A 72,089-nucleotide genomic window follows, 5' to 3' on the forward strand; every position below is an offset into this window, starting at 1 on the left:
TATTTTGTCACTTTTTTTATACACAATTATACACAAAACACTGTTCACTCAGGCTACAAATCACGTTACTTGTGCCAAGCTGCAAAATAATTTGTGAGCATATCAGTCACAGTCCATTTCCAGCATAACATTTTCTGCATATTCTATTAGATGTGCATCTGTTTTTGGAGAATAGAGAATCGACACCTCCTGCGTGTTCATGTTTTACCCGCTCTGGGTGAGAGCTCACACTGAGACCAATGGATAAGATAAGCATAATACTTATACATTTATCACCAATAATCACACTTCTCTCTGTGTGCCAATACTTTCAGACAGGAATAATGAGATGCCTTGCCGAGACAGGTTTTGAATATAAAACCTCTGCATGTATGCGAACATCCTGGGACTCTTGCTCTGAAGGTGAGGAAAACACTATTAGACGGCTGTAAAGCACCGTCAACAATTTACCAGATTAGAACGCCTTTCCAATCGATATATAAATAGTTACAAGTTTGGTGCCTACTGTTTCTTGTAAGAACTGAGAATGATAACATCCTGTGTGAAATAGAGAAGCAGAGTCAGTTTTGTACTGAAACATTTTCACATGAAGATATAAACCTAACTCAACCCTTTCAACTCAGGAGTGACCTCCAAACTCTTGCTCCCGGGTCAGGGCTTGTTCACTCCACCTTCTGGCAGTGGAGTAAAATGCAAGTGTTGCCATTCCATAGTACTTTTCCAAAGGTCATTTTAAATCCACTTAACAGGGCCAAGTCACCCAAGTGGGAGCGCGTCCCAATATTTTCTTATGAACATGTCCAAGACTTCGCCCACTAAATAGGGCTTCATTTTCTAAAGCCCATCTTAATTAAAAGTTATGTTTGAATGTTTTTTTGTTTTCCTATTATAAAGCTATTTAACATCAAAATTAGATGTTGAGTATGATAATGCAGTACCTAGAGATCTGAGGCAATATCAAGACTAATCCCTAATATAAATTAAATCAGCACTTCAAATGTTTCAAGAAGGATAACACAACTTATTAGAAGTGTAATGTAGAACTCAATGTTTATGATATAAAACGGGGGGCAGTATGTCACTCTCTTTATAGAGATATCTCTGTGGAGCTGTGGTCCTGTAGTATATTGCTCTGAACTCCACCAACTGGAGACTATTTTGCTGCATTTACAACCAGAACAAATGGCTAGGGTACTGCTGTGTGCTGTGTGACATATGGACAGCCCTTTCCCGCCGAAACCTTAATCTGCAGGACTTTATGGAAAGGTGTATATCACTTGCCACTTGATCATTAAAGATATGATTACCACTGAATGGGCTCAGACGGCAGAACATTCATTAGTATGGGAACAGATGGGGGATGTACATTTTCCTCGCACATACTTCGGAAACGGCTCTTTGGGTAGCCGTATAAATATGATGCACTGCTTCATGTCTCACTTTATAGAGGCACAAAGTCAAAGCAACCAGGTATGCACTACAGGGGACGGATAACACCACGTATTTGGCAACCCTATCACGGATGATCTATTCCACACAATGATATGGTTTACTAGCTGTCTCGCATATTTGCATTTCTTCTCATTTATAGCAGTTGAGAGGAATACAGAGCGGAGACATAGCAAGCAACCCTGATTTCTGTCTTCATGGGAAGTACATCTCCCAAGCGAGAATACATCATTTTCCTATTATATGAACAATTTTCACTGTCAGTGGAAATATAGGGCTGTAAAAAAGTGGGATTGGGGTTCGACGTGCACATCAGAAGAGAGTATCACTACTGTCATATACATTGTTCAGCCAGACAAACTGAAATCTCAACCAATATTCATTAACATATTGATTGAAATAATTCATCATCGTGCGATTTTAGGTTTCCTATTTGAGAGAGCGCGAGCGAGAGAGAAGGAGAGACGGGCAGTAAAGAATTATCTAACAAAAGAACAGCATTGTACCACGGGGACGTTTCTCTGTTCCAGTTCATTGATGGAGTTGATGAAGTTTAAATGAAGCAGACACGGGATAAAAGTGAGGGGTATTGACCAGCGGACCATACATGCGCAGAAGCAAGATTTGCTAAATGCTCTAATCTTCAATCAAATCTCACATCAATAGAGACAAAGTTCGGTAATGAGAGATTCAATGAAGCACGAAGGAGAGAGAATTAATTCCCTTCGCCTAAACTGGGTTCAACTTTGAAGCTTTGTTTTGTGGGACAGACAGTTATCTAAATGCTAAATAAGAAACGTATTGTACTTTTCACAGTATGCTAATCATTTGTTCATTTCATCTCCGTTATTTGTTCTCCCGTAGATTAGAGTTGTTGATCTAGTGATTAGAACAACATTGGACAGCGTCTGGAAGTAGGGGAAGAATACTTAACAGTCAATTCAACAAGGCCTACGTGCAAACATAACGCAGGCCTCTAATTTAAAAACGCAATATTGTGCAGCCTGACTGACTCCAATTATGGACGTGACAAACTACAGGTTTTATGTCCATCAACCCCATAATATAGTTCAATGTGATAGCAACATTTCATTTTCATTGGAAACATAATAATACAAGCCTCTATTCAATAGCATTTAATAATAGGAAAAACGAAAGCTGTGAAGGTTATCAAATAATTACATGTTGTTAATTTGTATTATTACACATGTTATTACATATGCAATTACACTTTAATAAGAAAGTTAAGCAGATTCTGGTTTTGATTTAACACATTTTTTGTATTCTTATGTATTAAATGTTGCATTGATCCATGTTGTACATATTCTGATCCATGTTGTACAGATAAGTTTAGAATTCTAAACTTATTTTAAAAAATAAATAATGACCACCTCATACAAACTCATGATGAGCCGACATGTATTGGCATGTGTTTCACATTGTTTTTACAATCCTAGAAATGTTTCTGAACTTTGGCAGGATTGAGCAATGATCACAGCTCAGGATGTAGCTACAGCAAGCCTGAAGGTGACAGACGCATAAAAGGTGACAACTCCCTGGACGAGCTGGGATATCTACACACACTGTGTCAGCTCTATGACCCCTTAACAGCGGCAGAAAAAAAGAACATGGAGACAGGGCAAATTGTAAAAAAAAACAAAACAAAAAAACATTTATTTTAGATCTTGTCAGATTAGAGCAGTTTAACATGTTTGTCAGTGATTGCCTACCACCTGCAATGTTAGCCTCTATGCCAGCAGGTAAAATATGACAACACTAGGTACACATATGCACCACCATATTTTCAGGTGAACAGGCATTGCCAAGACATATGTTTATGTAATGGATCAGAGTTCCTCCATAATTACATAGATAATCTGTTACCTCAATATAAATAGATTTTTTTTCTTTTAATAATTAATTACAATTGGAATAATATATAAAAAAAATGTATAATATGTATTAAATCACACTGTAACCTGAACAAAAGCCCGAATGTAAAAATGTGACCATGTTTAGTTGTTATTTTATATGTATCGCCGAAAGGCAATATTAGATTTAGTCAAGCAGGTTCTGTTGTTCTATTTGTGTTGGTATGAGCGCGATGGGACCTGGAATCTGCAAGTAAAGATTGTCTGTCAAACCCCTTTCTAATCTGCATGTTTGTTTCTTAAACAGGGCGTGTTAGTTTCTTTCTTCAGCCCGGGAGATGTGCGCTAAAACAAACTGCGCTCTCAAAGCTCTGCGCGCCTTTGTACTACTGCGCGTCTTTCTACTGTCACTTATTCCCCTTCTGTTTCTGTCATTTGCTCTATATATTCACGTGTCGCCTGACAGTTGGGTCGCAATTATATATATATCAACAAAGCAAAAGAAAGCATTGCTTACGGTGAAGATATTCCACGTTTAAATGTTAAAACAGACGGCAGGATGACGCGCGCCAGCTGCAAGTTTGTTTGTTTTTGCACTGAAACAACAGTAAATGCGAAATTATTTCGTTCTTCTGTCTAAGACGAGGCTTTCTAATATTAGACATTACCATCCGAAGATGGGGGGGGGGGGGGGGTATGAATAGTAAAAAAGTACTAAATATTTAGAGTTATTTCTTCATCCTCCCCAATCATATGGTTCATCCAGTGAGGAAGAATGTAATAAACATTTGCCCTTTACGCTGAGTTTCATAGCCTGTGCAATTATACTGTTACTATGTTACCCATTCTGGAAAATTGTCTAAATTGTAAACATATTGGAAACTGTAGGAATATATATATCACATACTGTATATAGAATGTTTCTTCATTTTATCAACATGTAAATCACGACTAGTGACATTTAGTCACAATTTTTTACATTACCTTTTTTTTCTACAACTTTTTCAGGTGAGTACCTAAACAGGTTAAAATGCTGTTAGGCAAATGCATCTCAAACGTTTAATGTCTGTAGCCAAATGGATCTTAATTGCAGTGCAGTGCCTCTTAGTGGCCGATATCGGAACTGCATGCAATGAATGCAAGGAAAAGAAAAAGAAAACCTTAGCCTATAGCAAACAGAGGCTTTAAGCCAAATACAGCATACGCGATCTTATTTGATTGGCCCGACTCTCTACATTTTCATTGGTCTGAAACGATCAATTAACACTCGGAAACGGAGCTGGGAAGACCACATTGGCGCTGCATTTTATTACAGAAGAGAGATACATCTTGCATTTTGATTTGGTTATTTCCCCCAATGTGTGAGAAAAGCATAAGTTTTTTTTTTTTTTTTTTTTTTTTATATGATTGAAAGAGACTGCCTGCTATTTAATTAATTTATTGTAACATAAAATAAGCAACACACATTTTAATTTTAGATCAAGTAATAAACGCATATAGGGCTGTATGATGCTTTACATAACGCTGGGGAAGGATGTAGAATATTAAATATAAAATACTTGAACCGGCTCCACGGAGAATAAAGAGGCTGCATGTTTTACGCGTGATATGTCTCATGCCCGGGATACCCGTCGGACTCGTCACTTTTGGCTCATATTCGGCCTTTCTTACCGAGTCCAACTCAAATCACTTTCATTTTGTGGCTTGTCAAGCCTCTAATCTAGTGTGGAAAGAAAAGCAGGTCATGGTGCGCCCGGAGGGATGAGCGCCAGCTGCTCAGTGACCAGTCACACCAAGTTCAGCTACACATTCATTCATTCTTCAGAGTCCAGCACAGTTTCGAATTATTATTATTATCATCATCGTCATTATTATTAGACCTATTATTAGTAGTAGCTAGTCTATTATTGCGGTTGTTGTTGTGAACTGCCTGCTGAAGCATGACACACACCGAATATATCCTAGGCCTATATATATATATGCTATGCTGTTGTGCTGTTATGTAGCCTACTGCATTTAGCTTTAATTGTGCCATTTAACAGCATTAGTCACATAATAATAATAATAATAATAGTAATAATAATAATAATAATAATAATAGCATAGCATGTACTAATAAACGATATAGGCTATAATATTTGGGTTTAATTAAAATCATGCAGGATACTTTTTTTTCATTATAGGCTACGTAATTAATTCTACAAATGTCATTGCATTCCGCCCACTGATTGGAAACATTTTAAAATAGCCAACTGTAATTATGTCGTCATAATAGTAGCCTATGTAATGACGTGTCTTTAGGGCAGCTAATGATAAGGACCTGCTGTCAGCTGCTGAAATGAACCGAAGCAGTCGAGCGTGCACAGCAACATGACTCGCTATTGTTCGAGGCTTGTCAGCATATTAACCTGCATTCCCTGAAGTCATCCACTATACCGAATTAGTGCAGCAGACAAGGAAAGGGAAATCAGGGGAAAAAGATGGCGGACTAATTGAAAAACAATTGGCGGGAAAGCGCATTAATTAATAGGCTCTATACCGCGTGTCAAATGATGCCCCGAGAGCTTGAAGCCTTTTGTAAAATCCGTCCATTAGAAATAATTTAGAGCGAATGGGCGAGCTAATTTCTCATTAACCTTTGTTGTAAGACCTAGTTACACATAATTAGGGATGATACTGTTGCGGTTTCACCTTTATGTTTAAGAATAGGCTAAACGCTGTTTTTAAAATCTCAAGCAGATATAAACACAGAGATAGAGAAATGGATTTCCTGACTGTGGTGAACCTCAGACAAGCCATACAGATCTAATTTAATGTGACAAGGGCTAAAGCATATTTTTGGAGCACCAAAATGGTGCATCCCAAACAGGTTTCATCCTTGTCAAAATGTATTGATTTCTCTAGTTCCGTGGAGTGGTTGATGTCTCTCTTACTCAGCGGTCAGTGGGAGAGGGTTAGTTTAACGGGTTCAACTGGAGAGCTGATATAATACCCTCCAACAAGTCTGTAAAAGATTTAACTCGGGCTGTCTCTCATTAGAGATACTCTAGAAGCAAAGTTCTCTATAGATGTTTTCGAGCATCATAGTACTCAACATAGTGAGATATTGTGTAAAAGATAGGCTACACTGTCCACATTTTAAATGATTTACATTAAGTGAGAGAATGCACCTACATGCATATTCAATTCTGTATGTCTTTATTGATTTTGTGGGACAGGGGGTAGGAGATGGGTAGCAAAGGGGGGAGAAAGACAGGGAACGGAACACAAGAGTGTGAGCTTGTGCCGACCACGAAGGTGATGAATTTCTCTTGGCCAGAATCAGTGCACCTGGGTTTCCTTTGGTGTATCCAGAGGTAAATAATTGATGTGAGGATAAAAGCGTTTGTGAGGGGGAGTGAGACATTCAGACAAGGGGGTGAAAACCCGTCCGGAGCCCGCTTTTCTATGCCCCCATCTCAGCCCGAGCCTGGCCCCTCGCCTTTTGGTGGCCCCTCACACCACCCCCTCGGACGAGTGCTTGAAGTGCAAATCTGTGTTCTGACTTGTTCCTGGTTGCTGTCAGCATGTTTTCCTCTTGTCAGTGGCGATTGACTGGGGGCTCGTCTCACCCTTGTGCCGCGACTGTAGTGGGATCATTGACAGGCCAGTGACACTGACCAACCAGATAATGGAAACCTATTGATTTTTTTGTTCTTACACTCTCTCTGTCTTCTCTCTCTTTTCCTGTCTTTTCTCACAGAGGAAGTGTAGGCTCTTACACTTTAGGAATGACCGAAAGCAAGGGCATGGTTGACAACGCTGTGGGTTCGATCACTGGTCCCGATCTCCAGGGCGCTCCTGCCACTTCATAGGAGAGAAAAAAAAAAAAAGTCAAGACAACTGGCTGTCTTTGGAAACAAGAAAAACACTAAGAAAGGGTAAAAAGTGCCCGTTGATCAATCTATCAATCTACAGTATCTCCTGGTGTTTGTGTCAGGTGCACCAGAGACTAGGATTGTGAGATAAATGTAATGCGGCCCCTAAAGTCTGCCTTTGTCACAAACACGCCAATGAAATATTAAGAATGTGCTTATCTGCCAGAGGGCGATTTTAATATGAAAGAACACAGTGTGCAATCTCTTCCTCATATGTTCTGGAGGTTTGATTTAACAAATAAAATATGGTGATTAATAGAAAGCCTCTTTCTGGTTTTTCCAAAGGCGAGTCATTACGCCTCCTGATTCAGATAAGATTTGCTCTCTTGCACACCGAGAAGGGATGACACTTGTATACTGTTTTAATGGAGGAATCTCCAGAGAGCAGGACTCTTTGATTCACTGCCTAATGATAAGCGTGCTCTGGTCTGTCAGCGGCACAGCCCCATGGCAGATGGCTGGTGTGGATCTTACACATTTCTTTATGTTCCTGCCTCCCCCCTCGTCCGCCTCGTTCTTAAAGCTGCCAATGGTATAATGGAAAAACTCAATCCTGGTCATGGTTAGCTCAATCTCATTATAATCCCTCGTTTTTTATTCATTCGGCCCTTTGGGACACTGTCTGCCGACCATGCAGCTTCCAGGCTTTCTGGAGTGTCTTTTGATTTGGCCTGGAGAGCCTAATGAAGTCACAGAGAGATACAATTATTTCCCAAAGCAGGGGCATTAATGTACTCCAAATTCCCTCTGGAGGAACGTGATGGCAATTGGTTTGTACAGCTTTGATCGCCAGTCCATGCCCTGCCCGGGACAAACTGTGAGGTCGCCCCCTCCCTCCCATTCCATACGGGTACGGATGAACCTGAAAACGGATTCCGGTCAAGCTGCTTTCTCTGGTATTATCAGAGCTGTTCTTCTACACAAAGACAGAACTGATATCATGAAGATCCTTCATACTTGCATAACAACATTGTTGGACAGAGCCTCTGTCAACAAAGTGGAAGTGTAAAGTAAATAAGTATTACAGCAGAAAAAGATACAAAGGTTTAAATCACAATTACATTTTAATTGGCTATTAGCGACTTAACAGAGACGACATGTTAACACTTCCTTTGCTCATTAACACATTGTATACCTTAATTGATCGGTATGTGCTTGCACATTATCAACACCAAGCAATGGTATATAGTTACATGGTAACTATTTGAAAGGTTGACCAGGTCATGGAGGGTTATACCTCCATTTGGTATTTACCTACAGCTTTATTTACAATCAAATGCTAAGAAATCATTTACCTCGGAAAGAATGAGCGGTAAAGCTTCTCTTAAGTATCCTAAAGTAACATGGTAATTAGTTGTGCTGTCATACATTTGTGATATATCTTACATTTTAGCACCATAAAATGATGAGCAAAAACAGTATTTGCAGGGGTTCCAGCAATGTACAATAGAACAATGACCTTTTTTGACATTATCTAGATACATCTCATTAATATTGCATCATGCCAGCATTGCCCATGATTTTACTAAACACCTAGAAACCTTTTGAAAAATATACACTCATATTGTCAAAGTTCACAGTTCATTTCTTTGATAATGGCATTAATAGATTGTGTGTTACATGATTTGGGCTCTAATGCTCATATGATCATTTTTTCCTCAATGTGTTAAATGGTGCATAAGAGTAGACAAAACTCTTATGGTTTTAAATATAGAAAAACCATAGAATTCTTATATAATTCTTAACCATAATATATATATATATATATATATATATATATATATATATATATATATATATATATATATATATAAAAATATAATCATGTTGATATACTCTCTTAAAAAAAGGTTATACATTGTTTTTGTCAGTGTAATAAACATTACAGTAATTTGCAATAAGTCCTTGCAGCTATCTTTGAAGCTGACAAGTCAACATAAGTGCCATGTTCTAAACAGTGACCTCTGAATTGCATGATTTGGACAGTTTCTAAAATCTAGTTGCAGGATTTTAGTCGTGCGAGTCACAGCAGCTGAGGACTACAGTCTGTGACGAGAAACTGCCTAATGTGCACATCAAAGATCGAAATATAGCCGAACTCTACATCTATGTTGCAAATAGCATGCCCTTACAAATAACCAAAGATGGAGATAATAAAATAGGCAAATACACCAAAGAAAATAAAAAAAGAATAGTATGCAATATAAGAAAGTCTTTCATTTATATCATATATTATATTAGTATTCTGTATGTTTATATATATATATATATATATATATATATATATATATATATATATATATATATATATATATATATATACAGTATTAGATGTGTTTATGAACATGTGCAGAACAGGTGTACAGCGAGTGAAGCTGGTGTGTAAACGTGGCTTAGGAGACCCCCTCAGGCAGACTGAGAGGAGGGTTTGTATCCAGAAGCAGGTGCTCGGGGGGAGATGGGGAACACCGCTCTTTACACAGCGCAGAAACCTCCACCATACCTGCACCCACGCCGGGGATACTCGTGTGCATAAGATGCCTCTGCAAGTGCTTGATCCAGTCTTCCTGAATTGACTGAGGACCCTGGAAGATCAGATCGCAGAACCTGGGGGAAAGCAAGACCGATATGAGAACTCCTGGTAGTGGTAGGAGAGAGTGCAGGAGTGCTATAAAGTACCTGCAGGTCATTCTGTAGATCACTTCACAGGCCGCGCGTGAAGATGAAAACACCTTCCTTTTTGGCCCAGGCCTTGATCTCTGACTCTTCTGTTTACAACCATATGCTGTGAAACAAATTATGTCATTAAAATCAACAAAAAGCTGAGTAGCTGGATGATTAGATTAGATTAGATTGAAAGAGCAAGAATGAAACCCTACTTGTTCCTTCTAATAAGGCGATTTCCTTCCGTCGCGCATATGCCCGAAGATGATTAGACAGGCTGACAGCGCTGTGGAACGTTGTGTTGCAGTGGCTGCAGATCTTCTTATTGTCTGGATCACACATAAATAAAAAGTTAGAAGCTAATGAGCATTTAGATGACCTTGTGCTTTTTTTTTCTGTATCTGCTCTCCACTAATGACTGCTCTTCAAAAGAAAAAGCATGGTTATATGGCTACATGAGTGTGTAATATAGAAAAGGAATGCAGCAGCTTGAAGAAAATAAAACTGTGATTCCCCGAGTGTCATAACCTCCCACTCCATCTGTTTTCTAATCATAAAGATCGTCTGTGCACTCTGTTTTTGAGGACATGTAGTTATATGTTCTCAGTTAGTATCTGCACTCAGTTTGATGGTTTGCTTGTTTGTTTTTAGCTGCAAAGTTTGAAATGAGCAATCTGCTCACTTTGTATTTTTAAATTACATGTGTCATTTAATTCTAATCTACAACTGTTGTATGAATCAGGGGACACAGGAGGTAATAATACATGCTACAAATATTTCATGATCAAAAATATATTTAATAACCAGGGTTTGTAATAAATACTAAAATAATACAATAATTACAACCTAAGGCTGTCAGCTGATTAGAAATTTTGGTCTCACTTTATACTAGGTGACATAGTATACTTGGGTCAAGAAAACATTACTCAGGAACGATGTGTTTGTGTTCATGTTGTATTGCATAACTGCTGCTATTGAGTTTTGATACAGTTAGGGTTACTTTACAGTTAAGATTATGGCTAGGACAGGTTTCAGGCTGCGGTTGAAAGTATTAGGAGGGTCAACAGTGTAATTATACTGTAGATGTAACTACAGAAATGTATTATTACTATTATTATTATTATTATTTATTAATTTTTTTGCAGGTATTTTTATACAAGTACAATGTAAAACATGCAAGTACACAGTGAGTGCACTGTATCAAATAATTGGTTTAAGATTGCAACAGTTAGACACTTAATATAAAGTGGGTCTTAAATTTTGCTAAAATTAATTACATGATTCAATTAATTTCATCAGAATTAATTACATCATAATTGCATCAACAGCCACAATTTATTTCACAATCAAATTTGATAACTCTGTCAGAGGTAGATTTAGGAGTATTCAAGAATTCAGTCACATTTCTTTTTCCAATTACTGCTCATGCATAGATCAAAAGATTGCTGATTTTTCAGCATCTTGTACCATGAGTGCCACATTTTTAAAACAATTTAGTAAGTTAAGGTTTCCAGGCAGTGTCGTCAGACCACCAACATTGATCTAATACACGGCACTATGTTTTTGAACAAAATAATGTGTACGATGTCAACGTTATTTTTTACTCATCCTGTGCTATAGTGTCCGCTGGGCCTCTACAGAATTAGCAAATATGTGATTTGCATATAGGTAGTACTTTTCTTTATTATGGAAGTTACATAAGGGTCAAGGGGCATGAATTTTTAATTTGTGTTAGTTGTTTACACAATCATATAAAATCACTTATTTTATCGTACCAAATCAACATGTTTAATTGATAGCCCTAATACAAACATAACTGAAGATGGAAAAATACACATGAACAAAGTTTTTTTTTTCTAACTTGCATCATTGAACATCCTACAATAGTTGTTATAGTGCTCCAGTTCCAGCAGAACATAAAAAAACAGACCTGATTATTTGAGTCTGGTTGAACAGTCAAATCTAATTTAGTTAACACTGTATATCCAATTAAAATGAACAACCTGTGAAATTAATGTGATTTTTTTTTATTTCATTAATTAGATTTTTTTAATGTAATGAGAGTTTTATTTGGGTAGACATGAAACAAAAATGTGCAAATACAGCTGATGTGTTTCCAGTAGTACATAAAAGAACACTATGCATTTTACATTTGAATTTCAAAGCCACTTTTGATGACATTCATTCTTTTTGTACCTGCTACAATATTTCAATGAGTAGCAAACTTTCACCATGAACTCTCTGAATCTCGTGTTCCCTCTCTCTTTTAATGGCATCAACTGGCAACTTCAAGGTTACAGGAAAATAACTTTGTCTTTAAGTATGAGGCATCTGTCATACATATTTAATATGGAGTGTATGACTTAAATTGAGTTTTAAGGTGCACTGTAAATAATGAAGGCAGTAGAGGTGGAAAAACATATGAGAGCAGCTGTGGAACAAGACTGTGCAGTCATGCTACACTGCATTTATCATTTCTACCCATGCTAACTGTAACTATTTCAAATCAATGGTATGGCACTTAAGAAACTGCTTTATAATTTGCACTTCAAGGGCTATAACTATTAACAATAAACTAACAACAATAAAAACCCAATGTTATGTGAATAAAGATTGTTCATCACTGGATTATGACCCAGATATCTGAAACCTCACCTGTCAGTCACTCTCAGATTCTTTGATTCAACATCACTCGAAACAAGACAGATCACATGCTCAGCTGTCAGTGAACAGGCAAAAGCTACTTGTCATGGAGGGGTTTTGTTTTCAATAAAATTGCTCAGTATCAATGGTACCTCCAAGCTCTCTTTGTCAATTTACAATGCATGAGAAAAAAAACTGAAAAGAAATGAATGACCTTAATTAAGAGGCTAATATTTTTTCAGCCACTAAACTTGACGTTAAATGGGCATATGCAGTCAAATACATTAAAGGTACAATCTGTAAGATATTTGCAGTAAAATATAAAAAAACAGCTAGGCTTAATTTTGTCCAGCTGATTATTAACAGTATCTCTAATGTATTCAACTACTTGTAAATCATGAGAAAATTCCTATTCTAAACAATGACACGGGGCAGTGCAGTCAACAAAGGGGCTTAAAAGACAACAAATCCCATCATTCCACGCTCCTTCTTAGCATCATCAAACCACTCAATTGTTATTGTTTTGGTAGTGTGCTCTCTAGTGGCAGGTAATAGAACCTGTACCTTTAAGTATTTTCATCTTAAATGTGAATATGAATTTCTAATCCTTTGTACTTTGTACAAAAAAGTAAACCTGTGGCTCAGCGATCAAAAGGTTGTGGGTTCAATTCCCAGGGAACACAATTAGGTAAAAAATGTTAGCCTGAATGCACTGTAAGTCACTTTGGATAAAAGTATCTCCTAAATGCATAAAATTTACAACAAAGAAATAAACAGATATTAAAGTCATTATCCACTTAATTTTTTCTCTTGTAAACCATTAAATGCTGCAACCAAGTTCTAAGTCATGATAGTTGGTACATACATATAAAACAAGCTAATCATCTCAAATGTTTATGTTTTTATGTGGCAAAAAGGTTAATTCTGTCAGGCCGGCGACACACTGGTTGTGTGGCGCAAGCATCTCAGCCACGAGGCGTGTCGGTTTTTAATTCGGCTCCCATGTTAACAGGTTAGAGCTTACAGACTGCCTGCTCGAGCCGCGCGGAAAACGCGTGCATGCTAGAAATAGAACCGACGCCTATTTTTCACGCAACACACGCTCGTGTTGGAAGCGTTTCCAGGCAAAATATAATAGGAAAATGTGTTTATATGTAATTTTGTACACAAATACATATGAATTCATGATATTTTGATATTTGAAAGTCTAAAGGTTGACATAAATTCAGATATAAATGTAATTAAAAAATAAATAAATAATTATCGATTTTCAAATATTGCACCTGTCAAATATAATCTATTTCGCCGTAAATACTTTTGACGGTGTCCTTTATCAGTAGGCGTAGGTGTGTAAAAAAAAGTTGCTATTGTTGTCATGAAGACAAGAGCCTGGTCTGTCAACGGTCTCCCACTACAGCAGCAGCGCGCCAGCGCCGCGCCAGGCACGGTTCTGGTGTGTAAAGACACAGAAAACGCGAGGCAGCCACCACGCTTCTGGGACGCTTCAGACACGCGACGCTCACGCCACGCAGCCAGTGTGTCACCGGCCTCATTGAACTTCAACTTGAATGACTGGGGGTCATTATTAACCTGCTATTATTAACTAGTTATTAACCTGTTCACCTCTACACATTAGAGACACTTACACAAACTGAAGCTGATGGTGAAAGAACAAATACTGTAAGTACACATTAAATGGTTTGTCATTAATGTTTCTTCTTTGAGAGATTCAGTGAGACTAATAATGGCTTCAAATATCAAATAAAGGCACTTTAATGAGCCTTGTTACTAGAAGAAAAGCTGTAGTATTGGTGTCTGAAATAATTTGTTCGGAATTTCAGAGGAAGACATAAAATAGGTTTCCCTATGTAAATTAATATTGAATTAATTTGAACAGCAATGACACATGAATGAGTGAGTGTGTGGTTCCTAACCTTGGCTCCAGGTAGGATCCAGCTTCACAGATGATGTTCTCGGTAAACTGCCACTAGTGGAGGAGATGGTCGAAGGGGTCCTGGCCTCCTCTGAGTGACCTTCAACCTCCATTTCCTGCTCCATTTTCCTATTCCCGAGCAGATCCTCTAAAGTGCTAGATTGGACCTTATCTGTCCTCTTTTTCTCTCTGTCAACCTGGGGGGGTTTGATCATAGTCCATTCATCTGGTGTTCCAGTTGTACGATGGATCTTCATGGGAATGCCGGAGGATGTAAGAAATAGTCCATCGCTGCTGGCAAACTTTTGAGAGACAAAAGGTTTAGATAATTGTGGCCTGGAACCAAACACCTTCATGATGTTCATGTACTCCGTCTCATCCTGAAGAAGTTCCATCAGGATGCAGAGAGGAGACTTGCTAGCGCCTGAAATTGACTTGCCAATCCGCTTCAGGTGACCCCGCACATGATTGGAGAGGCCGGTCTTAGTGTCAAACCAGCCCAGGCACAACGGACAGGTATGCTCGGATTTAGACTCTGGCTTATCTGCCATGATGAAAGCACATAATTACTTTAAACGAATAAGTTACATGTAGAAATGCTTGTACACATACATAAATATAGCTTATGCATGTGTGATTTTAGTTTGAAAGCATTATCTAAAATCACAATGACTTGAACAAGAAAAGGTGAACAATAATCACCTTTTCTGATTCTGCGATTCACGGGGGGAATTCTTCTGCGTATGCGTGGCTGGCGGTCCTGAGATGCCACTTGCTCAGGTGACACCACATGACGAGCATCATAACTTAGCCCCACCCTATGTAAGTGTCCTCTCACGTGGTTGGACAAGCCCACCCCAGACTCAAACACTGCAGGGCAATAGGGACAGGACTTCCTGCCCACCAAAGTCAAAGGGTTGACAGAATTCTCTGTATAAGGGTCACTTTGCTGATAAACAACATGTTCAGAGTTATCCTCACTTATTATACTCTCAATACACTCCTCCTTCACTATAAATGTACAAATATCATCACTGTCTACCTCTATGCTATTGTCTGGATAAGTATCATTGGTATAGTCCGGAATGTTGTTGTTGAGAGGGATGAAAAAATCACTGGGGGTATTGCTATGAAACGGATCCAAAAACTCTTTGGTGCAGTCGCTGAAATCCTGAGCACATTCATAGTCATCTCCCTCTTGTGGTGCAGCAGAGTCCCATTGTGGAGACTCAGGCTCACATTTTGGAAGACGCACATGAGGAATATTGGCATGGGTGTTGCGGTACGGGATTGACATTTTTCTTTTCGAGGGCATTTTGTGCTGCAGCACTAAAGTACCACTGGTTGAAGGATCTTTGGGACAGCTCTCAGTGCCAAGGTTCAGACAGGCTGCTTTACTCACAATCTCTGTTTTGGTTGTAAGATGTACGTCAAAGCTGGAAAGATATTTTGTCCTCTTTTCAGAGACAGCGCTTTCATATTCTTGATTGTCTTCTTTGACATACGGGAGACCTGTTGTCACGTCTATTTTCTCTGTAGGCAGAAGGGATAATTTGCTTGGCTTGTCACTTCTCGGTGAGAATGGTGACAGCTTGTTTGCTGGGCTGCCAGGGCTCCATTTGATCAGCGAGGAGCTGAAACCATCACAGGCTTTTTGTGTTTCTGTGCTTCTCACATTAAGGCCAGCTGAGCCATTGGGCCTAAAGGGCAGCTCACCTCTGTCCTTAACAGACCGTTTCTCTGTGCTTCGAATCTTTGGCATCAGTAAAGATGAATCCTTGTTTTGGGGTTGACTCAATACAGCTTTTATGTGGTCATCCATATTGCTGTGTGGCTGAGGTTCATAATTCTTATAATTCTGCCCGTGGATAAGCTCCACATGCTTCTTGAAACTATATCTATTCTTACTTCTAAATGTGCAATTTTGACATACAAAAAAGTCACCTGTCTTGCCACATGTTTTGTGGTGAGCTGTGCACCCGTGTGCCTCCATTTCAGTCATAGTCATGTGATCACATTCCTCACAGCTATAAGACGGCTTCTCCATCACATTAGTTTTGCCAGGATGGACAAAAGTTTTGGGGCATTTCGTTCCAAGGACACACTGGGGACACTGAAGACAAGCTCTTCTTCCCTCGACATCTATCTTACTGAAACCTTTAATCTCTTCCATCAGCCTCTCCCTCCGCACCTGGTGGATTATCATGTGCTTTTGCAGAAAGGTTAGGTATCGGAAGGAACGCCCACACTCTCTACATATAAAGGGTCGGGGAATGTCTTCTTGTCTCACCTTATTATTCCTATCTAAATGATACATCATATGCCTATGCAAATGCCTCTTCTCCATGAAATTACAGTTGCACTTTGAACATGGGAAAAAGGACAGTTCCTCGCCTGTTCTTGTCTCTGTCTTTAACCGTGCCGATTTTTCACCCGTGTAGGTGTTTGTTTCTATGTCGCTGCTGCCTTCATCACATCTATCTTCCTTCTCGCTTGAAATTAGCTCCTGCACGGCAGCTGACTTGTCGCAGAATTTCTCCAGGCGCAAGCCGGCATATGCTTTCAAACTTTCTGGCTCTTTCCTGAAGGCATGTTCTTTGTTAATGGACGACTCAAAATCAGAGTCGTCGTCGGTTAGGGAATACTGGGATGCGTAATCAAAGCCATCATAAACCTGTCCTCCAGTGTCAGCCCTCTCCGTGGTGTGATTTTTACGCATCCTCTGTCTTTGGTTGGCAGGTTGAGCTTCATCAATCTCTACCTTTGTTCTTACTCCATCAACTGCTACACTGCTTTTCAACAGTATCTGCATGAACTTCTCCTGCAGGCCCCAGTTCAGACCATCACAGTCATCAGAGGAACTCTCTGACAACTCGGAATCAAAGTCCCATAAGCTCCCTGCTTTGATTCCCTTTCTAGCCAACAGTCGGCTGATTGGCCTGTTATCCAAGCCTTCCCCCACCAGAATATCTAAGGGGGCCTCAAAGTCACTGTTGTTTGATTCAGATGAGGCCCATGCGGGCCACACTTTTAGGGCGCACCCTTCTGTTTTCTGCCGGGTGTCTGATTGAAGCTCACTGGGAGGCGGTAACACCTCAGGGCTGGTGTCTGTCCCGGGCAGAGGGGACATGTCTTTGTTGTGGACGTAGGGCTCCTCTGAGGTACAGTGTGAAGCAGCTCCATTAACAAGTGCTCCTGAAGGCAATGAGTCGTTTGTGCTGGGGGCAGCAAGGACGCTACCACAGACAAATGGGTTCGGCTGGACTCCATTTAAAGGGTTTTGGTGACTGTCCAAGGGCAGGGGCTCTGGTGGATCCAAGCTGTTATTGTTGTTGCTGGAAGAAGATGTGCTTGTCAGCTCTTGAGTGTCATCAGAGGAAGATTCTACTTTGTCTTCCTCTACACTTTCTTTTACTGCCGCCATAACAGAGACAACACAGTCTGTGAAAGAGAGACAAGCAATCATTTTCAAGTCAGAATCTCCATATAACTACTTATAATGGTCAATGTCATGATGGACAGTATCCTTGATAAAAGACAAGAAAACACATGGGTGCCAAGTTGTCTTTGTATTCATGTTGACTTCATTTTCTTTCACTTTCAAGAAACTTTTCTAAAGTAATTTACATATATGTATGTATATAAAATATATATTATATTATATATTTTCCTGTATCTTATTTTTTTCTGTATGTTGGTTGGAACATAACTTTATAGGCCGCACCACATACAGTACTTTTTAGTGCTCAGATATCAATAAGCAGTTTTGTTATATAAAATATCAGATTCAATTTTAATTCATAACTTAAAACACAGACACCAAAAAGAGTTCAGGTCATTGTATGCATGATTTTAATGTATTTATGATTAAATTACTAGACCCTATGGGGAAAAAAATGCATCACAAATGCATATGTAGCATCAATAGAACCACGCTCTCTAAAACATACTAATGGTGGCCGAAAAAACATGGCCATCATTTTTTGCCACAATATGCATCTCAAACACCCACTGTCACCACTTTTTTTCCCCAACACATCACAACGTTAGCCCTGGAAGTCCTGGTGAGGAAGCTTAATTATGTGAACGCACCTCTGGGAACTAACCTTCCTGTTCCTTCCACCAAAGTTCTCAGTCACCAACTAAAATTGACCAATTTCCATGGGAACTAAGCACACCACCAATAAGATCATATTATTCCGTCTTATCACTCTCTGATGTGCCAAAGCACATCCCAGCACGAGACTGTTGTTACTTCAAACCTGACAAATTGGCACACTGCACACACATACACAGAGAGACAGACACACACATACACACTCAGGTAGAAACGCTCTCGTTCATGACTAGCCAGAGAAATATACCTCAGGTGTCATCAGCCGATCTAATTATATTTGATGGTTTTCAACAGCTCAACACCAACAAACCTGTGGGACAACAGGACTATGTTTAAAGGGTGTGTTAAAGGGGCCCAGGCTTGCTGTTGTCCTGCTAGGCCACAGTGTATGCTCTGAGGATTTGACATTCAGAACTAGCTGCTCTCAACAGGAAGCCGCGTTGCTAACAAAGTGTTAAATTCAGTGTTAATGAGTGGCTTCACTGTTACCACCTCCTAGGTAAACCTTCCGAGCTCCATATTCTCTCCATCTGTTGGGGTGTGAGGGGCTTTCAGAGGGAGAACAGACGCTCTGCATTTAAAAACGAACTTCACTGCAAACCCCTAAACAGCAGGGTGGCAAAGCCTCAGAATATGATTTTAGCTTTAAATTTACAGGCCTCATTAGCTTCCAGTTTCCACACTGATCTGTTCCATACATAACAAACAGGGTTCAACTGCAATGCGTCTTTTAAAAATTCATTCGCTTCTATTTACTTCATTTAGTCAATGTTAAAAGGCTGCCTTTGCCTTGCTGGAAGCTATTTACAAGGATTATGAGCTTAAATACATTTACGCTCGGCGCGGAGATCAATCTGAAGCGATTAGCTCTTTCTCTCAATCTTGCTCTAAATCTCTTTCTTCCCTCCTTGAAATATGCTCAGTAATGAACATGTTTGAATTTACAAACAACAATGAATACGAGGAGGTCCCCCTGTGATCAGTATAAATTAACTGCACAAGTAAAAGAGCACTTAACACTTAGACGACACACATATGTCATGTGCTCTCTCTCTCTCTTTCTCTCTCAGCCCCTATTCTTTCCATCAGCACTTGTTCTAACACTCGGGTTGCACCTCATCTTGAGGTTACTGCTGAAAAAAATAAGAGGTGATAATTGCATATTATCATTACACATTATTCTGGATCCCCAGAAGGTAAACTTTTCTTGGATGTTTATTAATCATAGGAGAATACAAACTACTTATGTTCCGTTTCGGAGCTTCAACTTTTTTTCCACCTACTATGGATTTATGATGGTGACAAAAGGCCAAAAGTTGAAAGTATATGTTCCAAGAATACAATTATATGGTGAACTACAAATGCAAAGAACCATAATGTATGTTCTATATGAGAGCTGAAGAACTAAAATTGATCTCTATTTAAAAATAACTTCCTAAAGTAGGGTGAAGACATGGACCTACTGTATATTACACTTTTCTTATGCAAATGTAAGCTATGAAACACAAATTGGTTCCCAAAACACTCCAGACTCATTCAACTGAATGAAGCCATGAAACCTCTTGTAGTTTTCTCAGACTCTTCCCCTAAAAGGGAGGACTAAAAACCAAGTGGGGCAAGTCATTCAGAGCAGTTATCGGTCTATGTGAAACGGCAACATGCCCAACTCCATTTCACTTTATCTATTCTCTCTCTCTCTCTCTCTTTCTTTCTTTTACCTGTCTATTTCCCCATCCACTCTTCCTCCTTCACAGGAAAAAAAAAACACATCTAAACAAAGGGGGGAGGCCGTGGCCCCTCAAGTACAGAGCAGAGAATCTTCCTCGGTTAATGGGAGTTATTGATTTGTTTGACACGCTGTGAATTTATGAAGCCGCCTCTCAAGTGTGAGAGACTAACAAAGCACAGCTGTGAGCAAACAAACAGGTAGCTATTCAACCTGACACCTCTCAGACACTGAGGAGAGCCCGTCCTTTCTCTTCTACTCTTGCCATGCTGAAGAAAAGCGTTGAGATCGACTCAAACAGTCTTGTGAACACAAAGTAGCAGTGACAGGAGCTGGGTTTGCTGGGTTACACAGCACATGCTACAGCTGACGGGACAAGAGATGTTCTGGGGAATCCTCATATATTTGGGAATTTCATATTATATTTTGTCATTATTTATGATGAATTTAATGACTTGAATGAATTAGAATTTGTGAAATGTGTTCAGAGGTCTCAGTTAATAAGTCTGTTTAATAAGTCACTGTTTAATAAGAAAGAAGGATTGACCACTGTAGTAACCTTTCCAGATAAACACTCAGTGTTTATAGTTTTGGCAGAAACTGTTATCCAAAGTGACTTAGACTGCATTTAAGTTATACATTTCTTCCTTGAGAATAAAAACCTTCGCACCTCCAGCAGCACACTGTACTGTCTGAGCTATAGGAAACCAAATACACATTGGAGAGCCGTCAATTGTTGCACACTATTTGTAGCATACATTACAACCCTTGAAAAATGTTGAGTACATTTTATTCCTCCCTCTTCCTCTTTCATTTGCAAAAGAAACAAAGATGCACGGAGAGTAGCAAAGATCCAATTTATTTTGAACACTGTGTGGAAATTGAGGGCTCAGCCATAATTCTGCTTCAACACACAATCTCCACAGACCACGGGGCAGCTACCTTAAAGATCTCTCTGTCTGTGTCGAACAAACCGCTGCTTTACCAGGACCCAAGGCTGCCAACTCTAACGTATTGGTTGCCACTGCACCGCAAAAGGTGTATTTTCCAGGGGTTGTCATTCACAGCCAAGGTGATGCAACGTTGCAGCTTTGTTAACTATCCCAAAATAAATAAAAAAAACAGTCCACACAAATTTGCCTCTGGATTTCAAAACAAAAGAGCGCATCCTTCCTTTACCCAAATTAAATAAGCATCAACACATACTGAAAGACTCAATCTCCAGCTCTCCTCAGTACTCTTTCCTAAAATAGAGCGAGTGAAACACCTGCTCCTCCTAATGGTAGATTTAGGATCGGGGAGAGGGGAAAGGGGGGTCACTGGGCATGATAAAAGGGGACAGGGAGTGAGTGACAGTTGGGTTAAGACAGAAGTCATGTTCAATAGCAGGTAAGGAACATCAAAAGGCGAGTTCACAGGAAACCTATGCAGCCTTATCTAGAAGAAGGATTTTCTGTTGTGTGAAGTAGATTAGTGGTGCCAGAGCTGCTGACATGGCCTCGTTTGCTGCTCTGTAGTGTTAGAGGAGGATTAAACCATATAAACTTTGAAGCCTTAAACAATACCTTTCAAAATTAGACAGATTAAGGGAGGGGATGTCTGATGGGGATTTCCCGTGGCTTTGTCAGTTTAAAACTTCGCTTTTTTTAAAAAGGGAGCGAGAGAGCAGGGGGAAAAAGCTGAGCAGATCTGAGGTTTCGGTTTTAATGAGGGCGCACTTATTGTGAGGCAGGCAGTGGGTGCGAAGTAGTGCAGGTCGACAGGCCCTTAAACCAGTAGCCACTCTCTCACATTAAAGAATGATGCAAAGAGTTTGTCACTTTAGAGAAGGGGGCGAAAGTTTTCTGGGAGTTGCATCACTGAGATAGTTTTACACAGTGGCACATCTCTTGAAAAATAATCATTGATTGTTGCACACTATTCTGTGTAAAATATGAAAGCGAAACGCCATGAAATATACTTTTTCTCAGGTCATGAGTTGTAGGTGCTTATTCAGCTGCGTTGTACGGTGTTGACTTTTCTTTATGTGAAATCTGATGATTACTGGATATCGGATTTAAATACGGCAGGGCTGCACGGGCACGTATCTACCGCTGTGATCGAGGGCAGACTCGCATGCGCTCGTCTTGCTTGACTAATGCGGAAGAAAAAAGCTAACGTTGTCGCTGCCGCTTTGCTGAAGACACGTGACCAATCAGATGAAAGCACGTCAGTGTCAACGCTTGTCTACACGCCGAGGACGGGATCAGGTCTAAGCGTGAAGACATCAATACGCTTAAATTTGGAGAAATGTCAAGTGCCGCAGGTTTCAGGATGAAACAACTTTTATTACCTTATCTTAAAATGTAATGTGCCGCGCAAGCTAAAACATGAGCAAAATAATAAAAGCGAAGAAAGTGGAAAAGGGCAAAGAGTGGCAGAGGATTCCTATCTAAATCAGGACCAAACTGCTGGAAGTAAACCCATTCAAACTGATTTTTTGAACCAAAACTTAATCTAAAATAACACTGTGCTTATAAAATAAAATTAAAAAACGACCCGTTCTTAACCACACAAAGCAAAGCTTGCACTTTCTGGTCCGTCTCCCCCTGAACAAGCTCCCTTAGGATATTAAAAAATCATCACATTTTTATCAGTCCCTGCTGCTTGTCAATGGTATCTATTAAAGCTGAATGAGGAGGCGGAGCTGCCTCCAGACTGGTCATTAACACCACTCAATCAGAGCAACTCCCAAATATATCAAAGAGGAAGCTGCATGCGTGCAGAAGAGGTAGGGGGTGTGCTCGGTAGCCTGAGAAAGGCCCCATGGAGAGATGTAAATAACCTCCCGAGAGACTCCCAGCGGGCTGTAAAGAAGATGCTAGCTGGGAGACGGTGGGAAGCTAATGAGTAGAACAGTAAATGTATACAAAAGACAGAAGGAGAGGCCCTCCTTCTTTATTCCAATTAAGATGCTCTTATCAATAACAGGGCGCCGAAGCCACTTTCCTCGCTGCACCGTCTGGTTGTACACAACATGCGGCACTCCATAAAGTAAAAATGCAGCTGACCAAACCAAAAGTGAAAAATGTTGCCGTTTGATCAACAACAGATCAGGTGATATTCATTTAGCAGATGCTTTTATCCAAAGCAACTTACAAATGATGACAGTGTTAGCAATCAAAAACAACTAAAAGAGCAATGCTATAACAAGTCTCAGTTAGGTTAACACAGTACACATAGCATGGGCTTTTAAATAATATAATAAATAAAAACAAAACAGATAGAATAAAAGCTAGTGTTAGAGGTCTTTACACACACACAATTGCATAATTAATGAAAAGAAAATAGAATACAAAAAGATTAGAAAGGTAGTTAGATTTGTTTTTTTTTTTTTTTAAGGAATAGAATTAGAATAGTGAGAGTTAAAGTTAGAGGGTCAAATAAAGATGGAAGAGATGTGTTTTAAGCCGATTCTTGAAAATGGCTAAGGACTCAGCTGTTCGGATTGAGTTGGGGAGGTCAATCCACCAGGAAGGAACATTTAATTTAAAAGTCCGTAAAAGTGACTTTGTGCTTCTTTGGGATGGCACAATCAAGTGACGTTCACTTGCAGAACGTAAGCTTCTAGAGGGCACATAAGTCTGAAGCAACAAATTTAGGTTAATTGGTGCAGAGCCAGTGGTAGTTTTGTAGGCAAACATCAATGCCTTGAATTTTATGCGAACAGCTATTGGAGGCCAGTGCAAATTGATAAACAGAGGTGTGATGTGTATTCTTTTTATTTTATTTTTTTACTTTTGAACTATAAACAAACAAAGCTTGGTGTGAACATAAGCATTTCAGAAACATATGTGAGCAGGTCTATTGGAAACAGAATTTTTTCAGCAACAAGTTGTAACAAATACCAGGTTTTAATACTTAATTTTAATGGAATCTCAGCAAAACTTTCTGCCAGGATGGACTCAGCACAATTCAAAAGTTAACTGTGGTTCCACACAAAAGTGCAAAACAAGGACTGTACTTAAATATAAATCCAATATAATTAAGTCGCTATTAATATTATTATTATATTTACATTTAAATCCATTCCATGTGTGGACAGAACTATTACTTCCTACTGGTCATTACCTCTGATGAACAAACAGATGGCTCTGGCAACTCAACATTTTGCCAGACATTCTATAACACAATGACATTAAATAAATATGTAAAAACAAAAGGAATATATAAATAAAAATAAAAAATGATACAGAAAAAAAATAAAAAAACAAAAGAAATTTAAAATAAATATCAATATAAATATGAAAAATAACAAATATAATAATGGTAATATTTAAAATAAATAAAATAAAGATTTATGTGTCTGTGGACAAAAGTAAAATTTCTTAGGTTAAAAATGAATGATAATTGATGCTTCCATTCTTCTATTTTCATACTCCGGTTGTACAGAGTATCAATAAGCAGAATTTGAGTGTAATTAATGACAGCACAGGTAAACCAATCACACACTCATCTAGACTCTTAATACCACAGATAATTCAGAGATTTCTTCCTGACAGAAATGCTTTATAATCACACATCACCCAGCAACCTCTGTTCAAAGCTCTAAAATATCACATCCAACTTCAGGAATAATTGGAAAATGTAATGAGATTGGTGAACCACAACCTTGAAGGCTTTGACAAGAAAAAGGTTTTGGGGTCTTGAGTTAATTTCTCAGGCAAACTTTTGCCTTTACCCTTTTAATCGATAGAAACAGTGGAATTAATTTTGGTTAATTGGTGCTCAGTAAGAGACACCCTTCAGCGTCGATAGAACATTCTTACGGCCCTGGTCCTATTGATTTTGGAATCTCTTGTAGGCAATTACAAACGTCTGTTACGAAGGATTCTGTTCCTATACAGTTCTCATATTTTTAAATACAAGAATCTGTGATAACTGGATAAGAGACTTCAAATAAAACTGGTATTAAATGAGTATGTAATTTTACTCAATACTTACTTACTCATGCATACAAAAATCAAGCAATATTCAATGTAATTTTCAGCTGTTCATTTAAGACTAAGTAACATTGTCATATTGTTATCAACATTGCATACTGACACAACTACAATTATTTAAAAATAGACTATAAATGGCATAGATGTTAGTAAATCTTCAGAGAGAAGCATTCGTATCTATTAACTGCAACCAAATGTAGCACCCTACAGAGCATTAGTGATCAAATCCTGGCCCCTAGTGGTGGAGTCATCAGTGTGAGATGATCTGGAGCCTGAGGCTGCTGCAGTCTGTTTGTGGTGAGCTGAAAGATTTTACGTGTGTAACTTCCCTCATAAAGTCTTTAATAGGAAGATGTGTTCTCATTTGCTCATCCATGGTGTGGAAAACTGACTGCCGGGACACCCATGCCATATCTGTTTCAAAGTTGTGAGAATTGCGCTAAGAGAGAGGCATGCTCTTGACTTGGAACGAGCCTAACGGGTGACAATCACATCTGTCAAATAATTCTGGCACACATCCCAAGACAAACTTCAGAGACAAAGATATCGTTTGAATGCCGAACGCAGACAGGTTAACATTTTTCCTGCTATCATCTCGACTCTGTTGGATCATTGTCCAATTACACAAAATTATTTTGGCAGTTTTGCTAACACAACATTATACCCAGATTCCCCTTTTTTGTCCTTTATCTGCAGGGCTGCTAGAGGAAGATGAAGGTTGCCAGGTTTCCAGGCTGACAGGAAGTAGCTATGCCTGTGACAAGCGTAACTGACAGCTCTGATTTAATTTGACTGGTGATCACACCCAGCTATAGTATCAGAGCAGTTCACACATCTGTGCCTCAGCTCAAGGTGTTGAGACATGCCACCAAATATCTGGAACATTACACGCACCCCTGGTGCTGTGTACAGGCATCCAGAGCGCTGTCGCTCCAGCTTTCCAGCAACATGAGCGCATACACAAATCTAACATTCGCCTTTTCTAGCCTAAATCTGTCAGCATTTAATCTCCTTAATTAAACTTCCACAAGCTTATTAACAATTTGCAATGATTAGTAACATTATTACAATTTGTGACAATACAGAAAACAGAAGACACCAAATTGTTATTCTTTTAGCAATATATTTGGTTCCTACTAGTATCTACCAAACATTGGTACCCTGTAGTTTTTTATGTGAAATTTTAGGTTATTGCTAGGATTCACCAAACACAGCGGTTTAATCATCTCATTTAAGTAACAGAGCTCATTACATTCTAATATAGAGATGAGTCTGGTGGCTGTAATGAGAGATCATGCTAGAGGTTAAATGATATGGAATGAGCAGCTAATAGTCAGAGCATAGCACTGGATAAATAGGCCTCTCTCTCTCTATCTCTCTCTCTCTCATGGCCTCTTCCTCTAATAGATTTATGCAGGTCTCAATGTTCTGGCTAGATCAACAGCTTACTGAAATATCTCTCCGGCCCAGCTGCAGTAGTGCTGGCTTGCTAATTCAGGCCAGTGTACTTCCATTAAAACAGTCCCCCGTGTCTTCATTTAGAACACTGCGAACTGGGAGCCCAGCAAAAACAAGGAAAACGGGACCAATTTTTATAATTCTGCACATTCTAGAATTGTCTCGGTGCAAATATTTGACCTTGGTGAGTGGCACATAATCAGTTTGTTTGAAAATCAGCTCAAAGTATTTTCATTTACTTGGTCTTGCCGTGTAAACTGTCTTCACAGGACTTGATCATGTATTTGTGGAAATGCGGGTTGCAGGTTGAATGTGCCTGAGCCCTATTACCAGATTCGACGGTGCATACGTGAATTGTGCATTTTAATATTACAAGCTCTCTGAAATTCTTGATTCTGACTGGTCACTCACTAGATCCAACAGCAAAATAATTCCAAATAATGATCATTGTCTATGGCAAGACTTTATAATTTGGGAATGAGCACACCTCATTTGTCCTCATTTGTCTATAGTCACTATAAGTAAACTAAAAACACAACTTAAAACAATATTTAAGTATCTGTGCAATAAGTGGGAGGTAAAACAGTCATTATACCTTGCTTGAAAAGCTTTTTTTTTTTATTATTGTAACAAGTTACTATTGTAGATAATATTAATAGACATGACTGTGAAGTGGAAATGACCATGAAATCTTCTGAAATCTATGAAACAATGTAATAATGCTTCATCTCAGCTATAAAACTAAAAAATCTGCCCTCAGCTTTATTTTAAACTCCAATAAAAAAGGTAGATATCTTTGTGTTCTGGCCCCCATTTACCCAGTGTCTAAGGTAACAAAGCAATCAATATATGTATGATCACTGTATGCAGAAGTGTGTGTAAGAACAGCTTTATTGTGAAACTATGATTAGATAATTTAGAATGGAAAAACTGAGTTGCAAATAACTGATTATGCAAACCATAATAAGGATACTTAGAACATATGAAAGTAAAAACTAAAATTATACAGTCCCATATTTGCAATAACAGCCCACAAACACCAACAATGTGACATACTGGGTTATATTTCCAAACTGTCCTTGCTATATAATAATAGTATAAACAACAGTTTTTATTAAATAAATAATCAAGGGTGACATTTTAAGTGTAGATAGTCTGTGCGTCACGGCTGACAAGTCACATACTTGCTAGTCAAACATCTGACTAGTGAGCAAATGAAAAAAGTGAATATTGACAGGGTTAGCAGAAGAAGAAAAAAAGAGTTTACTTTGGCACTCAAAGTTGTCATGCAGCAAGACGAAGTTTGTGCATCTGATAAATTGACCAGTGGAGGTTAAGAAGGATTTATCAAAATATTGTGGCGGGAGGTTTCTTTGCTGCAGCGTGCAAAAGCACCGTGCACAGATTCCCTCCGATCAAGGCCGCGTCCATTGCCTAACAGTGATGCGCAGGTTGATCCAAAGTGAGCGGGTGGCTGTGGTCGGGTCGTTTGAAATAATGATGCCAATTAAATCTTTGTAATTAATATAGTACTAGACACAATTTTGAAATACATATGCCTACACTTTATTGGCTGAATGAGCCGATTCTACCTTTTTTGAGCATACTAATACTCTAATGAGAGTTAGTTGGCATGTAGTTGCAAAGTTGATTATAGTTGATTGATTAAGGGGACCATTAAAATAAAATGTAACTGTGACGAGTGGGGCGGGGCCGAGAGCTGTGGGAATGGAGTGAGGCCAGTGGAGTGATTGGGAAATGACGAGAAGGACGAGAGAGGACCAGGCCTGGGCTTTATTTTTTGTTTATTTTTCGCGCTGTTTTGTGTTTATTTTGTTATTAAAACTTTGATTTGAAATGTCGCCGGTTCCCGCCTCCTTCTTCCCATGATTATGGAGTTTTTTATAGTGTTACAGTAACCATATAAAACACTGCATTTTCAGTTGGAGTATTAAGCTCAATTAAGCTCAATTAATTAACATTAGCTTCACAGGAAACACTCAAATAACACTCACAGGGTTTATACAGAGATTCTTAAATTGAATTTACTACCTTTTACTACCTTTTACAACCCCGTGGAAACCCTGACTCAACATTTAACCACTCACAAGCTGTAGTAAAAGATACTGTGCAGATCTTAAACAATGTTGAAATATGATACAGTCCATTATACTGTAAATTAAGTAGATTTAATATGGTGTAATAAATTGTGTAATAAATAATCATACTCTTAAACTTAATATTATATTATTAATATTAATAAATATATTAATAAAATAAACAATATTACAAATCATAACTCCATAATCCATTGGTTACGCAGTAGGCTGATTCAAGGTCCTTGTGAGAACATTTTAATGTTTTCACAGAAGAATGATACACGCTGACAAAGTACACGCTTTTGAAATTAAAACCAATAAATACATTCATTTAAATTAAATACACTTTTAATTTAACAGAAAACATGCTATTGAAAATAAACAGTTGAGATAAAGCTGGCAAAGTGTTGTTTTCAGTAGTTTTGACTTGAATTTGAAATCTAATTTCTTAATAAATTAATTTATAACACACAGTTTTATTACACAACTTCAATGGGTGTGTCTTGTTACAGATTAGACAAATATTTTTGATAGTGGTTTTAGCCACAGAACTATAACTGAACACATACTATAGAAAATTAAACCAATACATAATTTAGTTTAAAATACAATCTTCTACCTCAGCGTCAAAGGAAAATAAAAAGAGGCAACTGATATAATATTTAGTTTAATTGTAATGGCTGTATATATACACATTTCCCTGAACTAAGATTATTCTGCGGCTATTATTATTCTTAAATGAAAACGAAAGGAGGCAGTGGTGTTTGATATCCTATCCGAAGTCCGACATTTTTTCGTACTTTGTATTGAGGAACGCAGAAATGCAGAAAGCAACAGGTCTGGGGGGAAAGTAGTTCCTGGGTAGCCATGGGCCGGTATGAGATTTTTACGGTATGATAACCTTAAGCAAAAATATCACGGTTTCATGGTAAAGTTATTACAGCTCTGAAATGTGTTATTTTTAAACAACTGGGTAAAACATATATTTTATATACACAATATATTTTGATTTTGAGCAACATGCTGAATATTAGAAAGAGTAGAATTTGTTTATTTTTTTCTTTGTTTCCTATAGAGAAAAAAATTCAAGACTGACATCTTTATTTAACCTAAATCTGTAATTAGTTATTTAATTTTAGTTATGTAATTCATATACATATAATTTATATAATTTAATATCCTTTAGTTCTATAATAATAACCATACACATAATTTGATTTAATAATAACCCAGTTTGAAGCAAAAACAGAATGTTCTGACAAGCTTTGTGAAATTATACCATGTAAACATTTCAGAAGACAGTCAGCTCCCTTCATAAACACATCCATATAAACACCCAAATCAATATTGAGGATTGTCTTCCAATAGTATGTGCATCATGAACAGCGAGTGATCTGCCTGCTACAATATTTTTCTCTGTGCATCTTCAGCATCTCTGGGCTGTGTTAATGGCCATTAACAGACTTCATATTATCACATAAATTACATTGTGAAAGTCCAGAACAGAGAGTTGTCTAAAGGCAAAAAAATGTCTGGTTGCCGATCGCGTAAAGGCCAAAGTATACTTCGGCCATACGCGCACCGTCGGCATTAGGTAATTCTCATCATCAAGAGGGCTCACACACATCCGTGCACCCCATGGTACTGCGCATGTTGAGTTGAGTATATACTTTTGAAAGCTGTGCAGACATGGCTGTGTGCGAGACGGAAAGGAACACTGAATGTGAAGTGCCCAAGCCTTAAGTTCGGCCATTCTACACCGGCATTCTATGTTACTCTTCTTCGACCTCCTTAAAATACACTGCACACATCTAACTATTTAGTTTGAACTGTTCCAGAACAGTGCTGTAAATAAAACTTAACCACTGATTTCTAGTTGTATCCTCTTTTGGAAGGCCAAACTAAGTATTTTCGCTTTCACAACGATGGCGGCAGCGGCAACAGTGAGAATAAAAGTTATGCCTTCTTTCTTTGCGTGAAAATTTGAATGGTGTTATGCAAATCTTCCCACATCGTGACATGGGGAAGTGTTAGAACGAGCCATTTTAGGGTGGTGTGGTTGACTCTTAAATTTTATAAAGAATATCTCTTTGGATATGAGACTTTGATTTGGATTTTCTAGTATTTGCAACTTTACAGATCTGCTTTATGCACCAAGAGCTTGTAACACTCCAAAGAGAAAGGAAAAAATTTAATTGCATCGTGCAATCACCTATGAAAGGCTTTGTGAGCTTTTTGCTCAATTCCTTACATTTAAATAGCTTTTGCTTTGTTGCAAGTTTCACGACTATTACCACCATTTAAATGTTGTTGCATGAATCAGTAACATGACACACCCGTTAATATTGGGACAGAAGAGTGTATTTATCAGAAATAAATATGTGTTTGTTGCCATTTCAATATCGTGCATCATTTTATAGTTCTGTACATGAGACCAGCATGTAAATTTTGTTCTATGAACCATTAACAAGAAACACCCTTTAAAGTAGACATGTCAAACTTTGTGTATTTTTTATTTGTTTATTCACATTTTTTTTATATCAAGCTCAATCGAAGCAACTGCAATGTTTTCCTCTATGGGGCCGTGTACTGCAAACTCTTTGGGAAGCTTCCAGGGCTTTTTCTCAGTTTTTACAATACAATAGCTTGTGTTGTGTTACACTTCAGAGAATAAAAAAAAATGTCAGACTGTGTATTTTTAATGAATTGATTCACATTTTAAACTCCTCTAATTGAGTTTCTCAATTTTTACGTACATTAATTTATTTAAACTTCTGAAGGACAAACTTGCTCAAGACAAGTGAACTGCACAATCTCTAATGGTTTGCGAGCTTTTTCTCAATTGTTCCATTTCAATAGCTTTTGTTGTGTTAAGTTAAATAAAACCAACAACCGTTTGAATTCTTTCGTGAACCGTTTTCTTCAATTATTGGATCGAACTGTCCGGAAGAACCTGTTCGCGGAAAAGAACCGAACTTCCCATCACTGCTGGTGATCCGAAAACCAATGCAACCAGATCTTGACTCAAGAACGAGTCAATCTTTCGCTCGTTATCTGGCTCGGCTCGGTGTTCATCTTCAGTTCATCTTCACAGCAGTTCAGTCAGTGTACTGTTTAAGTAAATGAATTACTCCATAATATAGGTTTGTTTGAACTCAGAGGGAGTGTCAGCCGCATTAAAAAAGTTAACAGCTTAAGTCATTTGTGGATTAATGCTTATTGGAGATGCGAACCGTTTCAAACTATTTAGTTCGATTTTGTGAACTGGTTCAAGAAGATCCGGTTACATCGAGTGATTCGTTTGCGAACCGGATATCACTAAACTGCAGTGTTTTGAACTCGCTCACAACAGACACAGAAGAGAAGACCACACTGAATAAAGTTGTAGTTTTTGCTATTTTTGGACCAAAATGTATTTTCGAAGAATTCTAACTGACCCTCTGATGTCACATGGACTACTTTGAAGATGTTTTTATTACCTTTCTAACCATGGACCGTATACCGTATACACACATTTTCAATGGAGGGACAGAAACTCTCGGACTAAATCTAAAATATCTTAAACTGTGTTCCGAAGATGAACAGAGGTCAAAGGGTTTGGAACAACATGAGGGTGAGTCATTAAAGGGGGGGGGGGGCTTGGGGGGGGTGAAATGCTCGTTTTCACTCAATATCCTGTTAATCTTGAGTACCTATAGAGTAGTACTGCATCCTTCATATATCCAAAAAGTCTTTAGTTTTATTATATTCATAAGAGAAAGATAGTCTGTGCCGATTTTTCCTGGAAAAACACGACCGACTGGAGGCGTGACGTGTGGGCGGAGCTAAAGAATCACGAGCGCCAGTAGGCTTTTGCGTTGAGAGCGTTTGGAAGTTGTGACATTACCGTGAGGGAAAACCCATCATCCAAAACAAACCATGGCTTACAGTCAGATTCAGCCGTTTATTTATGATCCAGAATCAGATCCAGAGGCTGAAACTGAACGAAAGCAGCAGCAGCAATGACTCGCTCCGAGCGGGGCTCGAACCCGGGTCTCCGGCATGGGAGGGGACGCACTAACAAAGGAGGCAGAGATATTTGAAGCAGTTTTACTCACCGCCTGCGGTTCCAACACACGATCGTGACCCTTTTTCGTTGGGATTGCATCATCCTTAAGAAATAAACGATACACAAATCCATCGTCAAACTGGGCCTTGTGAACAAGCATCTTCGAAATGCAGGGAACAAACAAAAACACTTGCACAACTCCGTTGATGCTCTGTAAGAATAAACTCCATCCACTGGTCCCTTAATGCCGTTTTTTTTTTTTTTTTTGGTAATCTGTGCAGGGTTGTCTTACCCTGGCAACCAAAAACACACTTCTTTTGTGACTTTTCGCGACGCTCTCGCTCTGATCAGTGAATCGCTCTGATCAGTGAAATGTCTGTGCTGCTCAGCCTCGCTATACGGGAGCGTGCGCTCTTCCGGCAGAAGTGCCTTAGGACCCATATAAGGAAATTCCGTCACACAGAGCCATACTCGAAAAAAACTTTCCGAAACTTGTGACAAACCGGAAAGAGTATTTTGGGAACAAAAATACTCCTTCAAATGTACAACTTAATTTTTTAAACTTTGTCCATGTTTAGCATGGGAATCCAACTCTTCACCCCCCCCCCCCCCCCCCATAATTTTCCTTTTTGAGTGAACTATCCCTTTAAGGCAGACTAAAACAATTAAAACACATTGTGTGTGCTTTTCTATATTTGAAAACAATTGTAACACATTATGTTTCTTGTCCTTGTGCTTCTTTAAATCGTTAAATAATTACTGAAGATTTGCGAGGCTGAATCTCTGACAATTGACAAACGTCACACGTCAAACCAACTTTATATCTGTCTTGTAAAAGTGTGTATGAAGTGTTTATCAGAGGAAAGCGAGAAACCGCGCGAGTGCGCTCAGATGGCAGAGAAGTGTCTAACTTTTCCCCAAATATAATACTATTCAGAGCTGACAACGGAGGGCTGAAATGTTAGCTTGCGCAATTCGTGACTGGCACGGTGTTGACATACCTGATGCCCTTGTATTAGCTCTCGTTCCCATACGAGTACTCATGCCACTTTTCCCATCTCTCAACACGGTTAAACACACATCCGGTAAGGGAAGATGTTCGTAAGTTTTAAACCTACCTTTCTAGAGAATGACAATATAACATAGGACAAGTTTGTCATGGTACTTGATTACAGTCCTTTTTTCCATCATCCATCCATTACAATGTCGCCATTTTGCTTAATATTCTGCAGGTTGAACTAAAACTCCAGGAGGGATGTTCGGTATGCGCGTTCACAAATCACGCCATATACTACGACTAAAATAAACGCTGACATCCTTTCAAAGAGAAAATGGATAGTTAAAGGCGTGTTATTTTTCACGGGGAAGGTATATTGGGTCTGTATAAAGAGAGGTGAAGTGGAGACAAACTGTAGATCCCCCGCTCGCAATATAGATTATTCCACAGACAGAGGGTGAATTCTTCTTAAGGTGAACTTAATGCTGGTGTTGAAAAAAATAAATAAATTATGAAAGATGGTGGAGGGTGGACTTGCACACCTAGCGATGTGATGAATAATGGAATGTTTTTTTTTTTTTTGTCAGTGGTTATTTATTGTTGGAAACTGTACCCATACTTTAGTTGTAAGTTGTTTGATAAAACCATACACAAACAGTCTTGTTTATATGCATACATACAGTACTGAATTCCTGAATTGCATTTTTAGAGATATGATAGATAGTATTTTGCAAATCAGTATCATTAAGAATTTATCAAATGTCTTTTAAAACACATATCTCTCCTTTATCGAATTTAAATGTAAAATATTATTCCATGACATTGTTAGGTGATCAGATTCCAGTTGGTTTGTTTTCATTTTTTAAGAATATTTTTGAGCCATTAGGCACTGATAGAAAGAAACAATGCTAAATACAAATATTAACATGCAGTTTACAGTAGGCCTATAGTTGTGCATAGCCTGATCAGTGTGTTTGTCTTATATTCAAGAAAACTCTATTTATTTTTTGCAGGAAATGCATCTGTTATTTGGTAGAATTGCAGATGGGCAGGTTGTGTGCTATCTCCAAATACCATAAACAAAGCTATGCAAGGTAAAAGAAAGATGAAGTGGTGTGTTTTTCCAGTTGAACATCACACGTTTTATGTTAAAGTGTTTTTACAAGCATTTATTTAATATAGTTGTTGGCACTTGTAGTTAGCTTAACTTGGTTGTAATCTTTTCTTCTTCTTCTTCAAATGTGTTTGACAACTGAGCTCTGGGTTCAGAGAGCTATGTGATTAAACAGTGAAATCAAATGAATATTGTAAAATAAATGCCTGTCTGTAAAACTAAAACCAACACTTACAGTTTAAAAATATCTGGGTCAAATGATGGAGCACAGAACATTAAACCCAGGAAAGTTAATTCATCTGGAAGATGTATTTTACGTTTCAGACAAAATATCTAACTTAACTTTAGGCCTCTGTTTTCAGAGCAAGAAGAAATTATTTTAATGGCCTGCCAAGCAAACTGTTAAAAGTTTGATTTTGGTCTACTGGAATAAGAGCAGAGAATAATTTATGATGCTGTTTGTGCCTCACGTTAGTAGTTAACATTCCCTACCTTGGGGTACAATTGGCCATTTTTATCCATTTTCACTGGTTCACATTTTTTCTTGATCCCGTACGCTGTCGACTAATCTTGAGCCTGGAGCAATGGTGTCGAAACATCACAGGAAACCACATTATTATACTGCTGCCTGTTAACAGGCAGAAAAGAGACAGTGTACCCGTTTAAATCTGGGGGCAGAAGAATGAATACAAAAGATCAGAGAGTTCATCATTTCACCAGAGGTGGTTTGTCTTTAAAGCAGAGCAGAGCAGAGCAGAAAGGACACCGCGTTTCATCCGTATTTTTTCACAGGCAGCTCTGAGACCTGAACATATTAATGAAAGACATTCTTCTCCATCAACTCAAGGTCACTCTTCTGCACTCACCTGTCCTTAAGGCATAATTTCACTGTTTATGGGGATCACACTGTTTATAATGTCTTTTGAAGACAGATATATATATATATATATATATATATATATATATATATAAGGAAATTATGGATGCAAAGTAGTGAGGGTAAGCAGTGGTGTAGTGGTGCCTGCAGAAGTGTAAAACTAGTCTTGTATATTTAGTTCACCCCAAAATGGGCCAGTAGTATTTGCATATGGTCACTTAAATTCTGCTGCTTGACTTCAAGGAGTAAGGATCATTATGAATTTAAAATTAGCCACAGAAGAGGTGCAGATTTTGCAATAATTATAATTTAAAAAATACAAATAAAAAATAGAGTGCAGTCATTAACATTATGTCAGAACCTCTAGTTAGGGATGCCATATGCACTGTTCATATGGGACACATCCCGGCCAGAATTAAAAATTTGCTCAAAATATCCAGCTTCTGGCTGTTAGCAATGTGTAGGTCGATCCTTGTGTGAGATTCATGAGCGCTATGGAGAGCAGAGTAGACGGCTCCTGATGCTTTAAATCACTCTCGCACCTACTCTTTTTTTTTTTTTTTATCGATGTTTGCATCGCTTTGATCGTTCCCTGTAGATATAATTTTCTCATGTGCAGCCCCACGATTGGTCGATTATGAACAATACCTGCATGTTATTGTGGAAACTGCTTTGGATGTTTAAGGTGATATTAAAATCCTGGCCAGGCCGAGATTAAGGAGACATGCAAAATGTGCAGTGATGGGGCTCCTCAAGGAAAGTCTAGTACATTACATGCTTTTGTTTAGTTGTCTGATTCAGAAACTGGTTACTCACGTTCTTCAAAGTATTATCTTTGATGTTCCACAAAAGAAATAAATTATTACAGGTTTGGAACAACTATTAGGAGTGTGAACGATTGACAACATTTTCATTTTTGGGTGAACTATCCCTTTAAGTCAGACAGTCCACGGGCCACCGTGAGCAGCATTTCTGTCACTGTTTTCAATTCGGCATCCTCTCTGACTGGGGTCGGGGATCCCAGTCAGAAGGAGAAAGAATGCATTTTCATTCCAGGATGTTCCACTTTACAGAAGATGACAAAGCCACATGGTGGCAGAACGTGTGTGGACATGCAAGATCTTGGACAACATGATTTGAAATTCCGAAAGAGAATTCTAATAAGTTATAAATTTATAGCCTAATGGGGCATCAGTCTTTCCAGTGTGTTCATGAAACAATTCAGTAGATGTAACATTTTGCAATAGCTTTCATGTTTTTAAGGAATGCTGTTAAAAAAAAAAGGCCAGGCAACTTTCTTGTCTTGTGTGCCATGAATCAAACAGTATCATTTCAAGTGAAGCATTTATTATTTATAATAATTTCATTTAATGATAATAGAAATATGATAGTGTCTCCACAAATAACAAAAAGAATAATGTTTGCTTTTTAGTTACTATGTGAGTTGTTTTCAGTGTTATTATATGAAAATGTATCGAATCCATCTCCACTTAACTTCCTGAAGTTTGTTGTTGTGGGAAGTGTTGACAGCATGTTTGTTATATGTTTATTTGATTCTTTTAGTTTTCACTCATAATCTTTCACTTTCCCACTTTGTATTGTCTCTTCCTAGTTTGAAAGTGTTCTCTGAGTTTCTCTGAAAACTCTGAAAACTTTCCCTGCCAGAGGCTTTGTCTACCTCTTTTAACTGAGTATCGCATGCATGTAAACTTAGCAAAGCTGAAGTTCATGTTCTTTGTGCTGTGCTTTCTGAATGTTATTAGCAAAGCAATTATGGCAAAACACAGAGAGTTTAAGGTCATCGCACCATTCAATTATTCATGTCAGAGAGTTAGTTATGTCTTCCCAAGAAGTTTTGTAAATTGATCTTTCTGTAAACAAGATTTAAGAACGCTGGATTTGAAATAGATTACAAATCCAGAGCTGTTTTGAGTGCAAGCCTTCGGCTTTGATGTTTTCTTTGTTGGGGTACAGAACAACGTTCATCAGGAATTGAGAGACCTTGGGCAAAAAGCGAAGACTAATTAGTTCTGCACTCTAGAGATATGGGCAGCAGTGAATGTTTTTTTTTTCTAATATTTGTTTTCATTCCACTGAAAATCTAAGGAAGAAGACAAAGAGAAAAGCTTTACATATCACCGATTCTTTTTCTCTTCAAAAGACTAGGAAAATCTCGTGATTCTTTTTGTACGTCCTATGTTCTTGCTCATTATAGCAATAAGCCATATTGTGCCTCCACAGATCATTCTAGAAAGAGAATTGTCAATGACCCACTGCTGTTTTCCACTTAATGTATTATTACAAAAGAATAAAAGATAGTGGTGGGTTTGTGCCAAGGCTACAGGAGCACTGTCAAAAAAGAAAAGAATAAAACCTCTGGCTCGAATGTTTGTTTTGGGGCCCGTCAAATAAATTGAGTCCTTTGGTAGATTGCCGTGTTTCAAGCTGTTGATCAGTCTGTTCATCTCCATTCTTTAACAATTAGAGGTAGTACTGTTAAGAAACAATAGTGAATTTTTATTTATTTATTTTTTTCCCAAAGAAAAACATAAGTAAAGCAAGTGCCTATGTATCATGTATAACTGTGTAGATGTGTTATTTAGCTCTGAGATCTGGTTAAGTACATGGAGGAGTCAGAGTTGAATCAACCCCATACAGTAGGAATCCATGATGATGTATCAAGATGATTATTATTTTTTTTTTACCCTCTTTTGTTTATGTTTTACCATTTTATTTTTCTAACCCATCTCTCTATACAAAATCATACAATTTTAGCTTTTCAGTTTAACTGGCAGGGTGTGGAAAAAAAATCAATGGGACAGGCTAGTTGTCTTTTTTTTTTTTACTTATTAATTATTTTTCTTTTTCTGATTTTTTTCAATTGAACATTTACAAATTATATAATGTGTGACCTTTTGTGATGCGACAGCATGTTGTCACATTATATGGGATGGATTGTCAGAATGCTTGCCAGGGTTTTCATCTAGATGTATATACATATAAATATAAAAATTAAATAATAAATTCATAAATATTAATAAACAAATGAATAATAATAATAATAATAATAATAATAATAATAATAATTATTATAATAATTATAAAATTTTAAAACTGTCTTAGTTTTACTGTAGTCTCTTTTTACCCAAAGACAAAAAAATAAAAATAATAATGACTGGAGTTTCAGTTTAGTTTTACATAACAATATCCTAATGTACAACACTTGAAACCTAAGCACACAATCACTGATAGAGAAAGCAAGCATTTGTGTATTATGACAGTTATGACAAACCCCCAAGTGACAACTCGCCCCAGTCTTCCCACAACACTACTTGCAAAATGATTAGATTAAACTTTATTGTCATTATGCAGAGTACAAGTACAGAGCTAATGGAATGCACTTAGCATCTAACCAGAAGTGGAAGAATAGTGTTTTATATACATATAAGTCCAGAGTAAGTGAAGCTATGATTTACAGAATGTACTGTGGAGTTGCTATATGCATATGTATTGAACAAAGTATATACAGAATACAAATAGGAATGCAATGTAGGGATTATATGTACATTATGAACAGAGCAATGATTATATATATACATTATGAACAGCAGCAATGTAAGAACAGTGGTAATAAATACAGTTGGATGAGTGTGCAATAGTATTGTTAAACAATGTATTCTATACAAAATAACAGTAGTGCAATGATATTTTTATAGAAATAGTTTACTGTGCTTTGTACAGTAACAACTTTAGACATTTAACAGTGTAATAGCTTGAACAATGTGCAGTCTGTGCAAAATATGAGTAGTTCAATACATGTATGTAAAGTACTGTTATCAGTGCAGTAAAAGAGCAGGTGCAGGATAGATTGTTGGTGTGGAGTTCAGAAGTGTCACAGCCTCGAGGGAAGAAGCTCTTCCTGAGCCATTTTTATTGATTTAAAGAAAATAGAGCACCCTTTACAATAGGGTCCCATAATATTAGGTAATACTAAAACTAACATTAACTAACAATGATTCTACTACATGGCATTTGAATGAACTTGAGCGCATAGAAATTCACAGACACTCAAATATCTCACTTTCACCCATTGTTAAAGTTGTGTGTTTGCTAACGTAGAAATCAAGCACTCAATGATGCATGTATCGAATCCATCTCCACTTAACTTCCTGAAGTTTGTTGTTGCACCGCAAGAGGAATACCAGCGGAGGGAGGGTGGGGATTCTGGAGGCGGGTGTGGGGCAGGTCAGGGGCAGGCGAAGAGGGAGCAATGACCTAGGAACCAGGGCGGAGTGGATGGAGGGAGAAGCCAGGGAGGAGCCCGGAGCAGGAGGAGCCAGATGGTGCTCCAGAGACCAGCCAGGATGGAGATCCACGGTGGAGTCGACGGTGGGAGAAGGCATGGTGGAGGAGGAGCCGATGACAAAAGGGGGCCGACAGACGGAGACTGCACCGGTGGGTGAGGAGCCCAAGATGGAGCAGAGCAGCCGCAGAGCCAGGGTGAAGCCGAGGATCCGGAGGGCCAAGGTGGAGCAGAAGGCTCAGGCGACCAAGGCAAAGGCGGGGCCCTGGAAGACCACTGCAGAGCCAGAGTGACTGAGGATGGAGGTGGAACCAGAGGGAAGGAGGAGCCTGACAGAGCCGGAGGGATGGAGTAATGAGATGAAACCAGAGGAATGGAGTCCCGAGGCGGCGGATGGTCGACGACTGACCAAGATGGAGCCAGAGGGACGAGGGAGCCCGGTACAGCAGGTGGGATGCCAGGCCACGGTGGAGATGAGGGAGCTAAGAGCCAAGGCGGAGCCGCTGGGTCGAAGGACCGTGGAGGAGTCCAGGGCTCGGAGGCTGGAGGCGGAGACAGGGAATCCACACGCCAAGGCGGAGCTGGAGACTGGAAGTCTTGCGGCGAACCATCGCGCCCAGATAGCGCAGACTGAGGGTGAGCTGTGGGACTGACTGGCACCAGCAGAGATGAGGTCGAGGAACTGGCTGGTCTAGGAGGAGATGAGAGAGGGAGGATGGGAGGAAACACAGTAGGATCAGGGCTGGACAGAGCCATCAGAGAGACCGGAGATATGGAGCTGGATTGAACCAGCGGAAGTGGAGCAGGGGAACTGGCAGGTCTAGGAGGAGGTGGTAGAGGGAGGCAGGGAGGGAATACATGAGATTCAGAGCTGGACGGAACCAGCGGAGACACAGGAGATTCAGAGCTGGACGGAACCAGCGGAGAAACAGAAAATTCAGGGCTGGGCGGAACCAGCGAAAAAACAGAAAATTCAGGGCTGGGCAGAACCAGCGGAAATGGAGCAGATGAACTGACTGGAGGAGGTGGGAGTTAGAGACTGGGAGGGAAAGTGGGTAAGGCACGCCAGATCGAGAAAGTCCCTACTATGGTCCTCCAGCAAACGGTCCAGTTGCTCCAGGCACAGGAGTTGGACAGCTGGAATTGCCATTCCGGGAGAGGGTATAATTAAAGTATAATTTCCCTTTAAAAGGATCTCAGCGTCAGATGTTTTTTTTTCTGACGTCATGATGCATGAGCCTGATTTCAACTTGTTGCTCAACTGACATCCACCATTTTTTTCTCTCCCGACTCAAGTGAAAAAGGTAGGTCGGAAGTTTATTTTAATTAATATACTCGAAAATGAAATTTTTGGATGTGTGTTTTAGTTGTTTATGAGTTTATTAATGTTGTTTGTGAACTAACAAAATCGTAATTAACCGAATTTTTGATGTGTTCAGTTCAGATCTTGGGAGTGTGTGTATAAAATTATTTTTTAAAGTGATGCCTCCTTAAGTTAACGTTAAATGTTTGTGCCGCGTGAGATATTGGAAATACTTTGGGCGGGAAGTGATCGAGGAGCGGGATGAAACGCTCGAATTTGATTTCCTGCAGTAAAATACTGAGTATGCTTTTAATGTAGTAAAAGTAATGTTTGTCTGTTCTTTTATTTTGTCTTTGAAAATGTTAGCTCTGATTTATTTATCGATACATTTTTTCTCCCCAGAAATATGATGATGAAAGTCATTGGGTGCATCTCAATCAGCTCCCTAGTTAAGCAATCAGGGCAATGGTTAGTTGGACTTGTAACCCAAAGGTTGCAGGTTTGAGTCTCGGTGCTGGCAGGAGTCGGAGGGAGTGAATGAACAGCGCTCTCTTCCACCCTCAATACCCACGGCTGAAGTGCCCTTGAGCAAGGCACTGAACCCCCAGTTGCTCCCCGGGCACTAGATATATAGCTGCCCACTGCTACGGGTGTGTGTTCACTGTGTGTTCACTTCTCTCTGCTGTGTGTGTGCACTTGGGTGGGATAAAACCCTCTGGAGTCTAAGAACATTGGTTCCCGGGACTTTTGAGAACTGGAGCTTGTAGCCTAGAATTTTTCTTTCTAAATTATATCAAAATCATCTTGTTTACTCACTTACAGGGCACCAGTTCTGAGTATGGGTTACCATACTTGGCAAATCTCACGACATAAAGCGAACTGTGACTAAAGCGCGTTTCCACCGAAATTACCCGGAACATTTGTACCAGGAACTTTTTTCCCCCCAGACCTGTTGCTTCCTGCGTTTCCACCACGGGGTAAAGTACTGGGAAGATTAGGCAAATAGACTGGTGACGTAGGTCTGCACATGTTTCTCAATACAAAGTAAGCTGATTTTGGACGTGCATCCTCTGTAGTTCAGACTTTGTGCATTCGACTTGGGAGTGTGATGTCCGCAACGATGCAAATCCGGTAAATTTGCAAACAGCAGCGTACTGTAGCAGCTGCTCTCGGCGGATACATGATTACTTAGTTCCCGCTGATCACATGGAGCTCACGTCTCCGAGATCAGCAAAAAAATTTTTTTAAATAGGCGCTGTCTTTATAAATAAACCACATATTTGAGTTATAAACAACTACATTCTCGCCTGAAATATTTTTAAAATTACATTTCATGACACAGTAACAGTAATATTTTGAAAATGATCCGATTCCGAATAAATGGTGGTTGAAATCAACCAATGCTACGTGAACTCAACCAATCAGGATGTTTAGCGCCCAAGTCCCGCCCCCAAAGGTTCTGAAAAGTACCACCTCACCAGCAGGGACTTTCTGAGGGGCAATTTTTTTACCCGGAACTTTATTTAGTTCCTGGTTCCTGTGGAGGAATCACACCAAGTACCAGGCCAAAGTCCCTAGTTCCTGGGTAAAGTTCCTGCGGTGGAAACGCGGCAATATCATAACCCAAAAAAATTCATACAGTTTACTAAATTGAAAAAAAAAAAAAAAATTTCAGAATTGCTAATGCAACCTTTTCAAACCACAGACTGAACAAAATTAATCATTGCTTGGTAATTGGTCAACAAAGTATTGACAGTTATCTGAAGTTGTGTTTGATTGTAATCCATTACATATCTTTCTATCAAATTTATTGGATATTATCAAGATTAATTTGTTCTGACAGTTTAACTCTGAGTTTTTGTAATATTTTATTTCTAAACTATAGCAAATAAACTGATAATGTGAAAAACAATGAAGGCGTCTGAATAAATTTTGGTTTGACTGTATATTTAATTTTTACAGTGCTATTTTACATTTAATTATTCGGTTTCTGTAACTGGACACTTACAAACTTGAAAAAACTTCAATAACACTGTATAAATAGCATAAACAAATAAACAGAACGAACATACCCTTACGAAAGGAAAATATATTTACCAATATATTTCTTAAAATATATTGTGATATATTGTAATATATTATTTTCCCTTTTTATTTTCTAATATTTAATGTAGTTGAATACATTTAATAATATATTGATGATACATATATTATATAATATATTGCAAAATATACAAATGATTGCCGCTTTTAATATAGTGCAATATATTGGAAAAATATAAATATATATTAGAATATAAGCCTAATATATTACATATTAGGGGTACAAAATAGATACTTTCAAAGAGGGCCCACTGGTACAACCTGCACCCCAGATACGGCCCTGATTTCACATCATCTTATCATTTCAACAAATAATTTAAATTACTTTAAATGTCCTTAAAGTCAAAGCCGCTGGAAAGCAAGCCTGCAACCTTTAGCAAAAAAAAAAAAAAAAAAAAAATGCATGTTGATGATTAACCAATAGTCAGTCAATTCAGTAAATGGTAAACTGTTTTCCTCACAAAATCTGTTTATTCAGCATATTAAGCCTCTCCTCCATTGACATCCATTTAAAAATAAGGGCCTCTGGTCTCCTTCCCTACGTACCACCTAAGCGGAAGCATTAGTATTAGCCATTACACTTTTTTGGCTAAAGTTAAAAAAAATTTGGCATCCAGTGGCTTTGTTGAGTGTCATACAACTCTGACTGAAATGCAGTGACATCAAGGCTATAATCTGGTTATCAGGGAACATGAACCAAGCTGACAGTTACACTTTCTGCAACAGAGAATACCAAAGACTATTAAGTACCCAAAACGTGTCTCAGAAAAAGATAAAGCTACAATGATGGTGTATTTTACTTGATGCAGTTTAAACTTACAGCAATTATTGAGCGGATGTTTTATTGTGCAGAAAAATGGCAGTTTATTATTCATTAATTTGCCCCGTCTCCTTTCACTGGCATTGTAAACGGTAGGCTACTGTCCAGCCAAGCAACTTCCTGTACAACCACGTGTGCACATATTCAGGGAGCATACTGAATCTGGCATGATGAACTACACTTAACAGGCAAGTGGCTGCACTGCCAAAAGCACGAAACATGGCGAGAAATTATCTTCAAACTGACAGTTATGTATAAGCGCTGAACAGAAAAGCTTTATGACCACTAGAGGTCGCTGCCGCAAATAAAATCAACGCGCCTGGGCGAGCAGCAGACAAAAGATGACAGGAGCACAATTCTGATCTGACAGGTGGGTTGGGTAATAGATAGTTTTAGGTCCATTTTAATATCAAGTTGATTATCAAAATGAAAACAATTTTAATATCCAATTTATTATCAAAATTAAAACAACACAAAAAACTTAATATTTTCAGGAAATTATTAACAATTTAAGGGGAAAAAATTATAATTTATTTGTGTTTTTTTTTTTTTTGTTTGTTTGTTTTGACGTAACCTTGCATTTTAATAAATGATGTTATATAATGACAAGTAAACAGCAATAAATAAACAGTCCTAGATTATGATTAAAAGTGCACACAATGAAATCATGAGTTTTATGTTGACCAACAAACAAGGAATAAAAGTAGCAGATTCAAATTAAGATTTGACCAAACAAGTTTTATGAAATGACAAACCTCACATTTCAGTCTTTTACAAATTTTTAAGGATCAAAATCATAAATTAAAGCATTGAATCTGCTCCATAAACCATTCTATGTAGGCTATTATCCAAAGCGTTTAGATTTTTAGAATACACATTAGCTTGTTTTCAGTTTACCAGTTAAGATTTACAACAAAATTCAAATCGATTTTCACATTGGTCTGAACAAAAAAGGCAGACAGGCTGAATGAAGATGTAATTTCATTGTCTGACAGCAGGTGGCGCTTATGGCACAGCAGAAATAGAGCTGTTCCCTGGTAACCTGTAAGCAAATCTGCACTTATACACTTTTGTATTAGGCTTTACATGTAAAGAAGATAAAAAGCAAATCATGCCATCTAACTTTTCTGAAGACAGTTGGTCCCACCTTCACAGAATTAAGTCAGTCATACATTCTTTCATTTCATGTCTTTTCAGGACTCTGCCTTCCTTCACGTTTTTGCACAAAATTATCTGCATGTTGTGCATGTGAGAATGTTAATTTTTGCTTAATTCTGAGCAGTATTTATTGCAAGTTTTTCTAAATATTTATAGATTAATGCTTATTAAAGATGAGGTTATTCAGTGAAGAGCAGATTTAAACAGAGTTGCCTAACTTTTCTTTCTTTTTTTCATTAAATTGCTCTCCCTTTCAAATGTATGGATCTGACACACACGTCAGACTCTCTCATTTTATGTTCATTTAAAACATTTTTCTTTCATTTCAAGGTTTTTTTTTTTTTTTAAACATGCCATGTCCCAACTTTTTGAGATATGTTGATGCCATGCAATTCAAAATCAACTTATTTTTCCCTTAAAATTATACATTTTCTCATTTTAAACATTTGATATGTCATCTATGTTGTATTCTGAATAAAATATTGAAATTTGAAACTTCCACATCATTGCATTCTGTTTCTATTCACAATTTGTACAGTGTCCGCACTTTTTTGGAATCGGGTTTGTAATACTTTGCACTTAGACAAACTTCTAAATTTGTGTTCAGTAATTCCTGAAAGATACAATGTAATTGTGTTACTTGTAATTATGTGATAAAAAGCAGTTGGAAATGTTTTAGAGCATGCACATATTAATCCAGTATCATTAAAATGTGCAACACTTTACGTTTTACACAAATTATATTCTTAGCCTCAAATACCGCTCCGAAGTGTTATTAGTATGAATTTAGTGTGTGTTAAGGGCAATGATCATTTCCACTTTTCAGACCTGGGACACACTCTCATGTGGTCAACACCACAAGTGTTGGTATTCGGTACAGACACTTACACTAAAAACTACTGGACACCAGTTGCTGTGCAAAAATGGAAAAGAACGGTGAAGCTAGTTGTGAGAAAAGCCCATAATTTATATATCTAGAATTTATTACATTATTGCCACTGTAAATAAATAAATAATTTAATTAAAAAATCTATTAAATGACACACAAAAAAAAAAAAAAAAATCAAAAGTGTATGCTTCATAAATCTAAAACTGTATTTATGGAGGCTTTGTGCATGAGTACTGTGACTACATGTGTCCGACAATACAATGCTAAGTTAACCATGTTACTTTATCTACAGTACCTTGAATACTGGCCTTGAGAGGACAACACATGAGCTCATACTACATGCTCCAGACATACACACGCACCTGGACACTGTCCAGCTGTGAGGGTGTAAACAGGAACTCACCAGACAAGGGGAATCGGACACCATAAAACATCATTAGTGCTCAAGCTCGCCCCGTTCACCACAGTCACATCCTTCTAGGGAAGAAAGTCAGTAGATGAGAAGGCCACATACAGCAAGAAGCAATACATGCAGTTCTTGAGTGTATAAGGCCTGTGCTGATTGTTGCAGTGATGCAGTGCAGGTCTGTCTGTCAGTGAGTGTGCTTTACCAGGGCATGACACTTAAATTGCTTGCACGCACCCATTTGCAAAAGTGAGGTGTAGGTTGGGAGTTGGGTGTCAAACACAACAAATAGTACCTTATAGTAGCTTATAAAACCTTGGTAATCTAGCAATGGTCAGGTCAATCCCAGATATTTATTTAAAATTCCTGATTTTTATAATGAACCAAGCAAAACTGCAAATTAACTTGACTGCCAGTCATTGCTGCACTGTAGAACTGTATTTGTTTCATTGGAAAACCTCAACCCCAAATAAAAATAACATTTATAATAACATTTTGCTTCAACTTTCGCTGTAATAATTACTGCAATGTAAAATTTAGCAAGAACATACAGTACATTATTATTCCATGCTATCACTATTAAATTAAGAATATTAGGCCTATAAATCATCAGTTCAGTCTTGCATGTATTCTGTATCTTATAAAAGCAAATTAATTTAAAACGCAAGCATCTGATAACCAAAAGATTAAGCATGTACCTTATCTCTGCATTTGACAGTGCATTTTGTGAATCAGTGGCTGTTCTTTTTATTCCTTCAAAGAAACACATCAGATTAACCTAACATGTCGGTGAATTGAAAAGTCATTTGCACAAAATCTTTCAGAAAAATTTTATATTTATTCTCCCAACCACCCATATACAAGAACAGAGGTTCTGCTTGATTCCTAAGCTAAATTACATATTTTGGCTTCAAAACAGTAAACTTCACTAAAAGGCGATGACCTTTGGCTATTATTTATCTTGTATCTACAATAATTGTGGAGCTTTATTATTAGACGTGAAATTAAATGAAATTAAAATCTGAATGCATTTGTTTTTTGGAAGTTGCATTCCCCTCATTTTGAATGATCATGATGCCTCTGTACACACCAACTCACAATTTTTTTTTTTTTTTTGCCTTAGAACATTTAAAGTACATCCTGCATATGAAAGGAAAATACAAGCCTGAACATTGAAATATGACTAAGCTTTCATCGCCAGGGCAGTGGGGTTTACACAACCCAGACTGTACTAAATCCATCCCAAACTTTTTTTCTGTTATAGTGAGAATCCTCAAGTTTCCAATCATGCCAGTCAGTGTAGCTCAGAATTGCTCTGCTAGCACCATCTAAAAACAAAAATATTGAAGATGGACAGCTGGACAGACTATATTCTTCTAGCCACACACTCACTGGAAATGACTAGATGGTAGCATATTTTTTAAGGCTTCTATTTCAGGTGTCAAGTTCAGGATGTAATCACTGGCTTGTGTGTGACATCTGGATTTTTACTAGGTCTGTTTCAAGCAATTGGACTCAGCAGTTGATTACTGCACAGAAAGACACTGATCTCCAAAGTCAACTCATTCGTAAGCATAATACTTGACATTAAAGCAAGCATTTCAAAGTTATGGAGACCCAATGCCCTCTAGTGGTCTCCTGACTCTTACATTTTTGGGGATTTTTAGTTCTGTACATTTTTTTCATTCATTTCAATGACAGTTGACACTATACTATATTTTAATTTTAAAATATATGTTGCTTCACGTCATATTTGAGTTTTCACGAATGAAAATTATGTGTGAGGGATCCAGCAGCCAAGTTTGTTCTTTTTATGAAAAGAAGTATATTCAGTTTATATATTTATTTTCTTAAATGTTGCATGCACCTATACCCTTTTTCAGCTCTTGTGACTGGAGTTTAGAACTCTATTTCATTGCCTTTAGAACAAAATCGATTCTTATACTAGAGTTGACTCTGATCTAATCAGAATCAAATAATTGACTCTTTTGGAATTGAATTTTTAGTTATTCCAAAGTCGTGGACATCCTTTAGTGGTCACAATTAATTATATAAGACGAGTGTATCTAAAAGCTGACCTCAATTGTCTGCCAAACAAACACAAAAACAGAATATATGGATACCAGTTGGTTCGGTCATAAAGGTCCAGAGTGGCTTGCAGATTGCAGACAGTGATGTCAGAAGTTTGCTAGCAGGATGAGTTATCCCTGCTCTGCATCCCGCCAAGGACTAATGCCTGACTGATCCACAGTGTCCCTGGCCAGCAGATCCTCACGGGAGCCCCTTTCTCACTGCACGGAACGTTCCGTCATCTCTGTCTCTCCTCCTCTGTCTGGAAGCATCTGTCTGCTGGCACTAGAGAGAACGTCCTGCTACACACACGCTCACACACTTCCATTTCTTCCACTCTTTCCTCATAACTCTGCTCAGCTCTGCTTCTCTCATCTTTACTCTTCTGCGCTTTCCAAATACAGACAGTTTTCTGGTTGCTTTCCTAGGACACATGTTTCTTTGCTATATCCTGCAGTGAGCAGCAGGTGGGACTGTAGCAGGTACATCTAAGATAAAAGCAAGCAAAAAAGACAACGTCCCAAGGTTACGTATGTAACCCTAGTTCCTTGAGGGAACGAGACGCTGCGTCGTAAAACGCTTTGGGGAACGTCCCTGACGAGACCGACTCTGAATATCGTGTGCAATCTGTCCAATGGACGAGCGTGACGTCACGGAGCGGGGTGACGTAGCGACCAGGAAGCTATATAAGCACGTGCCGTGCAGCTGGCTTCAGCTTCGAGTAGGGAAGCAAGCGCCGGCAGGGGTGCCGGGAGTATGGCTCTGCGACGCAGCGTCTCGTTCCCTCAAGGAACTAGGGTTACATACGTAACCTTGGGACGTTCCTTTTCGGGAACTCGAGCTGCGTCGTAAAACGCTTTGGGGAACGATATGCCAACCAGTGTTGGGTATAGTTACTTTGGAAAGTAGTTAGTTAGGTTACAACGTTACCATCAATTAAAAGTAATCAGTTATGATACAGCGTTACCTATTCATAAAAGTAACGCGTTAGAGTACTCATGCGTTACCAAAAATTAAAAGCCGTTTGCAGCGGCTCACACATGACAGACACAGCCTCCGTCCCCTTTAAATGCACCTAGAAGTCGTGACTCCCGACAATGAATAACGTCAGTCATCCGACTAAATTAACACTGCAGGATAACAATAACAGGATAGACAGTCAGCAATCGGCTATTCCACATGGCGTTTTATTTATTTATTATCACAGAACATATTATTAATCAAAATTCGCACCTAACGTTACCCAGCCCGAGTAGCCTAGGCTACTGTATATTATGAGCACCACAAGATGACTCCTGATTTTTCTTTAACATTAAATAATGCAGTTATCAAAGTACAAGTATGCTTACTTGTAAACACAACCTTAAACAGGCTTGCAGATTTAAATCCATTTAGAAATGATGAACAACCAGCCAGCCAATGATCTAACATAAATTAACAGCTGCCTGTCAAACAAAAATGATAACAAACCGAATTAAATCCTTCATTGCCACATAGGCAAATGACAAATCGCTTAATAGCCGAACTAATTATTATTAAAGTGTCACTCACAGTCACAAGCCTAAATTCGCTTTAACACAGTCCTCTTACATTTACTCTTCAAAGTAGTGATTAAAACGTAGCGTTAAATTTGAGGTAGAATTTTTGGCGGTCGACAGAAGCTTTTCACCAAAGCAAAGTGTGCATTTTACCGTTATGTTCTTTTCTTTTTCGTTGACAAATTGAAAATAATGTGCGTACTTCCATAAACCAAACGCTGTCCTCTCTGCTATCTTGCCGGGAGTTCGAAAAAAAAAAAAAAAAACACACACACACACACAGGGTCAGGCGCAGGGCACAGACGCATCACAGCCATTGACTTTATGATCACAGAGCTTCGGCTCCGCTGATACATCCGCAGGTGGCACAGTAGACCTAGGACTACTGTCTGACAAAAAGCAGGCTGCAGTCGGGATTTTCCTTTCCTTAAAATAACGGATTACTTTTTAAAAAAAATAACGAAGTTACTGATTACTTACGCACGGAACTAACGCGTTAAGTTACAAATTTCAGGAAAAAAGTAATTAGAGTACTCTAACGCGTTACTTTGTAACGCGTTACCCACAACACTGATGCCAACGCTGCCAGACTACCAAAGCCCTGCCTAGTGTGTATCCGAAGAGCACAGCTTAGGACGAGAGAACAGAAGAGCCCGGAGTGGCTCGCATATCAAGATCGTAGAATCTGACAAATGTAGAGGGCGTGGACCACCCCGCAGCGTTGCAGATGTCCAAGAGGGACACACCTGCTGAGAAGGCCTTGGAGGCCGCCATACTCCGAGTAGAGTGAGCCTTGGCCCCCAAAGGAGGGGGAATACCAGAGGACTCATAGGAGACGTTGATAGCCTCGACTATCCAACGACTAAGGGTCTGCTTGGTGGCAGGAGAACCCTTATTAGTAGGACCGTAGCATACAAGCAATTGGTCGGACTTTCTCCACAGGGCAGCTCTGTGGACGTATGCGTTCAGTGCTCGCACTGAACACATACAATTTAGCTTCTCTTGGTCTGGCTCCCGAAAGGGAGGAGGACAAAAGGCCTGCAGTACGATAGGTTGTGGTGTTACAGAGGGAACCTTTGGAACATAACCCGCTCGAGGGTATAAGAATGCTTTGGCCATACCAGGGGCAAAGTCTAGATAGGTAGGGGCCACCGAGAGGGCCTGGAGATCTCCAACTCTTTTTAGTGAGGTGATTGCCAGTAACAGGGCAGTTTTAAGTGTCAGATGTCTATCTGAGATATCTTGTATTGGCTCGAATGGAGCTTACAAAGAGCCTCTAGAACCACAACCAAATCCCATGGGGGAATACGGGACCATACTGGAGGTCTCAGCCTCAGTGCAACTCGGAGGAAACGTGTAACTAGGGGGTGCCTACCCACTGACTGATCATTGAAAGGGACATGGAAAGCAGCTATGGCCGCCACGTACACCTTTAAGGTGGAGTGGGATAACCCCGCAGAGAGCCTAGCTTGTAAGAACTCCAGAACTGTACCAACTGGGCAGTTAACAGGGTCAAGGAGGCGATCTCTGCACCATGAAGTAAAGAATGACCACTTCAGGGCGTACAGTTTCCTCGTAGAGGGAGCTCTGGATTGGAGTAGGGTCTCAACAACCTCAGTTGAGAGACCAGCTGCTAACAGATGTGCCCCCTCAGGGGCCACACCCACAGCTTGAACGACTCCGGGCGAGGGTGAATTATCGTGCCCTGCGCCTGTGAGAGTAGGTCTGTCCTGATCGGTATCTCCCACGGAGAGCCGTCGAGGAGCGAGACTAGATCTGAGAACCATACTTGGCCCGGCCAGAACGGGGCTACTAATAGAAGACGGACCCCGTCCTGGCGTACTCTCGCCAGAACTCCCGGGAGCAGAGCGATAGGGGGAAAAGCGTACAGACGAAGCCTCGGCCAGGTCTGTACCATAGCGTCCAGTCCCAGAGGAGCTGGATGAACTAGAGAGAACCAGAGGGGACATTGCGATGTCTCTCGAGTCGCGAAGAGGTCCACCTGAGCTTTGCCATACACTCTCCATATCTGCTTCACCACCTCGGGGTGAAGCATCCATTCCCCGGGCCTCGGCCCCTGCCTCGACAGTATGTCTGCTCCCACATTCAATCTCCCAGGAATATACACTGCTCTGATCGAGAGGAGTTTGCCCTGGGACCAGAGAAGGATCTGGTATGCCAGCTTGTACAAGGGGCGTGAGCGCAGACCCCCCTGGTGATTGATATACGAGACCACTGATGTGTTGTCGGTGCGCACCAACACATGGTGACCTCTCAGGTCTGGGAGGAAATATTTTAATGCTCGATAGACTGCTAACATCTCTAGGCAATTGATGTGCCACGTCAGGTGGCGACCACTCCACAGACCGCGGGCAGGGTGGCCACTCATGACCGCACCCCAACCGGTGAGGGACGCGTCTGTCGCTAGCGTTACACGGCGACGAAGAGCTCCCAGCACCGGGCCCTGATTCAAGAACCAAGGTTTCTTCCACATGTCTAAGGCACGAAGGCATCGCCGCGTGACCTTGATAAATCGAAGTGGATTTCCCCTCGGGGAAAAGCCCTTGGACTTGAGCCACCACTGTAGGGGTCTCATGTGCAGCAGGCCAAAAGGTATCACGTTGGACGCAGCTGCCATCAGCCCTAACAATCTCTGGAACTGTTTGACAGTGAGTGACTGGCCTTCTTTGACTCTCTCGACTGATGTGAGGATCGACTCGATCCGAGCAGGAGACATACGTGCCTGCATCGTGGTCGAATCCCACACTACGCCTAGATAGGTGGTTCTCTGAACTGGAGAAAGTACACTCTTCTTGGCATTTAGTCTCAAACCCAGCTCCCCCATATGTGCGAGAACGACATCTCGATGTCGAACCGCCATCTGCTCTGATTGAGCTAGAATCAACCAATCGTCGATATAATTTAGAATGCGGATGCCCTGCATACGGAGGGATACCAGAGCCGCATCTACACACTTCGTGAACGTGCGGGGTGAGAGTGCAAGGCCGAAGGGAAGTACTCGATATTGATAAGCTTTGCCCCCGAAAGCGAACCTCAGAAACTTCCTGTGTTGTGGAAGGATGGATATGTGGAAGTATGCGTCTTTGAGATCTATGGTGACAAACCAGTCCTCGGATCTGATTTGAGCTACAACCTGCTTGACAGTGAGCATTTTGAACTTCAGTGACATAACTGAGCGGTTCAGGAGACGTAAGTCTAAGATCGGACGCAACCCCCCATCCTTCTTTGGAACTATGAAATACCGGCTGTAAAATCCGGATTCCCTGTCTAGAGGAGGGACCACCTCGATGGCCTCCTTCCTTAATAGGGCTTTCACTTCTTGTTCCATAACCAGAGCCTGCCGGGGGCCGACCACAGTCGGTGTAACCCCGTTGAATTTCGGTGGTGGATGACCGAACTGAATGCAATAGCCTTTTTCTATTGTACGCAGGACCCAATGAGATACATTTGGCAGTAGCTTCCACGCTGCTAAATAATCTACTAAGGGAATCAGTCTCTCGAGACTGACCTCTGGTGTAAGAGGCCCCCGAAGGGGCGGCGAGCATCCCAGCTCCGCTGCGCTCACGGGCGGAAATAGCTGGGAGTAGTACTCGCTGGAGGCCGCTGCGCCCTGAAACTCTGGCAGGGTTGGCAGGCCGACCTCCTGAGGGCACTGAGGTGAGGCGGGCACCGTATACTGAGGTGGACCGCGCTCTACCCCAGTAGGGGCTACCCTCTGGACCCTGATGTCAGGATCTTTTCGTCGAGGACTTCCGGGCCTCGATAACTGTTCTCAAATCGGGCTTTTTAACTCTGGAAGTCCCTGACTCAGAGCGTCGCTGGGGTCCTCGGTCCCGACGTGGGGGAACACGAGCGGCGACACTCTGTTTTTGCGCTTCCCGGTATGAGGAGCCGGTATGTGGCGTGGTGATCTCCCGCCCAGATGCACCACGAGAGCGACGAGGGAGGAAATTCTGGAACGCCGCCGCCTGTTTGTGTGCCTCCTGGAACCTGTCGACGACAGCGTTGACTGTGTCGCCAAACAGGCCCGAGGCTTGGAGCGTGGCGTCCAGAAGGCAGACCCTGTCTCGTTCTTTTATCTCTGACAGGGTCAGCCACAAATGCCTCTCCGCGGCCACTAAGGCTGCCATAGACCGCCCAATCGCGCGAGCGGTCTCTTTAGTGGCGCGGAGGGAGAGATCAGCGGTCTTTCTGAGTTCATCGATATCTTCAGACTTAATCCCCTCTCCCTCATCGATATCTCTCAGCAGGTCGGCCTGATAAGCTTGAAGGACTGCCATGGTGTGAAGGCAAGCCCCAGCCTGACCTGCTGCCACATAACCTTTGCCCACAAGCGATGATGTAACTCGCAGCGGCTTAGTGGGCAATGCCGGAGCCTTTAGGGACGATGCCGAGCCGGGTGACAGATAGCCCGCGAGCGTCTGTTCAACCCGTGGCAACGTCCTATAACCCCGCTCTCCCAGCCCCATCACGTTGCCATAATATAGTGAATCGGGGCCAAAGAGGCGGGTCGAATACGGGTGTTTCCACGATCTCGATAACTCATCATGGAGATCGGGAAAAAATGGTAGACTCCGGCGTGGAGGTGGTTGCCTCGGCCGCAGAAAGCGTTCATCTAGCTTGCTTTTCTGCGGCTCAGTGTGTTTTTCTGCAGGCCACTCGATTTTTAATTTATCAACTGCACGTGTAACCACCTCCAAAAGCTCCTCATACTGGGGCGACAGGGGTGGCGAATCCCCAGCAACAGTCTCCACGTCAACCTCCTCGGAGGAAGAGAGGCGAAGAGCTGATCCCTCGCCCTGGGGGGAAGAAACCGACGAGCGTGCTTCCGAACCCAGGGTTTGGGTGCCTGATCTGGCAGATGAGGAAGGAGATAAGGACTGGCCCGTCTCCATTCCCTCTGACAGATCCACCTGCGAACCCCACGAGTGCAGCAGCCGCTCTGCCTCGGCAGAAGCGGGGCCAGCACCGCGAGGAACGCTGGTGAAGGCTCCCTCCTCGAAGAGAGCCCTCCGGGATCGAAGCGCCCGCATTGGCAATCGCTCGCAATGCGGACAGTCGGCCCCCTCGAGAGCCGACTCAGCGTGCTTCGATCCCAGGCAAGCCACGCACAGATTGTGTGTATCCCCACTCGTGATGTAGCGAGGGCAGGGAGGAACACACAATCTGTAACGCGGCTTGGAATCGCCCTTCAAATACTTGGTCTTTTGCTTTGACTTTGGCATTATTGAGCTGTATTAGCGATCTTTTTATGGCTAAGAGACAGACAACAATAAATAGGACCAACGGGACAGACTGTTTAACATGCACACACAGAGCGCTTGCTGACAGAGCGAAGCTGAAGCCAGCTGCACGGCACGTGCTTATATAGCTTCCTGGTCGCTACGTCACCCCGCTCCGTGACGTCACGCTCGTCCATTGGACAGATTGCACACGATATTCAGAGTCGGTCTCGTCAGGGACGTTCCCCAAAGCGTTTTACGACGCAGCTCGAGTTCCCGAAAAGGAACCATGTATAGCCTTCACATCACAAGATCTAATACATTACATCTCGATGTCACTGCAGAAGAATGTACCAGCAACATAGCTGTGTATTTGTGCTTGAAGTTATATAATTAATTTGATGTATTACAATGATTTATTTTTCTTACTCAACACCTGAGAAATACATTTGTATACTGTTTACGCCAGGAAACCTGTGTCACACCTGCTGGATTTTCATTGACAGTTCACAGTCTGACTGGGTTAAAAGCACATAAAACAGAAAAAAAAAAGATTTGTTTCCCCACTTTTTTTCGCTAAAATAGAAAGAAAGTTTGTGAAGTGTATTTGGATCAGCTATGATGTTTCTAATTCTCTCCAGTTCACTCACTCCCTCTGTTTTTCCTCTTCTGTAATTTCCTGCAGGACAAACATATTTACAGTTTAAAGTGCGTAAAGACTTCATTCCATAAGAATGAGCTGCTGTCTAGTTTAGTTAGCTCTAATTTCTAAAGGGACAAACTAAAGAAGGCTAATGAAAATCTCAGTTGAAAGTTAAGAGAGCAGAACAGGGTCGTACGGTCAGTCAAAAGCTTCTTCATATAAACATTTTTCCACTCTTTCATGAAGTGCTAATGATATGTATATTATCATGAGATTGAGATATTTTCTCCAAACTGAAATGATGTGGTTGAACATGCAACTGGTACCTGCAGACCACATCATCACATCTCTCTGGAAAGATGAATATTCCAGATCTCCCACCACTCAACCAGACATAAACAGCATCGTAATTCACCCCGGGTATGTGTTAACACATATGTAACATGTGCCTTCAGTCACATGGTACTCATGGTACAATACTTAAAAGTACAGGAAATCATGCTGTAAATGCAAAGCATGCTTCGAAACCTCTCAGTCAGTAAGTTAAAGGGATAGTTTGAATAAAAATCTAAAGTCTTTCACACATCCTAATGTTGTTCTAAATCCATATGACTTTTTTGCGGAACACAAAATGAGAAGTTTATGTCCTGGCTGCCCTTTTGCATCCAGTGGGTAGAAAAGATGCTGGCAAGCTCTAAAATTACATGGTATAATATCGTGTCTCATGCTCTCTATTCCAATCCAACAGAGATTATGTGATGAAGAGAGCAAAATCTTTATTCCCTAATAATCTTCTACTTTGCTAATATGTGAGGACTTGACCCCATGATTTTAAACTTGAATATTCAAACTCTTCTGTTAATGACAAAGACTGGAAATACCCTTGGGGAAAAGGATCTTCACTTTTAAATAATATGAAAATGATCATACTTTGACCATTGTTTAATTTTGTTTTTCCAGACGCTTTATTATATAAAAACTGATGAAATCAAAACAGGGTTTAGTTAGACAAGCACCACAGGCTGTTCTTTGTATTGTATAATGGAGAAGGTCTTCTTCAAACACTCTTACACAAGCTGTCTCAAATCAGAACCAGTGTAGCATATCCTCCATGTCAAACGCTGAGCCTTACATAAGATTTAATAACTTTCTTCTCTCTCTCTTATGGCTACAGTACCCAGAAAACACAAAAGACCCCATTCTTCTGAGGTTTGGCAATGTCTGCTTTGTATTTATTCCCAAAAGCTTATTTCTTTGGTCCTTCCCTTTAATCATGCTTGTAAATAAACAAAACTGAATCAAAATCAATCTCCAGACCATTCTCTCAACCAAAACACTGATTGCAACAATCTATTGTCCTAGATCTTTGCTGTGGAGCCACACAAGAATTTTCAACAAAATTTGGTTCTTCCATAAACAGACAAACAGCTTTAATTATGCATTGATTATGTTTAATAAAAATGGCAACACATTTCAAATCTTCAGTGTGTTGAACTGGGAAATGAGTTTACTTGTGAATCATTTTAACATCTTGACTTGTTGCCACACTTTCTCGTTAATTATATATCAAGCAGCATTTACGGCTGGCATATTACAGTCTGGAGTCAGGGATACAAATGCCTTTGTATTAATTGTTTCCACTTGTTTTTCTGATTGTTAATTTATCCTGATGGAGAACACCTGGGTTACAGATCCAGTTAAAAGCTGAGGGGGTAAAAAAAAAAATATAATAATATAATAATGTAATGGAATTTATGTTACAAACATATACCAAACACCTCAAACAAACCAAGATATAAATATTAAGATAATAAGATATTCACTTTTGTCTAAACAAAAGATAAAGTTTGAGAATTTTCTGAAACATAGATTAAAACAATGTAGTCTTTATTTACGTCTTCTCTAACACCTTCAGTCATATGAGTGTAGTGAAGCCGTTCTACTACATATACTACTATATATATATACATGTATATGTACTGTATGTAGTATAGAAGCAATAACTGGTATCTCAACGTAGCTCGAGTCGAATATTTTTTAATTGGGATGCCTCAATGATTTTCAGTACAAAAAATGTCAACATAATATCATTACTCATTATGTGCTCTACTGATGATTAAGAGGGTCATTCAACTCTTAATGTGAACACTAAGCAAATAGTAATAGCAACAGTGAGACTGATGTAAGGCTTTGTCAAATAAAATAGCTAAAATATTAATATTCCTGTAACAGCACCATACTACTACTAGTTTATCATGGGAACTTTTCACTTCAGCAGCTTTGTTGAGTTTATTCTTGTCTTAATGAAAAAAGAAGGAAGAAGTGGGTCTGGAGGCTGTTTATCAGTTTATGCTGTCAAAAAGAGAAGATCTCTTTAACCTCCCTCTTCTGTAGGATCGATAACGTTCCACAGACGTTACCATGTGTGGATCACATTAACAGCTCGGAGAAAACCCAGACCTGAAGGCCAGTTTTCATCTGTGGATTGGCCTTCATACTGAGCCATTTGTATCTTTCTGCTCTTGAACCGGTCAAGTGGTTGGACTATGATCTAAATGATCTCTTAACAATTCAACAATGGTTTTCACAAAAATGATATTGTTCTGATTATTCCAAATGTAAACAATCTCCCACCAGCCTCTCGTTGGACTTCATCTAGAGTGCAAACTAAGTAAAGGTTATTCCCCAAATAAGGCAAGAGTAAAAGAAATACAAGGGTAAATCCAGAACCTTTTATTTAAAGTGAGTTTCTTGTCATCATGCTTGTATATTGCTAAAGGAATAGCTTATCCTATAGTGGAGCACAGCTGTGCAAAATCCCATGACTTGCTATGAAAAACACATGATAACAATGTGTCGAATTAAATATTAAATGTGTAATTTATCTGCCATCTGTGAAGGTTATGAATGAGGACTCCAAGGGTTAAAATTCAGTCGGCTGAAAAAAATTCAGCCATTTGAGATTAAATCCTTCCAAAGATGAAAAAAAATCATATTATGGTCCATGAAAATACTGAAAATACTATGTAGTACTAAAAAAAAAAAACATCCCCACATACTGTATTAACAAGTTTCAACGAACACCTTATTGGCTCTTTAAATCAAGGGCTCTTATTGATATGGCATTCTATGGCCTGCACAGGTGGCCAAATGTAGCGCAAACGGAGAGTAACACACTTCTATGAGTAATGCTTTCGGCAGCTGGTTAATTCATCTGCATATTTTCGCAACAAACTAGTCAAGATATTTTCACAACAATGACTTGTAGACACAGGCAGGTGACGTAGCGACCAGAATGCTATAAGAGCACATGCGGTGAAACCAGCGACAGCTTTCTGTTATTCAGCAAGCGCTCTCTGTGTGTGTCAGTATGATCTCTGTTGTGAGTTCTGTTTGGTGTTTTTTGTCCAAATACTATAAGCTCCATTATGTCTAAAGCGGAGCCAAATACAAAGCATTTGGGCGAGAGCAGACAGAGACCACTACATTATGAGTGGGGATACACACAGTCTGTGCGTTTTCTGCTTGGGAGCGAGGCACACAGAGTTGGCCCTCAAATTAGCCCCCTCATTCGCCCCAGTATGAGGAGCTTTTGGAAGTGGTTACTTGTGCTGTGGCCAATCTGAATATTGAGTGGCCCACAGAGAAACAGGCTGAACAACAGAAAAGCAAGCTGAACTAACACTTTCCGACTCCCTGCCGGAGCCTGCAATTTTCCCCCGACCTCCACACCAAGGTGTCAAGGTTGTGGGCAAAACCATTCTCGGCTCGCCTCTTTATTCCCACTTCTGACTTGATATGCTAATGTTGAAGGGTTGAATGAGCACGATTACAGGGTAATGCCCCGGGTTAAACAGAAACTAAAAAGCTATCTGCTTCCCGGCACGGCATCATCCTTAAGAGCTCTGGTATTGCCCTCCAAGGTGCTACAGACGACTTCAGTGCTGGTGGGCAAAGGGTACACGGCAGTGGGTCAGGCTGGCAATATGGCAATTATACAGGCATACCAAGCTGACCTGCTGAAAGAGCTAGATGACGGGGAATACGCCTTGAAACTTTTCACCTGCATAGACCAACAGCTCGACCCAGTTAACTGCCCATTTGGTACAGTGCTGGAGTTCATTCAGGCCTGCTTCTCCATAGGGTTGACCCAATCCACCCTGAAGGTCTACATGGCAGTCATTGCTGCCTAATCAGTGGGCAGACACCACCTAGTAAAATTTTTCCTCCCTGGTGCACTGAGGCTGAGGCCTCCAGTACGATCCCAGGTTTCCCATTGGGACCTGGCATTGGTGTTAGAAGCTCTCTGCAAGGCTCCCTTCAAGCCTATTGAGAAGATATCTGATCGCCACATCACTATTAAAACTACTTTTCTTCTGGTGATACCTTCTCTAAAGAGAGTTGGGGATCTTCAGGCTCTCTCTGTGGCCCCTTCCTACCTAGACTTTTTGCCTGATCTGGCTAAAGCATTCATCTACCCTCGAGTGGGTTATGTCCCTATGTCCCCGGCTCTACACCGTGGCCTGTTGTACTACAAGCCTTCTGTCCACCTCCCTTCCGGGAGCCCGACCAGCAGAAGGTTAATTGTACGTGTCCTGTCAAGCATTGGACACATATGTCCACAGAGCTGCCATGTGGAGAGGCATGCTCATTAACATAGCGTTTTCAGAAGCAGCTTGAGTTCTCCAGGTTACACATGTAACCCTAGTTCCAAGAGGGAACGAGACGCTGCATTTTAGTGCCATTCTTTCGGCATCCCTGCAAGCACATGCTTCATTCCTCGAAGCTGATTCCGGTTTCACTGGTTGTGCTTTTATAGCTTCCTGGTCACTATGTCGCCTGCCCATGAAATCTCGCCCATCCACTGGACTGATTACACACTTGATTCATAGCACGGTCATAATGATGAAAGCATTCCCATAGTGTTTTCCAACACAGCGTCTCGTTCCCTCTGTGAATTAGCAGTGTTTTTCCTGCATAGAGAATTATGAGGTGGCCACCTCCACCAAATTTTGTGCTGCCTGTGGTTGTCACAGTCACTTGCAATTATCACTGAACTGCTTCCATTAGAGCAGCAGTTCTCAGTTCCAGTCCTCCAACCCCCCTGCTCTGCACATTTTGTATGTTTCTCTTATGCTTCAGGCGTTTGTTCTATTCAAAAGTAAGTGCCCTGCGCAGTGGACATCACAAAATATTCTGCAATGATTCCAGTTCAAAGTGAACATATATGTTCCATTCAAAGTGCATTGAAGTACTGTATGAGAGACGTGAATTTAAATTGTGTTTATGCACAGAGATATATGATGTCATACTTGTCCGTGTGTGTCGATGTTGCGCAGTGCAAAGCCATGAATACATTTTCCGAAGTAAAGTAAACTTGGTAACACTTTAGAATAAGGTTCCATTAGTTAATGTTAGTTAATGTATTAATTAACATGAACAAACAATGAATAATACATTTATCACTGTATTTATTCATCTTCGTTAATGTTAGTTAATGAAAATACAGTTATTCATTGTTAGTTCATGGTAATTCACAGTGCATTAACTAATGTTAACAAGCACAACTTTTGATTTAAATAATGCATTAGTAAATGTTGATATTAACATGAACTAAGACTTATAAATGCTGTAGAAGGATTGTTCTTGCTTAGTTCATGTTAACAAAAGTAGTTAACTAACATTAACTAATGGAACCTTATTCTAAAGTGTTACCGTAAACTTAAACAGATTTCCCCTGCTCAGGGAGTAGGGAGCAATGAACACTGTGTAGGGGCCATATGTATGCATTGCAAGTCATTATGTAAGATGTTGAAGAACTGACAGTGCTTGGAGATGTTGGGGGTTGAAATCAGGATTATAGTGGAGAGGGCGCGCTCAACTCCCAAGTCATTTAATGTTTACGAGCAATAATGAAGTTATCCAGAGGTAAAGAGGAAAAACCGCACTCTCAAGATATCCTTTCATAAATGTATTCATACCATGTCTTACACAGACGCGTTTCGGCCTAAGTCATTATCAAGTTAAAATCAGGACCTCGTACATGTTAAGCAGTTTTCTGTTCTCTTGTATGTTAACTTTTTATTTCAGTCATAGTATATAGACACACATTCATGCACTCGTATGAACATGGGATGCATTCAAGTATTGACAGCTGTTGGAGATGCTGGGGATTAAACCCAAACATGAAAATTCAAGTTGTTTTTTATCAGTCCTATAGGTTTTGAATAGCTGTTCACATCACTCATAGACAATAAGCTTCAACTGAGGAAAATGACCTAAAGCATTCACAGTTCTTGAAGATGGTGGGGACTGAACCTAGAACCTCATACATTCCCAACAGCATGTTTTTGTATTCCTGTATGTTTGATAGTGATTTTTTTCAATAGATATATCATATTTATAATAGCCTGGTAATACCAAACTCTGCTACTTCGCTTTTCTTCGTAGACAGAGTCTGGAAGGGCATAGTTGACAAGTGTTTTCTTTCTTGTGGAGGGGCGCTTGTCTGAAGTTTAAAATCATTGGTTACCCGAAAGCCGATCACATAACATTTGGTTATGATGTGTGTTATTCGCCAGCTCAGCCGCCTTAAACTTCTGCTGTAAACACAGGAATGCAGCAGAAACAAAACCATCGAGCGAAATAACGGAGGGAACACGGCAGTTCACAATCACAATTATCTTCTTGCCCAGTTTCTCGCTAACGATTGGTAACGGTTGATAAATTTAACTTTTCCCAAAACCTGTCGGAACTCTGGAGTGGGGCCACAACTTAATATACATTTAATATGTGAAACAAACACTCTTCTTGTTCGGGCTTCAGTTGGAAAATGCTGGGATTATTCTCCACAACAGAGTGAATAGCATCCCGTGTCTCCGTGTCCGTTTTCGATTTCCCTAACCTAAACCACAATACTAAATTTGGAGCTTCACGTCTACGTCACGACTCTCAGCCCGCCCTCTGTTTATTGATTGGCCGGCTGTTTTGGAGCCAGAGGAAAACTGGGAGAATGTTTCCTATCTCAGACTGAGTACAGCAGTGAACTGAAATTGAGCGGAAGTACGAAGTCTGACGTAGTCAGGCTAGATATATAAGCCAAGATTGGAAGAAGTTTGCTCTATTGGAAACAGGACCCATTAAAATATTGACAATACTTGGAGATGCTGGGGCCTAAACCCAGGACCTCAAAAATTAGTCGTAGACAATATATAGGCTCAGACTGCATTATGCATTATATTACTGACTGTTTGTGGAGCTGCTTGGGACTGAGCCTAGGACATCATACATGCTCAGCATGTGCTCTATGTTACTGAGCTACTCAGCTTTATCACTAGCTGCCAGCAGGTTTTATATTTCTGTATGTTTGCTACTGCTTTTTACTTCAGTCATAATAAGGCCACACTGGTAGACATGTGCTCTAATGTGAGATGCTGGGGATTGAACCCATCACCTGTCGTGAACCTAAATCAGCTCACCATGTGTTCTGCTGTCAGGGTGGCATCTTCCTCCTCCTACTCCTTAATCCTTAATTCTCTGTGTTTACTGTCACACCTGTAGCCATTCTTTCATCATTAGCTCTCCCCTTTTTTAGTTTTTCTTGTGCTCAGTCTTTTGTCAGACTGTTGCTTTATGTAGTGCAACGCTTTGCTGATGACCATCTTGTCATGTTTGCCTTGTCTTGCCGTGTTGTTTTGTTTTAGGCTCCAAGTGTTTGTTTTTTTTTTTTTTTTTTTTCTATTCCATCTCTTCCTGCCAGACTATATTGGTTTTGCTACCTTCCATGGCTATTTCATTTCTGTTGAGACCCGGATGCCCCAGCCCCTCTCTGCACGCTAAATGCTCTCATTCGGGGAGTTCAGTGGGCCTTCGCTGCATCACAAACAACGCTCTGGTTGGTGTGACTTTGATGCTGCGTCACAGATGATGCTAGGATCGGTCCCTGCTGAGATGCTCTTTTCTGGCCCTGTGGAATTTGATCTGATCTTCCTCTATTTGGTGTTCCTATTGTTATCCCTATTGCTCAGTGAGAGCGTAATAAACTTTTCTGTTACTCGCAACTGAATCTGTGTTTTCCCTGACAAAAACCTATATGCAAAGAATGCACTCTACCAGTGAACTACATCTACTAAAGTATAGACAGTTCTTGTAGATGCTGGGGGGGGGTCTAATTTACTGTAAACTGGAATTTTAACCATTTTGCCCCAAGGAAGCACAAACTTTTTTTCCTAGAGTGTACCTATTAAAGGGTTAAGAGAAGAGAGACTGAGTAAAAGAGAATGACAGGCAGAGAGAGAAGAGACACAAACTCTGGCCAGGACTGACCTAAGTGCACAACGAACTGAACGTCTGCTATTATATTATTGACGGGAAGTGCCTAAGGACTCCTCAGGGAAACCTAAAGGTAACAAGCAAGAAAAATCCAGCCATTATGTTGGCAAGTGCCAGCAGCACTGCCCTTCTCACAAATATCAGCAACTGGCAAAACACATTCACATCAGTGCCAGAGTGCTACTCACAAATTCCTGCGACTGTCTGCAAAGGGAAATTAGAAGCACTTTATGCAGATAAATTATTCTCTCCCTCTGATCATTTAGTAGATATAAATGGATAAAGGGATCTAAGATAAAATATTTATATTTCACAAAATCATCATCAGGGATACATATATGAATAGTTGTATATACCAAATATATGAACTAACTAGCCAAATTTTATCTGAAAGGTGCATATCGGTGGCCAAACAAGAACAATCTTGCTTAAATAGACAATACACAGTACATGATACAAAAATAATCATAGTAAACTGATAGAAAAACTATCACAGAAGAACTGAGGGACAGACATACTTTTCATCTACTGCCATTAGGTTTATAAATTGCCTTCTATGTCAGTTGTCTCATTTTGAGAATGACCAATTTCCTGGTAACAGTATGTAAACAGCATGATATCCGGTTGTATGTGAAGAAGGGAGGTATTGCACGAGTAAATGTGAGACCCAGAAAACAGGGCAGAGGAAAGTCTCACATGCCTCTGTGAGTACATTCAGTGAGGCTGTCAGGCTGAGTGGTCACCAACAAAGCAGCCTCTTCTTCTCTATATGGACCACCAATCAAACGCTGCGCTCTAATGACTGAGAGCTTGCACTGAAAAACGCAGCTCTTACCACACATGCACTGTGCCCTGACCGACTTTAACATTTCTCACATTTTTTCCTTTAAATCATACATGGCCTCTGCTCCCAAAGGAGCCAATGCAAATACACAAAATAACTGACCTAACACTACCCGATGACCTTTCTCTTCTATAGCCATGCATGGAACACACTCCTATACTGCCTGCAACATGCAACATAGGTAAAACAAAACAGCATGTAGGATCTATACAGTAAGTCTCAAACTGAAGCAAGATAATTATAGTACATCTCTGGCAGAGTTAATTTTTGCAAGTCAAGTTAAAACTGCCCTTGTTCTGAAAGCCTGAACTCCTGAAATAATGTTGTAAGTAGTAACACATTGTTGCAAAACTATATAAAATTTTGTCTTAGAATAGGTATTGCATTTGACATTTGATGAGGGACTTGCATCCTAAAATAAACAAAAAAAGCATATTAAGTATGCATTTGTGCAGTATGAATACATTTCAGTCTGCATGTCAGTTTCGAGCATTGCAATGAAATTCACGTGACATAGGCACATTCATGTCATTTTGTGCAGAAGCAAGTTAGAATATGTTTATGTTGTGTGTAGCTAATTAATCTCACATTTACAGTAGCAGTATGTTTTAATTATCGTCATGGTGCACTTTTTTTTTTGTTTTTTCTCCGTTATCATTTACGAAATCAAAAATCATTTCGGTCAGCTATTTTGTTGATGATAACACTGATCTCTGACCTGTCAAAATGCATGTGTATCACTAACAACAGAAAATACAAAACATGAAATGATACACAATAGAAAGCAAAAACTAGTTGGCAGTCTCAAACCACATCAGCCAATTTCAAACATAAAACCATGTAGGCCTACAGCGTGACCTAATAAAGGCAGAGGCTTATTCCAGTCACGCTGTTCAGCAGGAGGAATATGTGATCATACAGGCCCATTCTTGAACTACCATTGTATTTAAGACTTATGTCTCAACGTGCAGCTGTTAAGTGCATGTCTGTTTCAGACTTGAGGCAGAGCCAGTGACTAAAAGAACGTGCAGTCATGACTTTAGAACTTTCTGCATCTGCTCTAACTTTCAGTGGATTGATCGGGGAGTTTTTCTCCACCAATCAAAATCCAGGTGTGTAGTGGTGGAAGGTAGAGCATCTGGCTGTGTTTACAGTCTGATGAAAATGGAAGAAACTGAAGCAGTGGTGTGTTATTCTGGTTGACAGAAAAGTGCATGAATCTGAAACAAAGGTACAGTATATATATATATATATATATATATATATATATATATATATATATATATATATATATATATATATATACAGGTCCTTCTCAAAAAATTATTGTGATAAAGTTCATTATTTTCCATAATGTAATGATAAAAATTAAACTGTCATATATTTTAGATTCATTGCACACCAACTGAAATACTTCAGGCCTTTTATTGTTTTAATACTAATGATTTTGGCATGCAGCTCATGAAAACCCAAAATTCCTATCTAAAAAAATTAGCATATTTCATCCAACCAATAAAAGAAAAGTGTTTTTAATACAAAAAAAGTCAACCTTCAAATAATTATGTTCAGTTATGCACTCAATACTTGGTCGGGAATCCTTTTGAAGAAATGACTGTGAGCAGATGCCAGGTCGGCTGAAAAACGAAATCTTCATCTCCATAAAGCTTTTCAGCAGATGGAAGCATGAAGTGCTCCAAAATCTCCTGATAGCTAGCTGTATTGACCCTGCCCTTGATAAAACACAGTGGACCAACACCAGCAGCTGACATGGCACCCCAGACCATCACTGACTGTAGGTACTTGACACTGGCATTTTGGCATTTCCTTCTCCCCAGTCTTCCAACAGACCTTGATTTCCGAATGACATGCAAAATTAGCTTTCATCCGAAAAAAGAACTTTGGACCTCTGAGCAGCAGTCCAGTGCTGCTTCTCTGTAGCCCATTTCCTGCACACACCTGTGCACGGTGGCTCTGGATGTTTCTACTCCAGACTCAGTCCACTGCTTCCGCAGGTCCCCCAAGGTCTGGAATCGGTCCTTCTCCACAATCTTCCTCAGGGTCCGGACACCTCTTCTCGTTGTGCAGTGTTTTTTGCCACACTTTTTCCTTCCCACAGACTTCCCACTGAGGTGCCTTGATACAGCACTCTGGGAACAGCCTATTCGTTCAGAAACGTATTTCTGTGTCTTACCCTCTCGCTTGAGGGTGTCAATGATGCCCTTCTGGACAGCAGTCAGGTCGGCAGTCTTACGCATGATTGCGGTTTTGAGTAATGAACCAGGCTGGGAGTTTTTAAAAGCCTCAGGAATCTTTTGCAGGGGTTTAGAGTTAATTAGTTGATTCAGATGATTAGGTTAATAGGTCGTTTAGAGAACCTTTTCATGTTATGCTAATTTTTTGAGATAATAAATACTGAAGTTGTGTTTTCTTGTTTTACATTTTGAAATCAGGGAAAGTACTTCAAATTTGGGATAAATGTCTTTCTAATGTCTTGATAGTTGGGGCAGCTGGTGATGAAGTGTTGCTCTGTCTCCACTTCCCCATGACTACAGTAAGGGCAGATACGGTTGTCTCTGGGCAGCCAGGGCTCTATAGTCAGAGTATGACAGCTCAGTCTGTACCTCGTTGTTTTTCTTCTTAATTTACAGTCTTTCACTGTACTCAGATAATCTGCAGTTGTGTTATCTCTGTTTAGGGCCAAATAACATTCAAGTTTACTTTGTTTTTCTGTTTTTTTAAAATTTTTTAGATCATTTTCTTTTTGTGCTTAATTTGGTTGGGCTGAAGATTGTTGATGAATATTTCAGAGTCCTGATGCTGGATGTTGTTAGTCATGTTAGTTTGTTTCTGACTGCAGCTTCAGGAGCATCTAAATCAGGGGACTTTTTTCAGGGTTCATTTCATGGCTTTTAAGGGCTTTAAATGGGGTCACTAATTTTTAGCTGTTTCCAAAATTTGATGGCTCGTTTCTCAATGTGCATTAGTAGAAGGTACTGGCCTAATTCTGCCCTGTATGCATTGTTCATAGTGTTCCCCTGTACTCTGAGGATAATTTTACAGGACTCAGCATGCAGGGCTTCAATCGTATTTTTGTCCCATTTATCAAATTCGTGAATTAGGAGAGGATCCCACACTTCACTGCCCTATAATGCAATAGGTTAAATGACTGATTGGAATATTTTGAGCCAGATTCAAATTGGTATTTCAATTTGAATAGATTTTTTTGATGGCATAAAAGGCCCTTCCTGCTTTCTCTTTCAGTTAATTCACAGCCAAATTTAGTTTCCCAGCTGCATTTATCTTCAGACCGAGGTATGTTTAGTTTGTGTCATTTTCAATTTTGGTCATACCTAGGGTGAAGTTGTGTCTCTTTCCCTGAACTCTGTTTTACTTTAGTACTTTAGTGTTGTTAGCATTAATGGTCAGGGCCCAGGTCTGACAGAACTTGTGCAGGATGTCTAGGATCTGCTGTAGACCCTCTTCTGTTGGCGACAGCAGAACCAGATCAGCTGCAAACAGCAAGAGCTTTATGTTGGAGTCATGTAGTGTGAGCCCAGGTGCTGCTGATTGTTCTAGGAGTTTTGCTAATTCATTAATGTACGCCCTTCAGTGAAGAATTCCAATTTAATTTGCACATTGATTTATTTGCATACATTGTTTTTATAATATTGTTTGTTATACCTCCAATACCTGATTCTAGAAGTTTTGACAGCAGACCTTCGTGCCAAATTGAATCAAAGGACTTCTGGAAATCTACAAAGCAAATATTTTGGTTTTGTTTTGATGAATGTATTTGTTGATCAGGGTGTGCAGGGTGAAGATGTGGTCTCATGTACTATAATTTGTTTAGAATCCAGTCTGACTTTTGCTGAGGACACTGTGCTCTGTAAGGAAGTGTACATGTCTTGTGTAAGTTATGTTGATGATGTTGCAGAACAGCTTCCCCAGATCATGCTTACACAGATGCCTCTGTAATTGTTTGGGTCTGATTTGTCTACACTCTTGGTTCCAGGCATCAGGGAAATGACCAACACTCAGAACCAAATTGAACAGTTTTGGTAGAACCAATCTTAATTTGTGTTCTTGAGCATGTCATTGAGGATGCCATCTGGTCCACGTGCTTTTTTGTTTTTAAGGGACTGGATTTTATCAGTCAGTTTGTTTTCTGTAATGGGGTAGTCTAATGGGTTTTGATATTTACCAATTGTATGTTCCATATGAATACATTTTTTGTTTCATATTTTTGGGTTTGTAGTTGATTTTGAATGTACTGTTCTCTCTTTTTTCTGAGTGTACTTTTATACTGTTTAAGTTCTTCACAGTATTGATGGTGTAAACCTGCATTGTTTGGTTGTCTGTGTTTTTGATTTGATAATGGTTTTACAGCCTAGAAAAAACGTAAAAAAATAAAAAAATAAAAATAAAAAATATTTTCTTGTGTTCTTTTATGGATTTTCTTAGAGGATGTGAGGTTAGATAAATTGGCCAAATATTAAATATGTAATTTATGTTCTCCACAGCCAGATTGACACCATCTCAATTGTGAGGATATTTTCTGCCTAGAAAATTTTCTAAGTATACAGTATTTCTGTGCTGTTCTCTCTCTCTCTCTCTCTCTCTCTCTCTCTCTCTCTCTCTCTCTTTCTCTCTCTCTCAGGAAGTGATTCACTGTATAAGAGTAAGCCACAAGTGTAGTTTTACTGGTAAAGAGCCAAATGGCCATGACAGAAAACCCACTGAGGTTAAACAATTGATCACAAGCAGTGTTTTTTCTACTGGTCATAGTGCAGTCATTACAGTTTACATGTAATGAGGACGAAATGATCCTTACACTCCTCCCAAATCAACCACCACTAATATTGCAACTCTGAGATAAGTCATCTGTATCCAATTTTTCTATTATGTGTACACAGAAATATTAAGCCACTTTCATCTCTCTCCAGATATTTCATTTGTGGGACTTGAAGCATTTGGTTCTCATTTTGGGCTGACGCTGCAGTTTCTTCTCCGTGGTGATACGGTTGTTGATGTTGGTGTGTGGCCCACGGGTGCCATTGCATTATTTCACTCGTGTAGTGTGGTTGCTATGTCTGGTGGTTGACGGTGCTTTGAATGATAACACGTTATATACACAGCTTTAACAGATAAGAGCTATTACACAAATACCCACATGCTGGATGGTGACACAGGATAAAGAAAGACTTGTTTTGTTCTTTTGTGGGGGTTTTTTCCTTAATTTTTTGTACGCATATGACCCTGTTGTTCCTGCAGGAATAGCCAACCCGAAGATGAAAATTCTATCCTTGTTTACTCACCCTCATGTTATTTCAAACTGGTTTGACTTTCTTCTGTGAAACACATTCTGAAAAACATTTCAGCTGGACATTATGAGTCACCTTAATTCACAAGTCATTAAAGTCACTTCAGTTTTGAACTGTTCATCATACTGTACAAAGTGATTGTGCATTCATTTCACAAAGTGATTGTGAATTTAAGTGTATCATTTACGAAATCAGTGTCTTTTTTTTCAACATGTTGCATGACAACAGATTTATTCAGATATGCAACCACACATTATATATATATATATATATATATATATATATATATATATATATATATATATATATATATATATATATATATATATATATATATATATATATATATATTTAGAGAGAGAGAGAGAGAGAGAGAGAGAGAGTTATGCATTATGTAAGATTACACATGCTCATGTGTGTATTTGAGTGTTGGTTTTTGTTGGCACACAATCATGACAGAGCAGTTTCATTATTATGTGGTATAATTTTATGGCTATAGATTTCATCGCTGGATACTCTCCAATGTTTCCAGCCATAAATACTGAGCTCCCCCCTTCTCTCTTTAGCTTAATATACAGCCACCCCTGTGCTGTCATCAAAATAGAGCTGGCGACTCAGCAAAATTAAATGCTTTTTATTGATACTAACAGCCATATTTAAACCCTCTTGTGGCAAATTGGCCAGCTGTTGGGGTGGGAGTAAACTTAGACCCGACCCCACAAATGTGAAGATTTCACCCTGTAGAAAAGGTTTGCCTAGGAAACAATATCTCAGCTGCAATTGTCAGACTGTGTTCTTGGAGCTAATTTAGATTCATTTCATTATTGGACCATACTGTATGCAACAAAGAAAGATATTAAGAGGCTCAGGGAACAAAACGAAACTAAATATAATAAATAGGGATGGGCAAGTTAACGCGTTAGTATTGCGTTAACGCATTCATTTATTAACGCTGATAATTATTTTATCATGCGTTAAATTTTATTATTATTTTTTTATATTATGAAAGTCTGTTGCTCACTGGCTCTGAATACACATACAGACAAATCATGGGTTATTTAGGCTAAGCAGCATCAACATTCACAAACCACTGTCCGGCTGGTAATCACGACTTCATAAATGGGAAATTTCCAGTAGCTCGTGAAAACAGCAGAGAGGCGCTTGCTTAGCACAGTGGAATGCATTGTTTTGTTAACTTTGTGGTTTATTATTTTGAGTCATA

General features: G+C 39.6%; 1 protein-coding gene across 1 annotated transcript; it reads right to left on the reverse strand.

The window, feature by feature from the left end:
• Nucleotides 1-9,565: 9,565 nt before the first annotated feature.
• On the reverse strand, nt 9,566-34,146 carry LOC113050651 (zinc finger protein 644-like). Its single transcript, XM_026213849.1, has 6 exons — nt 34,026-34,146; nt 15,180-17,918; nt 14,479-15,021; nt 10,117-10,230; nt 9,917-10,022; nt 9,566-9,844 (listed from the first exon to the last, which is right to left on the reverse strand). The coding sequence occupies exons 2-6, from the start codon at nt 17,899-17,901 to the stop codon at nt 9,631-9,633; spliced, it is 3,699 nt and encodes a 1,232-aa protein (XP_026069634.1). The 5' UTR covers nt 17,902-17,918; nt 34,026-34,146; the 3' UTR covers nt 9,566-9,630.
• Between the last annotated feature and the right edge of the window lie 37,943 nt (nt 34,147-72,089).

Source organism: Carassius auratus, chromosome 31, assembly GCF_003368295.1.
Source record: "Carassius auratus strain Wakin chromosome 31, ASM336829v1, whole genome shotgun sequence".
Lineage (NCBI taxonomy): Eukaryota > Metazoa > Chordata > Actinopteri > Cypriniformes > Cyprinidae > Carassius > Carassius auratus.

Excerpts from the sequence above, each read along its gene's own strand:
- LOC113050651 (XM_026213849.1), bottom strand. The coding sequence starts at position 17,901 with ATGGCGGCAGTAAAAGAAAGTGTAGAGGAAGACAAAGTAGAATCTTCC. Across the intron at positions 15,022-15,179 it reads GAATCGCAGAATCAGAAAAG|ATAAGCCAGAGTCTAAATCC; the intron begins GTGATTATTGTT and ends TCATCATGGCAG. Across the intron at positions 10,231-14,478 it reads GGATCCTACCTGGAGCCAAG|ACAATAAGAAGATCTGCAGC; the intron begins GTTAGGAACCAC and ends TGTGTGATCCAG.